The 72,089-nt window shown below is 38.5% G+C and overlaps 1 protein-coding gene across 1 annotated transcript; it reads left to right on the forward strand.

Annotated features, from left to right (window-relative positions):
* The first annotated feature begins 6,995 nt into the window (after positions 1-6,995).
* Positions 6,996-55,093, forward strand: LOC132549179 (enhancer of mRNA-decapping protein 4-like). The gene is made up of 28 exons (XM_060213097.1): positions 6,996-7,197; positions 9,206-9,251; positions 10,373-10,471; positions 10,814-10,949; positions 11,901-12,006; positions 12,819-13,005; positions 13,328-13,493; positions 15,122-15,226; positions 17,680-17,789; positions 18,425-18,508; positions 21,961-22,056; positions 22,829-22,937; positions 25,469-25,646; positions 25,930-26,026; positions 27,385-27,479; positions 34,669-34,801; positions 36,103-36,765; positions 37,416-37,607; positions 38,654-38,710; positions 39,847-39,922; positions 40,161-40,410; positions 41,223-41,378; positions 42,112-42,227; positions 42,821-42,986; positions 43,281-43,467; positions 44,304-44,520; positions 45,867-46,030; positions 51,473-55,093. The coding sequence occupies exons 1-28, from the start codon at positions 7,104-7,106 to the stop codon at positions 51,651-51,653; spliced, it is 4,266 nt and encodes a 1,421-aa protein (XP_060069080.1). The 5' UTR covers positions 6,996-7,103; the 3' UTR covers positions 51,654-55,093.
* The last annotated feature ends 16,996 nt before the right edge of the window (positions 55,094-72,089 follow it).

The raw sequence follows: 72,089 nt of genomic DNA on the forward strand, positions 1-72,089 counted from the left end.
GATGAATCTCAGGTCACATAGCAGTATATTGTAATGTCTTTGATGAACATCAGATGAATATCGAGGTGACATAGCGGTATATTGTAATGTCTTTGATGTACATCAGATGAATCTCGAAGTCACATAGCGGTATATTGTAATGTCTTTGATGTACATCAGATGAATCTCGAGGTGACATAGCAGTATATTGTAATGTCTTTGATGAACATCAGATGAATATCGAGGTGACATAGCAGTATATTGTAATGTCTTTGATGAACATCAGATGAATATCGAGGTGACATAGCGGTATATTGTAATGTCTTTGATGAACATCAGATGAATATCGAGGTGACATAGCGGTATATCGTAATGTCTTTGATGTACATCAGATGAATATCGAGGTGACATAGCGGTATATTGTAATGTCTTTGATGAACATCAGATGAATCTTGAGGTCACATAGCGGTATATTGTAATGTCTTTGATGAACATCAGATGAATATCGAGGTGACATAGCGGTATATTGTAATGTCTTTGATGAACATCAGATGAATATCGAGGTGACATAGCGGTATATTGTAATGTCTTTGATGAACATCAGATGAATATCGAGGTGACATAGTGGTATATTGTAATGTCTTTGATGAACATCAGATGAATATCGAGGTGACATAGCGGTATATTGTAATGTCTTTGATGAACATCAGATGAATATCGAGGTGACATAGCAGTATATTGTAATATCTTTGATGTACATCAGATGAATCTTGAGGTCACATAGCGGTATATTGTAATGTCTTTGATGTACATCAGATGAATATCGAGGTGACATAGCGGTATATTGTAATGTCTTTGATGAACATCAGATGAATCTTGAGGTGACATAGCGGTATATTGTAATGTCTTTGATGTACATCAGATGAATATCGAGGTGACATAGCGGTATATTGTAATGTCTTTGATGTACATCAGATGAATATCGAGGTGACATAGCGGTATATTGTAATGTCTTTGATGTACATCAGATGAATATCGAGGTGACATAGCGGTATATTGTAATGTCTTTGATGAACATCAGATGAATATCGAGGTGACATAGCGGTATATTGTAATGTCTTTGATGTACATCAGATGAATATCGAGGTGACATAGTGGTATATTGTAATGTCTTTGATGAACATCAGATGAATATCGAGGTGACATAGTGGTATATTGTAATGTCTTTGATGAACATCAGATGAATATCGAGGTGACATAGTGGTATATTGTAATGTCTTTGATGAACATCAGATGAATATCGAGGTGACATAGTGGTATATTGTAATGTCTTTGATGTACATCAGATGAATATCGAGGTGACATAGCGGTATATTGTAATGTCTTTGATGTACATCAGATGAATATCGAGGTGACATAGCGGTATATTGTAATGTCTTTGATGAACATCAGATGAATATCGAGGTGACATAGCGGTATATTGTAATGTCTTTGATGTACATCAGATGAATATCGAGGTGACATAGCGGTATATTGTAATGTCTTTGATGTACATCAGATGAATATCGAGGTGACATAGTGGTATATTGTAATGTCTTTGATGAACATCAGATGAATATCGAGGTGACATAGCGGTATATTGTAATGTCTTTGATGTACATCAGATGAATATCGAGGTGACATAGTGGTATATTGTAATGTCTTTGATGAACATCAGATGAATATCGAGGTGACATAGCGGTATATTGTAATGTCTTTGATGAACATCAGATGAATATCGAGGTGACATAGCAGTATATTGTAATATCTTTGATGTACATCAGATGAATCTTGAGGTCACATAGCGGTATATTGTAATGTCTTTGATGTACATCAGATGAATATCGAGGTGACATAGCGGTATATTGTAATGTCTTTGATGAACATCAGATGAATCTTGAGGTGACATAGCGGTATATTGTAATGTCTTTGATGTACATCAGATGAATATCGAGGTGACATAGCGGTATATTGTAATGTCTTTGATGTACATCAGATGAATATCGAGGTGACATAGCGGTATATTGTAATGTCTTTGATGTACATCAGATGAATATCGAGGTGACATAGTGGTATATTGTAATGTCTTTGATGAACATCAGATGAATATCGAGGTGACATAGCGGTATATTGTAATGTCTTTGATGTACATCAGATGAATATCGAGGTGACATAGTGGTATATTGTAATGTCTTTGATGAACATCAGATGAATATCGAGGTGACATAGTGGTATATTGTAATGTCTTTGATGAACATCAGATGAATATCGAGGTGACATAGTGGTATATTGTAATGTCTTTGATGAACATCAGATGAATATCGAGGTGACATAGTGGTATATTGTAATGTCTTTGATGTACATCAGATGAATATCGAGGTGACATAGCGGTATATTGTAATGTCTTTGATGTACATCAGATGAATATCGAGGTGACATAGTGGTATATTGTAATGTCTTTGATGAACATCAGATGAATATCGAGGTGACATAGCGGTATATTGTAATGTCTTTGATGTACATCAGATGAATATCGAGGTGACATAGCGGTATATTGTAATGTCTTTGATGTACATCAGATGAATATCGAGGTGACATAGTGGTATATTGTAATGTCTTTGATGAACATCAGATGAATATCGAGGTGACATAGCGGTATATTGTAATGTCTTTGATGTACATCAGATGAATATCGAGGTGACATAGTGGTATATTGTAATGTCTTTGATGAACATCAGATGAATATCGAGGTGACATAGCGGTATATTGTAATGTCTTTGATGAACATCAGATGAATATCGAGGTGACATAGTGGTATATTGTAATGTCTTTGATGAACATCAGATGAATATCGAGGTGACATAGTGGTATATTGTAATGTCTTTGATGTACATCAGATGAATATCGAGGTGACATAGCGGTATATTGTAATGTCTTTGATGTACATCAGATGAATATCGAGGTGACATAGTGGTATATTGTAATGTCTTTGATGTACATCAGATGAATCTCGAAGTCACATAGCGGTATATTGTAATGTCTTTGATGTACATCAGATGAATATCGAGGTGACATAGTGGTATATTGTAATGTCTTTGATGAACATCAGATGAATATCGAGGTGACATAGCGGTATATTGTAATGTCTTTGATGTACATCAGATGAATATCGAGGTGACATAGTGGTATATTGTAATGTCTTTGATGTACATCAGATGAATATCGAGGTGACATAGCGGTATATTGTAATGTCTTTGATGAACATCAGATGAATATCGAGGTGACATAGCGGTATATTGTAATGTCTTTGATGTACATCAGATGAATATCGCGGTGACATAGCGGTATATTGTAATGTCTTTGATGTACATCAGATGAATATCGAGGTGACATAGCGGTATATTGTAATGTCTTTGATGAACATCAGATGAATATCGAGGTGACATAGTGGTATATTGTAATGTCTTTGATGAACATCAGATGAATATCGAGGTGACATAGTGGTATATTGTAATGTCTTTGATGTACATCAGATGAATATCGAGGTGACATAGCGGTATATTGTAATGTCTTTGATGTACATCAGATGAATATCGAGGTGACATAGTGGTATATTGTAATGTCTTTGATGTACATCAGATGAATCTCGAAGTCACATAGCGGTATATTGTAATGTCTTTGATGTACATCAGATGAATCTCGAAGTCACATAGCGGTATATTGTAATGTCTTTGATGTACATCAGATGAATCTCGAAGTCACATAGCGGTATATTGTAATGTCTTTGATGAACATCAGATGAATATCGAGGTGACATAGCGGTATATTGTAATGTCTTTGATGTACATCAGATGAATATCGAGGTGACATAGTGGTATATTGTAATGTCTTTGATGTACATCAGATGAATATCGAGGTGACATAGTGGTATATTGTAATGTCTTTGATGTACATCAGATGAATATCGAGGTGACATAGTGGTATATTGTAATGTCTTTGATGAACATCAGATGAATATCGAGGTGACATAGTGGTATATTGTAATGTCTTTGATGTTGGAGGATGCTCCTTTGTAATCTTCAAGCGTACTAACCTGTGATTGGTCAGTGATATTCTCCTGGAACCAATCAAATTTTTTTGCTTGCGTCTTCAATTTTGTCATGACATGTTCTAGAGAGCGAAAGTCATTGTAACCCCTGGAATATCAAGAATGGGTGGGATATGAGTTTGCCCTGGACGACAGTTATAATTTGATAACTGTCCCAACTACTAATGCTTCTGCATTTATCATACTAAATGTATATTGATTATGACAGTGTATCTGGAGTATATCTTTTGTACTTTTAGGGTGTCCTGTCGTGTAGTAAATGTTACTTTTGTTTTTCTAACCTGAAAATGTTTTCCTCTGTGATTTTCTGAGCTGTCTTTCACATCTCTATCCTTCGTACCCGACTGATACCACCATGCTTCGGAGGATGACTCATCGTCTGTGATGACGACTTCTGTATTCCCAGAATACCTTTGGGTATTAGTGATGTAGAATAGCAAAAATCAATCATCGATTCTGTTAAAATCCAGGGTAGTAAATTGATTACCTAATCAGCTGACCATGTTCAATTTTTATAGAAAGAGTCAATGCATTTACCGACATATACAGGATAGCACACACATTTACAAAGTCACTAACATATCACAGGATTACACACACATTTATAAAGTCACTAACATATCACAGGATTACACACACATCTATAAAGTCATTGACATATCACAGGATTACAAACACATCTATAAAGTCACTAACATATCACAGGATTACACACACATCTATAAAGTCACTGACATATCACAGGATTACACACACATCTATAAAGTCACTAACATATCACAGGATTACAAACACATATATAAAGTCACTGACATATCACAGGATTACACACACGTCTATAAAGTCACTGACATATCACAAGATTACACACACATCTATAAAGTCACTGACATATCACAGGATTACACACACATCTATAAAGTCACTGACATGTCACAGGATTACAAACACGTCTATAAAGTCATTGACAAGTCACAGAATTACACACACATCTATAAAGTCACTGACGTCACAGGATTACAAACACATATATAAAGTTACAGACATATCACAGGATTACAAACGTGTATAAAAGTCACTGACATGGTAAAGTGAACCCCTATACCACCCCATCCTTAATTTTCCCAACCTAGACTCATTTTTTGTTATGTATGTGTTTAAATGAATGAATCAGGCTATTTTCTCTCTAATAATGTACCTACCAGTAGTGGTGAGTTTAACATATGCTGTTTTCTCTAATAATTTACCTACCTGTAGTGGTGAGTGTAACAGCAGCTTTTTTCTCTCTAATGAAATGTGTTTTCTGGCGTTTTATTGGATTTTTTTTATGAACTTTCTGAAATTCTGAAAATCCTTCGCCAAAACTTTGCCATTTATCAACAGATTTCTCTATTTCTTCAGTCTTGTTTCGAGATTTATCTTTCCTTTCTGGACTGTATATCAACTACAAAATAAATCAGACACATAGAATTATGACAAGCAACACAAGCTTATCAAAGAATCTCTATATATATTTAGAAAATCTGACGGCCAGTTTAGCAAACTGAAAAAAAAAAAAATGAAAAAGTACAGATATACATGTAGAGGTACAATGTATACAGATATCTAGCAGTGACTGGGGTACAATGGAGATCATTAAATGAGAACCACTTTATCATCCTCCCTACAGTCCTGACCCAGGTCTCAAGTGTTTATCATTTGTTAGTAAGATCCATATTTATAATAAGGTAATAGTTTACTAGGGGTTAGTACATTTGCTTTTTGGTTGATTTTGAGCCAACTTTTTAAAGACAAGAAACCCAGTTTTTGCAATGCTCTTCTGGTTGAACTCCTTATCCAAACTGACGGAATTATTCTACTGTTATGTGGCTCAGAATGTACTGTGATGCCCAAATGGTGTATATATAGACTAGAAACATCTAAACACTGTATAAGTTTGACCAGCCTGTCATTATTGAGTGTGATGTATGGCTACTACTTGGAACACTCAGATACTTCATAAGTCTGACTGACATGGCACATCTATTTATTTATTCCACAGGTTTTACGTCCAATATTACAGCCTTTCGGCGGACAAGAAAAACAGGATGCGATGGAAGAGAGTGGAATACAGAGATGATGTAGAGAGGGGCGTCCATGCTACCTAACCTCTTCTTAAACTATAATTCAGAAGACGACTCCTTAGCCCTAGCCTAATAAACACTAAACACTTCGCAGCAAGTCTAGAAGACCAGTTAAGCCTAAACACAGAGAGGAAGAGGAAGTGGATTACTATGTATTGTATTTATAGACAAGTGGCACCTAAATATAATGTATGGGAATTATCTTTCGTACAAATTTTAAGAAAAGTTATGATTCCAAGGCAATCTAGAATCCATTAGAACAGTCGATGATCAGTTAAATTGTAATGTGGGCGGATGGATTGGTCAAATGATTTTCACAATTTGGATATTGACGCCTCTACGTGTACGGAGTACACGTGCTAAAATAGTAGGAATCGCAATTTTCATGATACCATCGTTCGTACTTTCCGTTTTCCAGAATACTTTGACATCTCCAGAAGCAATATAAAGCTGTACATATGGATCAGGTCTCTTTCATAAGTTTCGTTTTCTAAATTCCCGGGTTTTCACACACAAACTTTTCTACCTTTCAACACAAAAGATTTCCAAAATATTGCTAAATATTTTTATCTAATTTATCTACAAATATATTCAATAAGATAGTGCGAGGAAGTTTGCTTATTGATATTTATTTAGACAATAAAATCATATAATCCACCGAATTCGCTGATTTAAAAAGTCTCGAAGTTGCGATATCGCATGGCAGCCGCCATATTTGGATGGACAACCATAAGTTCGCGTACGGGGCAACCTAAGAAACTGTGAATTTAGCATTACTCTGTCATCATTTGCTATTTTGTCTGATGCAAGATATAGTTTCACATAAAACCGTTATCAACCGTTAGTTTTAAACAATGGATCCTGCCGATAGTACGACTTCCTCACTTGGGACAACTGGAGATACAGGCCACCTCTTGCAGGAGCTTATCAACTTACAAAAATCCCACGGTTTGTTTTGGGTTTTTGTGCACTCGACACTTTTATTTTGATACTCTTTGCTTTTTTAACACTTATATGTTTTTATAAAGATACATCCGTGTCAGTTTCCGAGGCATTGGTTGTTATTTTAAGTGTAGCTAATTTTTTACCCTTTCATTTTCGCCGAAAACAAAAAAAATCGTTCCGCGGCAATATAACTGAAACTGAAACAGGTCATATACCAAGCCCAGTTCCTTCACAGGTAGATGTTTTTGACTTTATAGGCTTACGTTCGTAAATTAGCCATCCAAGATACATATTACGGATAACCCATTGATTCTCTTCTAATGGAATCTTTGTTTGAATTTAATGGAAAGGAATTGATAAAATCAACAACACAACCAAAAAGACAGAGTGGGTCCAGCATTGAATAACCCTTTGTTTCCCTGTGAATTTTTACAGTGTTAACAGATAACTTTATGAAATGGCAGGAAAGAGATGTACCAGATTATAAATTGGTTTATATCTCATCAGTATCTCTGTGAAAACAGCAAGTAATGGCAACAAGAGTGAGCATCCAGACCCACCTAACCCGTGCACAAACACAAAATATAGATCTTTTGCTGTTTTAATCTGAATTCTTCTCAATGACTTGCATAATCTTAGGAAAGACATGTTGTGAACATTTACAGCTATATTAAAATCACATGTTACTGTTATATTTTTGGAGGTAGGTTTAAACGCCACCAGTGTAATGACGGATATCAATAGAAGTTGGAACTTGTGATCGCCCCAATTAAAATATCAGTTATCTAAAATGTTGTTGTGATTTCATTTCATATAAAAATGTCAAAAACTCTTTAACACAAAATCAACAAAAGACATTTTAGACCAATACTGTGGCAGAAATACATGAGATGAATTAATTAATTTTTTATATTAGCATTGAATAACCCTGAAGAATCATGAATCAAAATGCATTTCTATGGGAGGGTAAATGTAGACCAATATTTTGGTTTGAGCTGTATTTTGTTAAATATTTCAAATCCAATTTTGATTGAGTACATTTGTTTTAAGATATGATTCTGTCAGAGTCGGCAAAAAAATGAATTATGCAAACATTTGGGGGACTGACATTTATTTTACAATGATCATGTGCAGATGTATGCAGGATTCAGATTACCATGGTAGTTTGAGGCTTTTCTTATTAGAAAAGTGTCAACATACATCCCATAATCATCTTGTATCATGAGTGGAGAAATCATTTTTTTTTTGTGGAATGAGAACCGAAAATTGAATAAGTGTGTGAGCACTGCAGGTCTCGTTCCAAAACTGGTGAAGTTATTATAATTAGTCTAGATGAGATCACACACACAGTATACAAGAGTCTTATAGGATCAATCCTAATTAGTGAAACAAACTCCAAAGTTATGCAATTTATGAATGACGTTTTGTCTACAATGCAGCAGCTTATCTACTGGGACACAATACATGTACACATTACTTATTTATTCAGGAAGAAAGCTGGCACTTTTTATAAAAAATTCCTTGACTGTGATATGAACTAGCATTTTTAATGTTTTATCAAAGATCTTGATAGTTCCTCTAAATATGTTCCATATTCTTGGTTGGGCATATGCTGTAACCCTTTCCTTTCATAATTTGGTAATTTCTGGATCGTTTTTGGTCAATTAATTTTTTCCAACAGTTATGGCCATATAAATTTAGTAATTTTGATAACTGTTTTCACAGAAATGGTAAGGCCAATATCAGAAAGCCTTGTCCAACTCCAGTGGGAATTGCAGATTTTTTTTTTCATGTGTCATTAGCACACATCTTAACAAAGCTACAATTACATTAAAAAGTTTCGAACTTCTCCTTGGTTGGGGGTGGGGATATTCGTGTTACTCCAAATATAGTTATTTAGAAATACATATATAAAATGCATGGAGCTTAGTTATGTGTAGACACTGATGAAGTTATTGTACTTCATGATATGCATGATAACATGGTTAACATATTGTTTGTTTGGTTATAGTGATGTCTTCTGGGAATGTGACCGGATCTCTACCAATACATGAAAGGTAATGTCTATTTTAAGAAGATATATCCTGGAGCTGGCATTGTCTTCATGTGTGATGGCTTTTATGTATAATTATTACATATCTAGTACCAGAGCTATCCATGGTCTAGACTTAAGGACTCTAGTAACTAATCTATTGGAGTATTTGCTATACACGATAATGTAATTATAAAATGTTATATTAATGTATATGGAATCTTACACAAGTTTTCTTTTGATTTGTGGATTTATGAAACCATTCCAAGAATTTTTTCATTTTAGTGAGCCTTTTGCAAGCTAAAATAAAATTTATTGAAGAGTTTTATAAATCAAATATCACTTGGAAACAAATTTAATATCCTTTTGATCACAGGATCAATTTTTTCTAGCAAATTGGTAAAAAAATGGAGTCATGTCTGTTCTCTCTATGTATATATGGTCTCCATTGTAACATCACCATGTCATCTGAATATTGCATATGTATAATGAGCAGAAATACAACATGGGTATACACACTGGATACCAATCATGTGATAAAGGTATCTATAAGGTAAACCGAAGGTAAATGACATGTTCAGGAACACACTGATTTTTGTGACTCAAATATTTGAGTCCTGGACTCATGATTTTTCTTTGAGACTCGCTCAAAATTCGATAATTTACTCATTGTCTTTGTAACTGGACTCATCATAATTTTGGTGTTATGGACTCAGCAGATAAACTTCTACAAAGAAAATACATTGTTTGATGGTGTTACATTCCTGTATAGTATTACATTGGGAAGCATACATTATTCTTGTACACATGCTGAATTTGATTGCAAGTAACATTATTTTCCAACTTTAAAGTCTTAAAGCCGACTCCATAGAAAAGAAAGAACATCATTATTACAATAAATCTGTTATATCTGACCTAATAATAAAACTAGTATACCAGTGGACACTCTATCTGGAAATTCTTCAATCAGGAAGTTACTGTCACTTATAGACCGATAAGTATTTTGCTCTACAGATTATGAACAGATAAGTATTAGAACAATAGATTTTGTATATATATATATAGATAAATATATTCTTTTCATTTATTATAAGAAATTTAAATCATAAATCTCAATCCCCCAACTTCATCTTTATCTCTTTACAGTATGGATCCAGGAAATTCTGGAGATGGAACAGCGGGTAATCCTACCCTGACAGAACTGATGAAGACAATATACGATGCCCCTGCTCCACGCCAGTTAATGTAAATATAGCTGTTTATAGGTCTAACAGAGTACAAGAAAGTTTTCTCTATAATCCGTTTATCAGCAGGAATTTCAGATAATCTTCATACAATTTTTTCTCAATAATGATAAGACGTTTTTTCAACTTGTCAGTATCAGCATGATTTCCATGCTTTTTTTAAAAATTTAATTTGATATTTTCATTTTTCTTATTATTACACTTTTGCTAAAATCCTTCGCTTCTTGATACTTGTTTATATTTAGAATGTTTCAGAGTGACAATAATTTAACAAAGTCCGCCCCAATATGATTTCTTACACTGCAGTGTTATATCTGCTGATCTAGAACATGTGTTTTTCCAGTACACTTCAAGGATCTGATACAGTGAATAGCTTCAGTGTATATGGTCGAGAGGTGGACATAATGGCCAGTAAGGGCAGCAGTGGCATTGTAACAGGATCAGGTGGGATGTCACAGGCCACGACAGGCAGCAATAAGGTAGGTCACAGGCCACCACAGGCATCAATAAGGTAGGTCACAGGCAGCAATAAGGTAGATCATAGGCCACGACAGGCAGCAATAAGGTAGGTCACAGGCCACCACAGGCAGAAATAAGTTAGGTCACAGGCCACCACAGGCAGCAATAAGGTAGGTCACAGGCCACGACAGGCAGAAATAAGGTAGGTCACAGGCCACGACAGGCAACAATAAGGTAGGTCACAGGCCACGACAGGCAGCAATAAGGTAGGTCACAAGCCATGACAGGCAGCAATAAGGTAGGTCACAAGCCACCACAGGCAGCAATAAGGTAGGTCACAGGCCACAACAGGCAGCAATAAGTTAGGTCACAGGCCACCACAGGCAGCAATAAGGTAGGTCACAGGCCACCACAGGCAGCAATAAGGTAGGTCACAAGCCACAACAGGCAGCAATAAGTTAGGTCACAAGCCACCACAGGCAGCAATAAGTTAGGTCACAGGCCACCACAGGCAGCAATAAGGTAGGTCACAGGCCACCACAGGCAGCAATAAGGTAGGTCACAGGTCATGACAGGCAGCAATAAGGTAGGTCACAGGCCACCACAGGCAGGAGAAAGGTAGGTCACAGGCCACCACAGGCAGCAGAAATGTAGGTCATAGGCCACAACAGGCAGCAACAAGGTAGGTCACAGGTCATGACAGGCAGCAATAAGGTAGGTCACAGGTCATGACAGGCAGTAATCAGGTAGGTCACAGGTCATGACAGGCAGTAATCAGGTAGGTTACAGGCAATGACAGGCAGCAGTAAGGTAGGTCACTGACCAAGATAGGCAGCAGTAAGATAGGTCAATGACCAAGACAGGCAAAAATAAGGTTCGTCACAGACCATGTTACAAAATCAAATGTCATTATTGATATATGTGAGGTTTGTCAGAGGCTGCAAGGTAATTAGTCTGGTGTTTATTTACAGGTGAAGATAACTCCTGTGGTGAAGTATGATTGGGAACAGCTCCACTACATTGGTAACCTGGTGGCAATACACAAAAACAGTTTGTATGCAGCATATACTCTCAGAGGTAAGAAATATCTTAGTTATCACAATTTATCATTTATCACTGTTAGTTATCACAATTTATCATCTATCACTGTTAGTTATCACAATTTATCATCTATCACTGTTAGTTATCACAATTTATCATTTATCACTGTTAGTTATCACAATTTATCATTTATCACTGTTAGTTATCACAATTTATCATTTATCACTGTTAGTTATCACAATTTATCATTTATCATTGTTAGTTATCACAATTTATCATCTATCACTGTTAGTTATCACAATTTATCATTTATCACTGTTAGTTATCACAATTTATCATTTATCATTGTTAGTTATCACAATTTATCATATATCACTGTTAGTTATCACAATTTATCATTTATCACTGTTAGTTATCACAATTTATCATTTATCACTGTTAGTTATCACAATTTATCATTTATCACTGTTAGTTATCACAATTTATCATTTATCACTGTTAGTTATCACAATTTATCATTTATCACTGTTAGTTATCACAATTTATCATTTATCACTGTTAGTTATCACAATTTATCATTTATCACTGTTAGTTATCACAATTTATCATTTATCACTGTTAGACCAGAAAACACCTGTCAGACACTAGACCAGAAAACACCTGTCAGACACTAGACCAGAAAACACCTGTCAGACACTGGACCAGAAAACACCTATCAGACACCTGGTCAAATCTGGTGACATAATAGCACATCAAGCTCAGGCTACAGTGATAACATGTAATACAGAATTAGCTTTGTTGTGTCCGTACTATACAAGTTCTCAGAAAGTCATTATTTGTATTCTTAGGTAAATCAGGTGGCATTGTACGAATCATTAATCGCCGGACAGCTGAACGGGTCCTGTTAAAGGATTTCACTGGCAAGGTTATAGACATAGCCTTTGCTCACACAGATGACGTCATTTTTGGTGCTGTGGATGAGGTCGGCAATCTCTTTGTATACAGTATTAAAGAAACAGATTCCGACAAACTGATGTATCCTTTTACATTGAAAAATCTGAACAAAGAAAACCTGTTACATATGAATAACAATTTCATCATCTTTTAGTATACAAGACTTCGCAACCATTTCTTCCAAGGCATGAAATTTTAAATACTTTATAAGGCCCTTTTCTTTTTCCAAAACCAAAGACTTTCCATTCAAACTTTCACTACTGTAGGTAAGATTTCTCATCCAAATTTTCACTACATAAGACTACATGCAATATATCAAAGTGCAAGACTTCACATCCAATTTTTTATCTTAGGTTAGAAAAAAGTTGAAAAAGAAAGCTTGTCAAAGCCTTAACTTCATTAGAACTAACCTTGTCCTTCATGTCCGTCGTGATAAAGAGGCACCTCGCACCGAGTACCACCGCCTGATCTGGTGCCCATTCATCCCAGATGATTCAGACGATAGCAGTGTAACTGAGTCCTCCACACAGGATGCCTCAAGAGTGCTTGTTCTTACTCACAATGAGAAGGTATTACCGACAAAAAAGATGTCAGTTGTATTGTTTTGTACCTTAGAAATGATTCTCAAATCAAATACAGAAAGTGACATCAGCACACCACTAGATATTCTCTTATAACCCCTGTATTAGATTGGGACATCACTTATAACCCCTGTATTAGATTGGGACATCCCCACATCAATGGGCCTTCTCTTGTAACCCCTGTATTAGATTGTGACATCACCACATCAATGGACCTTCTCTTGTAACCCCTGTATTAGATTGTGACATCCCCACATCAATGGACCTTCTCTTGTAACCCCTGTATTAGATTGTGACATCCCCACATCAATGAACCTTCTCTTATAACCCCTGTATTAGATTGTGACATCCCTACATCAGTGGGCCTTCTCTTGTAACCCCTGTATTAGATTGTGACATCCCCCACATCAGTGGGCCTTCTCTTGTAACTCCTGTATTAGATTGTGACATCCCCACATCAGTGGGCCTTCTCTTGTAACCCCTGTATTAGATTGTGACATCCCCACATCAGTGGGCCTTCTCTTATAACCCCTGTATTAGATTGTGACATCCCCACATCAATGGACCTTCTCTTGTAACCCCTGTATTAGATTGTGACATCCCCACATCAGTGGGCCTTCTCTTGTAACCCCTGTATTAGATTGTGACATCCCCACATCAGTGGGCCTTCTCTTATAACCCCTGTATTAGATTGTGACATCCCTACATCAGTGGGCCTTCTCTTATAACCCCTGTATTAGATTGTGACATCCCCACATCAATGGACCTTCTCTTGTAACTCCTGTATTAGATTGTGACATCCCCACATCAGTGGGCCTTCTCTTGTAACTCCTGTATTAGATTGTGACATCACCACATCAACGGATATTCTCTTGTAACTCCTGTATTAGATTGTGACATCCCCACATCAGTGGGCCTTCTCTTGTAACCCCTGTATTAGATTGTGACATCCCCACATCAATGGACCTTCTCTTGTAACCCCTGTATTAGATTTTGACATCCCCACATCAATGGACCTTCTCTTGTAACCCCTGTATTAGATTGTGACATCCCCACATCAATGGGCCTTCTCTTGTAACTCCTGTATTAGATTGTGACATCCCCACATCAGTGGGCCTTCTCTTGTAACCCCTGTATTAGATTGTGACATCCCCACATCAGTGGGCCTTCTCTTGTAACTCCTGTATTAGATTGTGACATCCCCACATCAGTGGGCCTTCTCTTGTAACTCATGTATTAGATTGTGACATCCCCACATCAGTGGGCCTTCTCTTGTAACCCCTGTATTAGATTGTGACATCCCCACATCAATGGACCTTCTCTTGTAACCCCTGTATTAGATTATGAAGGTAAGAAAATTTAATGGAGGACTGATCTGTGTTCCTGGTCTCATCAGGGGCTGGGTAAAAACATGTGTATTTTATGGAGAACTAATCTCCTGAATATTAGTACACATTGCACAAATCTTTGAAAATGAACATCATTTGATGAAAAATTATAAAATAAGTTTTACGAAATACATTTCTCGTCTTTGTTAAAAAAAAAATTTAGGAATGAGAAGGTGGAAACTGAATGATTGTCCTAGTACATATTATAGACATGTTATTGATCAACAGGCAGAGATCTGGAATGTGGACCTGGTGACTAAGGAATATTCTAGTGGTCCACTGGTGGTACACGAAGTGCAGTTTGGACTGATTCTCATCGACAGTCATAAACAGGTAAATAATTGTATACCTTGATGATACTTGAAAAGCATCTCCTTTTCTCAATAAGGGGCTGTGGTAGTTCATCACTATCTACCTGTGGAGGTCTGTAGTTCATCACTACCTACCTGTGGAGGTCTGTAGTTCATCACTAAATACCTGTGGAGGTCTGTAGATCATCACTACCCACCTGTGGAGGTCTGTAGATCATCACTACCTACCTGTGGAGGTCTGTAGTTTATCACTACCTACCTGTGGAGGTCTGTAGTTCATCACTACCTACCTGTGGAGGTCTATAGTTCATCACTACCCACCTGTGGAGGTCTGTAGATCATCACTACCTACCTGTGGAGGTCTGTAGTTTATCACTACCTACCTGTGGAGGTCTAGATCATCACTACCTACCTGTGGAGGTCTGTAGTTCATCACTACCTACCTGTGGAGGTCTGTAGTTCATCACTACCTACCTGTGGAGGTCTGTAGTTCATCACTACCTACCTGTGGAGGTCTGTAGTTCATCACTACCTACCTGTGGAGGTCTGTTGTTCATCACTACCTACCTGTGGTGGTCTGTAGTTCATTACTACCTACCTGTGGAGGTCTGTAGTTCATCACTACCCACCTGTGGAGGTCTATAAATCATCACTATCTACCTGTGGAGGTCTGTAGTTCATCACTACCTACCTGTGGAGGTCTGTAGTTCATTACTACCTACCTGTGGAGGTCTGTAGATCATCACTACCTACCTGTGGAGGTCTGTAGATCATCACTACCCACCTGTGGAGGTCTGTAGTTCATCACTACCCACCTGTGGAGGTCTGTAGATCATCACTACCTACCTGTGGAGGTCTGTAGTTCATCACTACATATCTGTGGAGGTCTGTAGTTCATCACTACCAACCTGTGGAGGTCTGTAGTTCATCACTACCTACCTGTGGAGGTCTGTAGATCATCACTACCTACCTGTGGAGGTCTGTAGTTCATCACTACCTACCTGTGGAGGTCTGTAGATCATCACTACCTACCTGTGGAGGTCTGTAGATCATCACTACCCACCTGTGGAGGTCTGTAGATCATCACTACCTACCTGTGGAGGTCTGTAGATCATCACTACCTACCTGTGGAGGTCTATAAATCATCACTATCTACCTGTGGAGGTCTGTAGTTCATCACTACCTACCTGTGGTGGTCTGTAGTTTATCACTACCTACCTGTGGAGGTCTGTAGTTTATCACTACCTACCTGTGGAGGTCTGTAGATCATCACTACCTACCTGTGGAGGTCTGTAGATCATCACTACCTACCTGTGGAGGTCTGTAGATCATCACTACCTATCTGTGGAGGTCTGTAGATCATCACTACCTACCTGTGGAGGTCTGTAGTTTATCACTACCTACCTGTGGAGGTCTGTAGATCATCACTACCTACCTGTGGAGGTCTGTAGATCATCAATACCCACCTGTGGAGGTCTGTAGTTCATCACTACCCACCTGTGAAGGTCTGTAGTTCATCACTATCTACCTGTGGAGGTCTGTAGTTTATCACTACCTACCTGTGGAGGTCTGTAGATCATCACTACCCACCTGTGGAGGTCTGTAGTTCATCACTACCTACCTGTGGAGGTCTGTAGATCATCACTACCTACCTGTGGAGGTCTGTAGTTCATCACTACCTACCTGTGGAGGTCTGTAAATCATCATTACCCACTTGTGGAGGTCTGTAGTTCATCACTACCAACCTGTGGAGGTCTGTAGATCATCACTACCTACCTGTGGAGGTCTGTAGTTCATCACTACCTACCTGTGGAGGTCTGTAGTTCATCACTACCTACCTGTGGAGGTCTGTAGTTCATCACTACCTACCTGTGGAGGTCTGTAGTTCATCACTACCTACCTGTGGAGGTCTGTAGTTCATCACTACCTACCTGTGGAGGTCTGTAGTTCATCACTACCTACCTGTGGAGGTCTGTAGTTCATCACTACCTACCTGTGGAGGTCTGTAGATCATCACTACCCACCTGTGGAGGTCTGTAGTTCATCACTACCTACCTGTGGAGGTCTGTAGTTCATCACTACCCACCTGTGGAGGTCTGTAGTTCATCACTACCTACTTGTGGAGGTCAGTAGATCATCACTACCCACCTGTGGAGGTCTGTAGTTCATCACTACCTACCTGTGGAGGTCTGTAGTTCATCACTACCCACCTGTGGAGGTCTGTAGTTCATCACTACCCACCTGTGGAGGTCTGTAGTTCATCACTACCTACTTGTGGAGGTTTGTTTTTCTCAGGACTCTTAACCCTAAATGCACTGAATGACATGTGGTGGGCCTCCTTATGTTGTTCAGTGAGTTTGCTACCACATACCTTAAGTATTAATCATTTCAAATGAGACTGGCTGTTCATGGGTCAATAAATCCATTAAATAAATTCTACATTTTGAAATGTTTTTTTGATTTTCTGAATACCAGGCCATCATGGATGCTGCATTTTCACCTGATGGCACGGCTCTAGCGACGGCCAGTTTGGATGGGGAAGTCAAATTCTTCCAGGTCAATATGGGTGAAAACATGTCTCCAAGGTGAGTATCAAGTTTCTTCTATTCGAAAACAAACAGAGGTGGTAGCTGGTAAAATATTAGGAGTAGGAGCATGTCTGGTGTTAGAGGTGGTAGCTGGTCTGGTGTTAGAGGTGGTAGCTGGTCTGGTGTAAGAGGTGGGAGGGTGTTAGAGCTGGTAGCTGGTCTGGTGTTAGAGGTAGGAGGGTGTTAGAGGTGGTAGCTGGTCTGGTGTTAGAGGTGGGAGGGTGTTAGAGGTGGTAGCTGGTCTGGTGTTAGAGGTGGTAGCTGGTCTGGTGTTAGAGGTGGGAGGGTGTTAGAGGTGGTAGCTGGTCTGGTGTTAGAGGTGGGAGGGTGTTAGAGGTGATAGCTGGTCTGGTGTTAAAGGTGGTAGCTGGTCTGGTGTTAGAGGTGGTAGCTGGTCTGGTGTTAGAGGTTGTTAATGGTCTGGTGTTAGAATTGGTATTTTCTGATTACCTGTTTCTGTGTATGCTGATAAGGAAAAATGATATTTGTCCCATGCTGATTTACCTAAAGAAATAAAATGACTTGAACTTTAATTGTAATTTTCCTGGTTTGGGAATTTGAAAAATATTTTATCCTGGTTTTGGTTCAACCAGTGCACTTTGGTGTTTACCTTTGTAACCTTGTTGATACAGATGTCTACACCAGTGGAAACCTCACGACGGCAAACCACTGTCGAGCCTATTCTTCCTGGATGACCACAAGTACTTCAGTGAGGAGTAAGTATGTCAGATGGCTGACCCTAACAGTTACCTCTGCTTTAAATTGATGTTAACAAAATGGCTTACTTATGTCCTTAAACTTTTATCTGGTATTCCTTCAGAAAACAACGATGAAATATTACGACAATGGCTACATCGTAGCAATACTTACAGTTTTAATATTGTAATGGGAAGTATTGAATTTTTATCCACATCAGAATTTATTAAATACATTAATTGGTAGTGAGGATTGTACGTAATTAATGTATTTCGGTCATTAGGCATTGTTTATATTGTCTATATAATTTTCATTAAAAAGTAAGTAGATATTTCTGTTGTACATACGTGTGATGCAACAAGTTATTCAGCAGGGACACGATTAACTTTTCAGAACTGATCCAATGAAGAAGTCGTGGTAATTTGCACAGAGCACCATGTCTTTCCCTTCATTTTCTGGTTGTTTTTATATGTAATATTAAATGTTATGTGCGATGATGTAGAAATTTTTCTTTCAATTTGAAAATAATTCAATTAATGTGATTAAGAATTCAATTCAAGAAAATAAAATTTTACATTTTGGGTGATCTCTATCAACTAATATTTCTAAATTTTCATCCTGTATGGGAAACACTTTTTGAATATTTGAGTACCTACATGTACCTAACCATGTACTGTTCAGATATTTCTGCAATACCTTAAATTGTACTCAAAATACATTAACTTTATGTATTTTTATGTTAGGTAGATGGGGGTGGATATGGTGGTAGACTATTTAAGTTAAATATTTGTTATAGTTTTTATCATTAAGTTTTTTATTTTGATTCAACCTTCCAATATCATTGTAGTATTTTTTAATTAGATATAAATGAGTGAGTTTTGTTGCCCAGACAGTGACTGTCGTTCAGTCAATTAATTTATGTGTCGTCAGATATGTATTACATGTTTCAATAACATCACAGTTTTTTGTTGAATGTCAAAAAATGTTTCATGTAACAAAGTCAAACAATGAAATCTTCAGTTAACAGAAAAAACATAGCATTGACTAAGATATTGATTTTGGTAAAGAAAATAAAAATTGTAGATAAGAAAATATAATCTTTACAAATTTCTTGTATTTTAAATTACATATTTGTGTATTGTTTTGATGTCATCCACTTTTGTTTTCTTATTTGCTGTGTGGGTTTTATAGAATCATTCTGTCCTATATTCACATCATCTGTACAACAGGAGAGGTGTTTACACTATAATCACACCATCTGTACTACAGGAGAGGTGTTTACACTATTATCACACCATCTGTACAACAGGAGAGGTGTTTACACTATTATCACACCATCTGTACAACAGGAGAGGTGTTTACACTATAATCACACCATCTGTACTACAGGAGAGGTGTTCACTCTATAATCACACCATCTGTACAACAGGAGAGGTGTTTACACTATAATCACACCATCTGTACTACAGGAGAGGTGTTTACACTATAATCACACCATCTGTACTACAGGAGAGGTGTACACATGGTAATCACACCATCTGTACAACAGGAGAGGTGTTTACACTATAATCACACCATCTGTACTACAGGAGAGGTGTTTACACTATAATCACACCATCTGTACAACAGGAGAGGTGTACACACTATAATCACACCATCTGTACAACAGGAGAGGTGTACACATGGTAATCACACCATCTGTACTACAGGAGAGGTGTTTACACTATAATCACACCATCTGTACAACAGGAGAGGTGTACACACTATAATCACACCATCTGTACAACAGGAGAGGTGTACACATGGTAATCACACCATCTGTACTACAGGAGAGGTGTTTACACTATAATCACACCATCTGTACAACAGGAGAGGTGTACACACTATAATCACACCATCTGTACTACAGGAGAGGTGTGTACACTATCATCACACCATCTGTACTACAGGAGAGGTGTTTACACTATAATCACACCATCTGTACTACAGGAGAGGTGTTTACACTATAATCACACCATCTGTACAACAGGAGAGGTGTACACACTATAATCACACCATCTGTACAACAGGAGAGGTGTACACATGGTAATCACACCATCTGTACTACAGGAGAGGTGTTTACACTATAATCACACCATCTGTTCAACAGGAGAGGTGTACACACTATAATCACACCATCTGTACAACAGGAGAGGTGTACACATGGTAATCACACCATCTGTACTACAGGAGAGGTGTTTACACTATAATCACACCATCTGTACAACAGGAGAGGTGTACACATGGTAATCACACCATCTGTACTACAGGAGAGGTGTTTACACTATAATCACACCATCTGTACAACAGGAGAGGTGTACACACTATAATCACACCATCTGTACAACAGGAGAGGTGTACACACTATAATCACACCATCTGTACTACAGGAGAGGTGTACACACTATAATCACACCATCTGTATAACAGGAGAGGTGTTTACACTAATCACACCATCTGTACAACAGGAGAGGTGTTAACACTGTAATCACACCATCTGTACAACAGGAGAGGTGTACACACTATTATCACACCATCTGTACAACAGGAGAGGTGTTTACACTAATCACACCATCTGTACAACAGGAGAGGTGTTTACACTATTATCACACCATCTGTACAACAGGAGAGGTGTTTACACTATTATCACACCATCTGTACAACAGGAGAGGTGTTTACACTATAATCACACCATCTGTACAACAGGAGAGGTGTTTACACTATAATCACACCATCTGTACAACAGGAGAGGTGTTTACACTATTATCACACCATCTGTACAACAGGAGAGGTGTTTACACTATAATCACACCATCTGTACAACAGGAGAGGTGTACACACTATAATCACACCATCTGTACAACAGGAGAGGTGTTTACACTATAATCACACTGTCTGTACTACAGGAGTGGTGTTTTCACACTCTCATGTCTCCTACTGGACTGCTACATGATATCCAGATATTTACACTGTCCTATCAAGGTATCCAGATATTTACACTCCTATCAAGGTATCCAGATATTTACACTCCTATCAAAGTATCCAGATATTTACATTATCATATCTAGATATCCATGTATATTCAGTTATCAGAATTAAGAGAATGTTAATATTTTTAGTTATGTAATATTTGTATAGGATTTTAATTCCATGGTAGTTTCATTCCATAGTAAGCAAAAATAAATGCTTTGAGGTGAGTTTCAAAAATCTCTAATGAAATGAAAACGACTTTAAGATACCATTTAATGCACTACATGATGTGTCACAAAAAGTCTTTTTAAAAATGGATGAAGTATGACTGATTTAAAAGATATTGTAACGTTTGCTTTGTAGCATTAAAGATAGCTCACAGGCCTCCTGTCCTCCTGTCCAGTAGAACTGGGAGGCTATAAAAAGCTCTGATCTCTAAATCTTTTCTATGCTTTGATCACAGTGCCCAGTTTTGGAAATTTGCTGTGACTGGAGCTATGAATAATCAGGAGTTAAAGATCTGGACGTGTGAATCTTGGACCTGTCTACAGACAATCAGGTAGGTTTTACTGGAGATTGTGTCTACAGACAATCAGGTAGGTTTTACTGGAGATTGTGTCTACAGACAATCAGGTAGGTTTTACTGGAGATTGTGTCTACAGACAATCAGGTAGGTTTTACTGGAGATTGTGTCTACAGACCATTAGGTAGGTTTTACTGGAGATTGTGTCTACAGACAATCAGTTAGGTTTTACTGGAGATTGTGTCTACAGACAATCAGGTAGGTTTTACTGGATATTGTGTCTACAGACCATCAGATAGGTTTTACTGGAGATTGTGTCTATAGACCATCAGGTAAGGTTTACTGGAGATTGTGTCTACAGACAATCAGGTAGGTTTTACTGGAGATTGTGTCTACAGACCATCAGATAGGTTTTACTGGAGATTGTGTCTACAGACCATCAGATAAGTTTTACTGGAGATTGTGTCTACAGACCATTAGGTAGGTTTTACTGGAGATTGTGCCTACAGACCATCAGGTAGGTTTTACTGGAGATTGTGTCTACCGACAATCAGGTAGGTTTTACTGGAGATTGTGTCTACAGACCATCAGGTAGGTTTACTGGAGATTGTGTCTACAGACCATCAGGTAGGTTTTACTGGAGACTATAATAAAGAGGATGTAGGTCATAAATGGCAATTTTGTTTTAGTTTCAAGACATGATTAGTATTGAGAAGAATTGGTTACGGGAAGTTGCACTGTATTTTATACATTTACATGTTTTTCTTATAAAATTGTCATAATTTTTTTTACTCTTTTAAATTTCTAGATTTTCCTGCCCACCTGGATTACCATCAAATTTCCAACTTGACCCCTGCATGAAAGCAGCGTTAGATTTGAGTGCTAAATATCTGGTCCTGTCTGATATCCGAAGAAAGGTACATACCTAAAGTTACTGTAGGAAGGAATTATAGGTTTACAGTGTATATACTTATTGGTCCCCCACTGGTACTGTCAGAGGGAATTATAGGTTTACAGTGTATATACTTATTGGTCCCCCACTGGTACTGTCAGAGGGAATTATAGGTTTACAGTGTATATACTTATTGGTAGTCTCCTACTGGTACTGTCAGAGGGAATTATAGGTTTACAGTGTATATACTTATTGGTAGTCCCCTCCTGGTACTGTCAGAGGGAATTATAGGTTTACAGTGTATATACCTATTGGTAGTCCCCCACTGGTACTGTCAGAGGGAATTATAGGTTTACAGTGTATATACTTATTGGTAGTCCCCCACTGGTACTGTCAGAGGGAATTATAGGTTTACAGTGTATATACTTATTGGTCCCCCACTGGTACTGTCAGAGGGAATTATAGGTTTACAGTGTATATACTTATTGGTAGTCCCCCACTGGTACTGTCAGAGGGAATTATAGGTTTACAGTGTATATACTTATTGGTAGTCCCCCACTGGTACTGTCAGAGGGAATTATAGGTTTACAGTGTATATACTTATTGGTCCCCCACTGGTACTGTCAGAGGGAATTATAGGTTTACAGTGTATATACTTATTGGTAGTCCCCCACTGGTACTGTCAGAGGGAATTATAGGTTTACAGTGTATATACTTATTGGTCCCCCACTGGTACTGTCAGAGGGAATTATAGGTTTACAGTGTATATACTTATTGGTAGTCCCCTACTGGTACTGTCAGGGGGAATTATAGGTTTACAGTGTATATACTTATTGGTATTCCCGCACTGGTACTGTCAGAGGGAATTATAGGTTTACAGTGTATATACTTATTGGTCCCCCAATGGTACTGTCAGAGGGAATTATAGGTTTACAGTGTATATACTTATTGGTCCCCCACTGGTACTGTCAGAGGGAATTATAGGTTTACAGTGTATATACTTATTGGTCCCCCTCTGGTACTGTCAGAGGGAATTATAGGTTTACAGTGTATATACTTATTGGTATTCCCGCACTGGTACTGTCAGAGGGAATTATAGGTTTACAGTGTATATACTTATTGGTCCCCCACTGGTACTGTCAGAGGGAATTATAGGTTTACAGTGTATATACTTATTGGTAGTCCCCCACTGGTACTGTCAGAGGGAATTATAGGTTTACAGTGTATATACTTATTGGTATTCCCGCACTGGTACTGTCAGAGGGAATTATAGGTTTACAGTGTATATACTTATTGGTCCCCCACTGGTACTGTCAGAGGGAATTATAGGTTTACAGTGTATATACTTATTGGTCCCCCTCTGGTACTGTCAGAGGGAATTATAGGTTTACAGTGTATATACTTATTGGTAGTCCCCCACTGGTACTGTCCGAGGGAATTATGGGCTTACAATGTAAATACCTAGCTAAATACATGTTTCTTCTCTGAACCAAAATATTGTATTTTTCCCCAAAATTTGATATATAAAATCTCAGTATATTTTTCCAAACTGCGTGAAAAAGATCGCTGAAAATTTTGAATTTCTGTATGCTTGAACACAATAAATATGGAAGTTTCAAAATTAAAGAATTATGTTGCCATGCATTTTAATCTCAGAAAATTGATAATTTTCAATCTGTTAGCTATCATATGGATACAGGAAGTTTGCAGGAAATACAGTGAACAGGAGTTCTTGTTAAATGCCATCTTATTTGACCTAGTTCTCACATCTCATGAGAGTTTCAAAACCAGCTTGAGTTATCTCCCTTGAAATTTTGTGAATGTGTACAAATTGATGTTTTTATTTTGATCTCTTTAAATACCAAAATAAGATCATTGTTTTACCCACAAAATATTAATTTTTGTGTCAAGTTGATCCCCAAAATTAAGTTTTTTGGGGTTCCTGTTTAACCATCCACCTGTATAATTCAAGTTGTAACTACGCCATTCTCACATAAACGTATTTTAGTGTTGTACAAACCACCCACAAAAACTAATTGATCTGCTGACCGATGCCTGCTCATATTTACCTCTAGAACTGCCTTTATAGAGGTTGATACAACGGTATCTGTTAATATTAGGTAATATCTCGAACGTTTTGTATTGTAGGTACTGTATGTGTTACAAATACATCAGGAGAGTGATGTGTTGTAGGTACTGTATGTGTTACAAATACATCAGGAGAGTGACATGTTGTAGTTACTGTATGTGTTACAAATACATCAGGAGAGTGATGTGTTGTAGGTACTGTATGTGTTACAAATACATCAGGAGAGTGACATGTTGTAGGTACTGTATGTGTTACAAATACATCAGGAGAGTGACATGTTGTAGGTACTGTATGTGTTACAAATACATCAGGAGAGTGATGTGTTGTAGGTACTGTATGTGTTACAAATACATCAGGAGAGTGATGTGTTGTAGGTACTGTATGTGTTACAAATACATCAGGAGAGTGATGATGTGTTGTAGGTACTGTATGTGTTACAAATACATCAGGAGAGTGATGTGTTGTAGGTACTGTATGTGTTACAAATACATCAGGAGAGTGACTCTAACACTGCCCACATCAGCTCGGTGTCCGAGTTTCTACTTGCCCAGCCATGTCTAAGCTTTGCTATAATGGATGCGAGCAAGAAAAAGTTTAAAAAATCTGTCACAGAGGATGATTCTCACCTGGATGACATCACCACAGGTATGAAGTATTCTGACTGATCTGTTGTACAAATCACCTTTATCTTTGGTTCGTCGGACATCTGTCCATAGATAATGATTATATCACTATTTCTGGAGAAGTACAATTTGCAAAGTAGGTTTGCCATGATCTCTAGATATGCTTGTTTATTTTCTTTAAACTATTGTAGCTCTGTAAAGGGGTAGTACTTTGTTATATGAAAAGGATTCTGATATTGTCAAAGAGAACAGAACTTGATGAATTAAGAAGTAATATTTGAAGCATTTCTGTTTTTGTGTTGTAGGTGAACTTGAGCGAGAGGAAAATGAGGATGGTGATAGCAAAATGGAATGTGGTACTACGTCAGGTGTTCAAATTAAGTTATACACTGTCCACCCCAAGTAAGTGTTTACCTCTTACCATCCCCGACCAATGTCTAATTACAAGATGGCAGCCCCTTGTGTTCCAATTTTCTTTGGGCCAGTCTTAGGCTTTCTATATTGACCCAATCTGATTAAAATGCAGATCCTTATTACTACTCCTCTACACAAAGGATCTCACAACATTCCACAAGAGGTCATGTTCTGGTGACCTTTCCATGATCTGTGCTTCAGAGGCATGACAAATTGTCTACATTGTAAATCTGAATTACAGGGAACAATTTGTCTCAATATATAATACACACTTGATGTGATGAAAAGACTTAAATTCTTTACATAGAAAAACAATTATGCAAGCTATTTTGCCCACTTTCATTCACTTTCAAGATTCTGGTAATTTGATTGGCTGATGCAAAAGGTCACCAGAACATGACCCCTTATGGGATGTTGCCAGATCCTATATATGCAGAGAGTAACAGAAGAAAAAATAGGATCTGCATTTGATTCAGATGGATATTGAAGGTGATGTTCACTAAAAGCTCAATATAACACCAAGACTAAATGTACAAATGTTCTGCATTGCTTATATTAATGTTCTTTTTATAAATTGTATAATTTTTATAAATTGATGCAGGGCCATATTGTATACTAGATCAAAGATACTAGCCTGGATTTTATGTAAAAATACCAGACAAGGAAGGATGGTTAGTGTTTTTGTCCCCGTGGATTCTATGTAAAACACACCAGCCAAGGAATGCTGGTTAGTGTTTTTGTCCCCGTGGATTCTATGTAAAACACATCAGACAAGGATTGATGGTAAGTGTTTTTGTCCCAGTGGATTCTATGTAAAACACACCAGACAAGGAATGCTGGTTAGTGTTTTTGTCCCCGTGGATTCTATGTAAAACACACCAGACAAGGAATGCTGGTTAGTGTTTTTGTCCCCGTGGATTCTATGTAAAACACACCAGACAAGGAATGATGGTTAGTGTTTTTGTCCCAGTGGATTCTATGTAAAACACACCAGACAAGGAATGATGGGTAGTGTTTTTGTCCCAGTGGATTCTATGTAAAACACACCAGACAAGGAATGATGGGTAGTGTTTTTGTCCCCGTGGATTCTATGTAAAACACACCAGACAAGGAATGATGGGTAGTGTTTTTGTCCCAGTGGATTCCACAGTTAGTGTCTACTGATTTCCTGAATCTGTTTATTTGTAGAACCCTACAAGAGTGACGAATTGCACTTTCTACTTAATTCTAGAACTCTTCAGCAGTTATGCTTTTCTACTTTTTCCAGGACCCTACAAGAGTGACGAATTGCACTTTCTACTTAATTCTAGAACTCTTCAGCAGTTATGCTTTTCTACTTTTTCCAGGACCCTACAAGAGTTACAAATTCGTTTCCGCCCGGAGTCGTCAGCTCCTCCACTGCCCACACCATCAGTCAGCACCATATCTCATGATGATACAGGTAACAACCAAAGTGTGTTTACTAGTTATATATAGCTGGTTCTCATAGATAGCTCACTAGGGCTAGAGGTAGACTAGCAGTTGTCTTATAAAATGATTTTTTCAGTGTCTTTGGAATAGAAATCTTTTGCATGGATTTTAATTCAAATGGACATCACAGTAAACAGATATATTAGAAATTGAAAGGACATGTTGTTTACACTCCTAATTATGTATAGATATTATCACAATACTCCATCATTTATGTCCAGTTTGACCGCTGAAATTAGACAGGAAACACCAATATATAACCCCAAAAACATACATAGCACATAACAAATTGTAAAACAAGGCAGATTCATTTGATAAAGATAGACACACACTTGTGCTAAACAATGTTTTACACTGTCTATAACAGCTTAAATTCTACTTTAAAACATTTATCATTTCACTGTCACAATTCGCCGCTCTGGGGTCCTCATCCCGGGTACATTATGTAATTACATGTTAATTTTACTAGCACATGGACAGTCAATTTGAAATCATTCCATCTTACGTTCAGAATTAATTTCCTTTTCTTTAGACTATCGTTGCATCATTTGCCATCTTTCTGGCATGAAACTGCTGGTGAAAGTGTTTGACAGTTAGACATTTTAGCTTACAGAGTGTGTTGTCCACATGCACCATCATATATCTTGCAAAAAATTTGCATATCCTTTGAGTTATCAATACTGATTCCTTTCTATGTTAATTACTATAATTATGAATCAATATCTGTATATATATATATTTTAGCAAAAACCATCCATCATTTAATCCATTATTAAGGTTCTGTGCTATTTAAATATTGTGGGTAAGAGTTACTTCCCTTTGGCCTTCAGAATCGCCTGTTATCATTGCTCATGTTTTTAAATAACTTTTAAATCTGTCACCTTTAAGTATGTATTATAACCAAAATTTGATATTAAAACAGTTTGGTAGGAAATTTGTATAGCAAATTTTATGTTGTTCGTATATAATTAATTACTTAAACTTTTGATAACATTATCCCAAAATTAACCTCAATTCATTTACTTTACAAAATATAACAGATGACAGGAATATAAGATTTATTTACCTGTCAATTCATCTTAACCTAATCATTAAAATATAGCATCAGTACATCACATTTAGGACAAGTCTGGTGTCATCTCCATGTTACAATATACCATCAGTACATCACATTTAGGACAAGTCTGGTGTCATCTCCATGTTACAATATACCATCAGTACATCACATTTAGGACAAGTCTGGTGTCATCACCATGTTACAATATACCATCAGTACATCTCGTGTCATCACCATGTTACAATATACCATCAGTACATCACACTTAGGACAGGTCTGGTGTCATCACCATGTTACAATATACCATAAGTACATCTCGTGTCATCACCATGTTACAATATACCATCAGTACATCACACTTAGGACAAGTCTGGTGTCATCATCATGTTACAATATACCATCAGTACATCTCGTGTCATCACCATGTTACAACATACCATCAGTACATCACACTTAGGACAAGTGTGGTGTCATCATCATGTTACAATAAACCATCAATCAGATCACATGTTTAAAAAGTGTTCTGGAATGATTTTTCATTGAGATGAGCTGGAAAGTTAACAAAATTGTGTACACGTTTTTTGTGTGAAATTTTCATTGACAGGCAAACGTAGAATGAAGGGTAATTTTACACGTAGAAATGCAGGGCTTTTCCTGTCTTTCAGGCAAATTATAGCACCATCCTTTATCAGCATTTTTACCGTTTTTCTTCCGATATCGAAAAAAATTCATAACCTGAACTCTCTAAAAATGAAAGAAAAATTTGTAAAAAAATAATAGAATGATGGTTTAAGCCAATGGATTAGTATGAAATTATTATTTTCTCTGTGAAAAAAATGCTGATTTGCCAAGGAAGTGCCCTGTTATGTGTTGCTAATAAGTAGTAAATTGTGTGGATGTGTCAACTAGAAGTACATCATTGTCATCAACATTTTGCCTCGGGTGCTGGATAAAGCTAAGCTTCTGTAGCATTGACTGTTTGTGGACCTTTATGGTTACTGCGGTAACAACAGACTTTTCAAAGTGAAATGAGCCATCATACATTTATAGGAGTAAATGACAGTTCATTCTATCATGTTGTCATCAAATGTAATGTCATTTAATGTTTTATAAATGTTTATCATATATTCAGGGTGTGATATTTACCATTTAAATCATGAATTTCTCCTTATTTTTATCTTTTCAAACACATTCTTTGTTTTCCACTTTTATTTTCAATTCTGAAAGTCAGAAAAATTATTTTAGTGAGGTATTAAATTTTTCTCATTCCTTTATTTTCTGTTTTTTTTTCTCTTCGCTTTTCATCTGTACTACAGCACTCTGGCTTTAGAAGATTTTGATGTACATGATTTTGTTGTGTCTTCTGCACATAACCTTTACTCCCTTTGGACATGACCTTTACTCCCTCTGTACATGACCTTTACTCCCTCTGTACATGACCTTTACTCCCTCTGTATATGACCTTTACTCCCTCTGCACATGACCTTTACTCCCTATGCACATGACCTTTACTCCTCTGCACACTGCCCCTGCTACATAAGCACTTACAGAAATCATGGATTTCTTGAACAGATTTGATGTACAGTCTGGATTAAGTTCATTTAATCCTTTGAAAATTACAGTGGCCTCTGATAGTATGTCATTCATGAAATGTTGATTTAGTTATTGATTAATAGATTTAAACACTCAACAAGTATGTCGTTAAACCTCGTCACTATTTACATTAGGAAACATGATCTTTTTAATCAAACATGATAACTAGCACAAGATTAACACTGTCATTTATTTAACCATTTATGTATAAACAACAGACTTTTTTCATGCATTTTGTGAACTAGACTCAGTCTGGTATATCAGTGTATGTCAATGAAGGAGAAGAAAAAGAGTCAGTTACAACACTACTATGTAGATGGAGATATCTCACCCCAACAGCTGAGATTTTTAATGCGGAGAGCCTCAGTTTGGGCAGTAGGACCTTGCACTCCATGAAGATTAATAGCCTATGTGTTTTACTGTGTAACGTCCCCCCCATATATATATATATATACAGACTAGATCACAGCTGTCACTGGAATCCTATACAGGATCACTTCACATATTATATTGACCACCTACACAGGGCTAAGTGCCTTAGTTTTCATGGTATCAGGTATTTTTCTTCTCAGTTTATTTTTCTTCTGACTTAATTGCCTTGGTTCACTTTTAAGTCAAGTAAGTTTTAGTCCCGTGTATTGTGTACTATGTATGATGTAATGTGGTCGTCATCCGTGTAATATTGTATCTGACTGCAGTATTAGAAGATTGTATAGGGCTGATCATATACAAGTAATGGGGATATATAAACTAATAGTTTTAGTTTGTTTAAAATACTGCATACTACACCAGCTAATAACGACATAGAGGCTTAATAATATCTGTTGTGGGAGTTTATCAATTCTTTATCAATAAAGTAGGGGCTTAATGATATCTGTTATTGGAGTTTATCAATTCTTTATCAATAAAGTAGGGGATTAATAATATCTATTCTGGGAGTTTATCAATTCTTTATCAGTAAAGTAGAGGCTTAATAATATCAGTTATGAGAGTTTATCAATTCTTTATCAATAAAGTAGGGACTTAATAACATCTGTTCTGGGAGTTTATCAATTCTTTATCAATAAAGTAGAGGCTTAATAATATCTGTTATGAGAGTTTATCAATTCTTTATCAATAAAGTAGAGGCTTAATAATATCTGTTATGAGAGTTTATCAATTCTTTATCAATAAAGTAGGGACTTAATAATATCTGTTATTGGAGTTTATCAATTCTTTATCAGTTAAGTAGAGGATTAATAATATCTATTCTGGGAGTTTATCAATTCTTTATTAATAAAGTAGAGGCTTAATAATATCTGTTATTGGAGTTTATCAATTCTTTATCAATTAAGTACAGGATTAATAATATCTATTCTGGGAGTTTATCAATTCTTTATTAATAAAGTAGAGGCTTAATAATATCTGTTCTGGGAGTTTATCAATTCTTTATCAATAAAGTAGGTGCTTAAAAATAACTGTTCTGGGAGTTTATCAATTCTTTATCAATAAAGTAGGGGCTTAATAATATCTGTTCTGGGAGTTTATCAATTCTTTATCAATAAAGTAGGGGATTAATAATATCTGTTCTGGGAGTTTATCAATTCTTTATCAATAAAGTAGGGGATTAATAATATCTATTCTGGGAGTTTATCAATTCTTTATCAATAAAGTAGGGGATTAATAATATCTATTCTGGGAGTTTATCAATTCTTTATCAATAAAGTAGGGGCTTAATAATATCTGTTCTGGGAGTTTATCAATTCTTTATCAATAAAATACTTTTGTTAGTGGTCCTGATTTGTGCTTGAACAGAAAATGTGCATGCATGTCTAGCTTTATGTGGCCTTAATGGTGATTTGCTTCTCCTGGAGATTCTATCAGTTTGTTACAGTTTAATGTGAAATCATGAATTTTCATTTTTTTTATTTTAGAATTATAGAAATACAGTGTTAAGTACTACATTAGTATTCATTTCATTGACCACAGTTTTACTGTTAAAAGGTCAATAAATTGAATCATGAAATTGGATATCATTTCTATGTTATATATAATTAAAGCATTGTCAAAATTGGCTGAAGTTCAGATTGAATTATTCTACCAGGAAATGAACAAACATTGTTGCATGCCATTCAGAAAAGAAGCGTTGCTTAGCTGTGTTGTTTTTTGTTGTGACTGACCCAGATCTCTCAGCCCTATATTTGTACTTTAAAAAAGTGTTTTTCTCCAGGTTGGATGTCTTGATTGCATGATAAGGACCTGAAAAATGATACATTTAGTCCTAACACTTAATTCTTATTCCTTCAAACAGGCATGTGATACATTTAGTCCTAACATTTAATTCTTATTCCTTCAAACAGGCATGTGATACATTTAGTCCTAACATTTAATTCTTATTCCTTCAAACAGGCATGTGATACATTTAGTCCTAACATTTAATTCTTATTCCTTCAAACAGGCATGTGTGATATTTAGGAACCTATGATTTTATTCATTTTGACAGGCATGTGTGATATTTAGGAGTCTATGATTTTATTCATTTTGACAGGCATGTGTGATATTTAGGAGTCTATGATTTTATTCATTTTGACAGGCATGTGTGATATTTAGGAGTCTATGATTTTATTCATTTTGACAGGCATGTGTGATATTTAGGAACCTATGATTTTATTCATTTTGACAGGCATGTGTGATATTTAGGAGTCTATGATTTTATTCCAGTTTACATGCATGTGTAATATTTAGGAATCTTATAATCATATTCCAAAAATTATTTCATGAAAAGATTGCCGGATGCAGAATTTCAGAGCTGCCATCAAATATGAAATAGACAACCTATTGTATTCTACCATTAATGGATGTTGGTTCAAACTGCAATCACCTCTCTTACTTAGTAGTAGAATTCAATGTTTTACTTTTGTTCATATATCATTCTTGCTGTCATCCTGGATACTCCAGGTGTTATGATCACTACATCCTCGATACTCCAGGTGTTATGATCACTACATCCTCGATACTCCAGGTGTTATGAACACTACATCCTGGATACTCCAGGTGTTATGAACACTACATCCTCGATACTCCAGGTGTTATGATCACTACATCTTCGATACTCCAGGTGTTATGAACACTACATCCTCGATACTCCAGGTGTTATGATCACTACATCTTCGATACTCCAGGTGTTATGATCACTGCATCCTCTGTACTCCTGGGGTTACGATCTCTATATCCTGGATACTCCAGGGGTTACAATCACTGCATCCTCTGTACTCCTGGGGTTACGATCTCTATATCCTCAATACTCAGGCCTGTAGTGTCGTACAAGTCATAGGTTGTGTTCTAGGCCTGTAGTGTCGTACAAGTCATAGGTTGTGTTCTAGGCCTGTAGTGTCGTACAAGTCATAGGTTGTGTTCTAGGCCTGTAGTGTCGTACAAGTCATAGGTTGTGTTCTAGGCCTGTAGTGTCGTACAAGTCATAGGTTGTGTTCTAGGCCTGTAGTGTCGTACAAGTCATAGGTTGTGTTCTAGGCCTGTAGTGTCGTACAAGTCATAGGTTGTGTTCTAGGCCTGTAGTGTCGTACAAGTCATAGATTGTGATCTAGGCCTGTAGTGTCGTACAAGTCATAGGTTGTGTTCTAGGCCTGTAGTGTTGTACAAGTCATAGGTTGTGTTCTAGGCCTGTAGTGTCGTACAAGTCATAGGTTGTGTTCTAGGCCTGTAGTGTTGTACAAGTCATAGATTGTGTTCTAGGCCTGTAGTGTCGTACAAGTCATAGGTTGTGTTCTAGGCCTGTAGTGTTGTACAAGTCATAGGTTGTGTTCTAGGCCTGTAGTGTCGTACAAGTCATAGGTTGTGTTCTAGGCCTGTAGTGTCGTACAAGTCATAGGTTGTGTTCTAGGCCTGAAGTGTCGTACAAGTCATAGATTGTGTTCTAGGCCTGTAGTGTCGTACAAGTCATAGATTGTGATCTAGGCCTGTAGTGTCGTACAAGTCATAGGTTGTGTTCTAGGCCTGTAGTGTTGTACAAGTCATAGGTTGTGTTCTAGGCCTGTAGTGTCGTACAAGTCATAGGTTGTGTTCTAGGCCTGTAGTGTCGTACAAGTCATAGGTTGTGTTCTAGGCCTGTAGTGTCGTACAAGTCATAGGTTGTGTTCTAGGCTTGTAGTGTCGTACAAGTCATAGGTTGTGTTCTAGGCCTGTAGTGTCGTACAAGTCATAGGTTGTGTTCTAGACCTGTAGTGTCGTACAAGTCATAGGTTGTGTTCTAGGCCTGTAGTGTCGTACAAGTCATAGGTTGTGTTCTAGGCCTGTAGTGTCGTACAAGTCATAGGTTGTGTTCTAGGCCTGTAGTGTCGTACAAGTCATAGGTTGTGTTCTAGGCCTGTAGTGTCGTACAAGTCATAGGTTGTGTTCTAGGCCTGTAGTGTCGTACAAGTCATAGGTTGTGTTCCAGGCCCATAGTTCTGTATAAAATATTGATTAGGTTGTTTTGCAGGTCTGCCTATATATGTCCTATGTTATGTTGTAGGACTACAGGATGGCCTGTCAGACATGAGTGTAAGTCTAGAGATGAGTGTGACTGACATAGACAGTAATAAGGACAGCCCAGGACAGCCAGCACCAGTCCTTCTTACCCCTGATGTGTTCAAAGCTAGTCCCAGGTATAAACCAATTGTTGATGGTTAAAGGAGTTTCATAAGGAAAACAGATCTGTAATCTCTGTAGCTGATATGTTTATAGATCTGAAATCTCTGTAGGTGATATGTTTATAGATCTGAAATCTCTGTAGGTGATATGTTTATAGATCTGAAGTCTCTGTAACTGATATGTTTATAGATCTTAAGTCTCTGTAACTGATATGTTTATAGATCTGCAATCTCTGTAACTGATATGTTTATAGATCTGAAGTCTCTGTAGCTGATATGTTTATAAATCTGAAATCTCTGTAACTATGTTTATAAATCTGAAATCTCTGTAGGTGATGTGTTTATAGATCTGAAATCTCTGTAGCTGGTATGTTTATAAATCTGAAATCTCTGTAGGTGATGTGTTTATAGATCTGAAATCTCTGTAGCTGGTATGTTTATAAATCTGAAATCTCTGTAGCTGGTATGTTTATAGATCTGAAATCTCTGTAGCTGGTATGTTTATAGATCTGAAGTCTCTGTAGCTGGTATATTTATAAATCTGAAATCTCTGTAGCTGGTATGTTTATAGATCTGAAATCTCTGTAGCTGGTATATTTATAGATCTGAAATCTCTGTAGCTGATATGTTTATAGATCTGAAATCTCTGTAGGTGATATGTTTATAGATCTGAAATCTCTGTAGGTGATATGTTTATAGATCTGAAATCTCTGTAGGTGATATGTTTATAGATCTGAAGTCTCTGTAACTGATATGTTTATAGATCTGAAGTCTCTGTAACTGATATGTTTATAGATCTGAAATCTCTGTAACTATGTTTATAGATCTGAAATCTCTGTAGGTGATGTGTTTATAGATCTGAAATCTCTGTAGCTGGTATGTTTATAAATCTGAAATCTCTGTAGCTGATATGTTTATAGATCTGAAATCTCTGTAGCTGGTATATTTATAAATCTGAAATCTCTGTAGCTGGTATATTATAAATCTGAAATCTCTGTAACTATGTTTATAGATCTGAAATCTCTGTTGGTGATATGTTTATAGATCTGAAATCTCTGTAGCTGGTATATTTATAGATCTGAAATCTCTGTAGCTGGTATATTATAAATCTGAAATCTCTGTAACTATGTTTATAGATCAGAAATCTCTGTAACTATGTTTATAGATCTGAAATCTCTGTAACTGATATGTTTATAGATCCGAAATCTCTGTAGCTGATATGTTTATAAATCTGAAATCTCTGTAGCTGATATGTTTATAAATCTGAAATCTCAGTGGATATCTGATATGTATGAAGATCCTGGTTGTATTTATAGGAAGGTGACAGACAATAGTATCCTAGAGCCAGTACGGGTCAGTGCAGGTTCCAGTACCAGTAGTTTTACCCATGTGACAGGGCTTAATGATGATTTCATGTCACCACGTAGTTCTGGTGATCAATCTGACATCACACAAACCCCAACACCCAAGGACTCCACACCGAGTCGTGCCAACCCGGAACTAACACCTGGCTCTCTTCCACTGCCACCTATCACCAGTGCTGAAGAACAGGACTTACAAACCCCAAAGTCCAAAGAGTCCCTCAACTCATCAGGAGAAGTAACGCCAAAGGCTGAAGGTCGACTGGCCAACGTGTGTATTGACGACTTGTTTGATACTCAAGAAAGCTCGGGCAGGCCTATTGTAGGCAGAACATTTGACAGCACCAGTAGTACTACAGGGTTTGATGTGAATGATATTGTAGGCCCCAAACACTCCAGTTCTAAAGAGTATGATGAGGATGATGAGGAAGTGGCGGAGGTGTTGGGGGAGACGATAGAGGAAGAAGAAACCAGTAAGGAGATGATTGAAGGTACGCAACCCTTCGTGGAGCAAGGTACGCAGTCATCCCAGGGAGATAGTGAAGGTCAACAGGTGCTGCGGGCCTGGCCACGTCCTCCTGATGTAAACACAGAGAGCCAGCCACACCCTCAGGACAGGTACTAATGCTAGCCCTATATTGGGCCTAAGGGAGAACACTCTAATGGTAGTCACAGTCAGATAAATGACAAGATGGTATTTACCTTTATCCTGTCACACTTTGTTCAAATTTAGAATCGTGAAGGTCTTTAGGACATTCATTTTTAGGTTGATATTTAATGGAGGGTTATTTTCAGTACATTGGATTTTGGTGAAGTGAATAATTAAGGGTTCCTGAGGGGTTGAAGTCTAACACAGCATATGTTTAGCACCTATAACAAAGAATGGGAGAGTGAGAGTAGATGTCTTAAAACTACTTGTGTACAATTAGAGGGAACATCCTATAACGTCAATTCCAGGAATTTTTTAGCACCAACACATCTTCTCATGACATATTCACGGGTATAGGATGTTCTGCTGTTTAATTCCATTTATCAATTCTCCATCGATTCTCCTTTATTCAACCGTCACTTAAGTAGTACAGCTTATTTTTCTGTGCAATTGTTAACACATATATGGTTATATAAAGAAAATCATTTACATATTGTCCCCAAATGCTACTATAGCTTCTTTTGAGTCTAAATTTTTGTAGATCTTTTGACTAGTGTGCATTTAAGTTACAATTTCAGGTATGTTATGTATATAAGGTATATTTATAATTTTAATTCAGCTATGACGAGGAGGGTGATGATGATGTACAGGTGGAGGGAGAGGAAATCTGTGAAGACGAGGATGAAGATGACGATGGTGTTGTTAACCAGGAACAGAATGTAGGAGACCTACAGAATCAAACCCAGGATGAGAGTAGTGAGGAAATCGAGGAGCAGATAGAGGAACACTCAGAGGAATCTGACCACAACAGGTGATTAAAACGTACTGTTGATTCAGTCCCCATAAAACGTACTGTTGATTCAGTCCCCAGAAAACATACTGGTGATTCAGTCACAATAAAACGTACTGTTGATTCAGTCACCATAAAGCATACTGGTGCTTCGGTTATGATAAAATGTACTTGTGATTCAGTTGCCAACCAATATTGCTGAAAATTGATAAAAGATAGGTTTGAAAATGGTAGTTATGTTTCTGTTCTCACAAATACGGGATGTCATTTGGTTTCCATGAAAACCAAGAGAGACCCATGGTTAGAGGGATTATTGTCCGGACTTCTTAACTTGGGAGCCAATTTCAATGAAACTGTACAGAAATCATATAGGTTTCTTGTTGTCTTGGTAACCAGGTCTCTATACATAAGTCTTTGATTAATTGCCGATAACTATTAAGAGTTATGGTAAGGAGATGGGCAAGACAAGGGAATGGTACATTTCTAAGGAAATCGAAAATTGAAGGTCTTCTTCCTAATAACCAAAAGTCTGAGGGTGTTTATGTTGGTCTGTAGCATGCTTTTTAAGTTTCTTCAAATGAATGACCTCAACCAACTTTCAAGGTCACAAGATTAAACATTTTCAAATTCTATGAACTCCTTTCCAATAAGCAAAAGGCCCATGGTGTTGATATTTGGCCTGTAGCATGCTGGATGACATGCAATCAAATTTATGCAAATAAATGAATTTGTCCTACTTTCAAGGTTAAAAGGGATCAGATGTATTAATTACTTGAAAATTCTTACTTACAAATATATAGCTACTCATTCATGGTATTTGTGTAGTTGTTTAGAAAATGGGCTTTGATTTTAAAAGAAATTGACTTCATGAGCCAAAAATGTCTTCTTTGTAAACTGCCTATCAGTTGAGTAATTCTGGCCCCTTGGTCTTCTTATTATAGGTATATATCAGGGGTTTGCTGCCAGTGTTAGGCTTAACATTAAAATATTGAAAGGACTGTACACTAGGATTTCAAAGACCTTTGCTACTGATTTTACCATAACTAAAATATCACTTTGTCTTGTAGTCCAAAGGAAGCTCCAGTGTTGAAGGCTGCAGATAGACACAATATCTCTTCTCCAAGGTAATGATATCTCTTCCTCTAGTAACAATATCTCTTCTTTATGGTGATAATATCTCCTCTCCAAGGTATTGATATCTCTTCCTCTAGTAACAATATCTCTTCTTTATGGTGATAATATCTCCTCTCCAAGGTATTGATATCTCTTCCTCTAGTAACAATATCTCTTCTTTATGGTGGTAATATCTCCTCTCCAAGGTATTGATATCTCTTCCTCTAGTAACAATATCTCTTCTTTATGGTGATAATATCTCCTCTCCAAGGTAATGATATCTCTTCCTCTAGTAACAATATCTCTTCTTTATGGTGATAATATCTCCTCTCCAAGGTATTGATATCTCTTCCTCTAGTAACAATATCTCTTCTTTATGGTGATAATATCTCCTCTCCAAGGTATTGATATCTCTTCCTCTAGTAACAATATCTCTTCTTTATGGTGATAATATCTCCTCTCCAAGGTATTGATATCTCTTCCTCTAGTAACAATATCTCTTCTTTATGGTGATAATATCTCCTCTCCAAGGTATTGATATCTCTTCCTCTAGTAACAATATCTCTTCTTTATGGTGATAATATCTCCTCTCCAAGGTATTGATATCTCTTCCTCTAGTAACAATATCTCTTCTTTATGGTGATAATATCTCCTCTCCAAGGTATTGATATCTCTTCCTCTAGTAACAATATCTCTTCTTTATGGTGATAATATCTCCTCTCCAAGGTATTGATATCTCTTCCTCTAGTAACAATATCTCTTCTTTATGGTGATAATATCTCCTCTCCAAGGTAATGATATCTCTTCCTCTAGTAACAATATCTCTTCTTTATGGTGATAATATCTCCTCTCCAAGGTATTGATATCTCTTCCTCTAGTAACAATATCTCTTCTTTATGGTGATAATATCTCCTCTCCAAGGTAATGATATCTCTTCCTCTAGTAACAATATCTCTTCTTTATGGTGATAATATCTCCTCTCCAAGGAAGCAACGTTTCTTTTCCATGGTAACAGAGTTCACTGTTTATTCACACATAAAAAACATCAATGACAATAACTTGTGAAACAGTTCGTGGTCATGTCTGAAATTCTACTTTGAAATTTTGGTAATATCATTTTTTGATTTTCTCTTCGTCATTTTTGCAGGGATGCTGGCGTTCCTGTCAGAGAAATACATCGTGAAACCATCCGAGAAGTCATAGACAAAACAGCTCTGTCTCAGGTTAGTTTTCTACTGACTGCAGAATCTCGGTGTCCAATCCACTGGTCTAGATATTTTACTGAAACACTCAGTATCTTAAACTGTGTTGTTGAGTTGCAGAATCACCTACAGTTTGTATTGATGACCTTTGACCTTTATATCTTAATATATACCTTTGTCATACAATTACAGGATCATCTACATTATGTATTGGTGACCTTTGACCTACATATTGAGTATGTTTACCTTTGTCGTACAGTTACAGGATCACCTACAGAGTGTTTTGGTGGCCCTTGAAGCTCAGAACAGTCAAATACAGCGGTTACAGGACCAGTTGGTAGAGCAGCAGGAACAACAGGCAGAGTTACAGCGACAGCAGATTGAGATGGAGCAGCTGCGACAGATGGACAAACAACCACAGCCAAACATTGAGGAACATCTGGGCAAGCTAGAGTCCATCGTCACATCACGGGTGGAGCGCATGTTCAGCCAGCATGCGTTGAAAGAAAGTATCTTTTGTTGTATGCAGCTTTGAGCCTTTTATATTTCCACCATTTTATGGCAGGGAGCATGTAACATAAGCTTTGGTAGTCATTTACTCTTTAACAGATAAAGATATAGAACTGTTATTTGGTATGTATTTGGATTATGATAGCATGCAGGTCAGATTCTGTAATAGTTTTTTATTTGGTCCATCAACTTTTATGGCCATTTAACTTTAATGGAATGTACATATTGAACCTGGCTGACCCCTTAGATGCTTATGGGTGGGGTCAAAAGAGTCAGATTGACTTAGAGTTCAAAGAGCTTTTTTCTTAGCATCAAGTACTCTTCATGGATGGAGGGATCTCCAGCTGTTTTATCTAATTGTAAATTTGATACCATCTCACATTGCCACTTGAAGAATTATAGTTTACCTACTAGAAAACTACATTGTTAGGCCACCTGAGACTCTCATTTTGATGTATCAAGATTACCCATTGTCTGGCATTGTGCAGTGTGCAGTGTGCATTATGCATGTTATTCTTTAGGAATTATTAAATTTACCCCAATTTTGGTATGAAGCATCTTAGGGTGAAGAGAAGTTAATTTTGTGTAAACCGTACATCTGATCTCAATAGGACAGAGGGGCTTGGTCTGTTAGGGGAAATAGATACATATCTTTTAAATGCTAGTTTAGATTAGGGAATTTCAGCAGACTAAACCAGATGTGTGATACAGGCTCTGTATGCCTCTTGTTTACAATATGATTAAAACAATTAGCAGAAGTATTTTTGGGTCTGGAGAAGTGCTAGGTGAGCTATCCTTAACAATGTCCTAGACCAGCGGATACAGGATCTTTTACAGCAGACTGAGCGCCGCGACCAGCATCGACAGGACAAGTTACAACAGGCAGTAACGCAGACTGTTAACCAGGCAATCCTACACAACCTGGAGAAGCAGGTCAAGGCAGAGATGAGAAACACAGTTGTTCCAAGTAAGGATGTGTCTGCTGCTATTTGCTATAAGTTTACAGGGTATCTGTAACTTTTCTGTCCATTTGCATCCAATCCTATGTAAAATAAAAGTCATCATGTTAGCTAGTTACTTAATATCTAAAGGGATTTTTATCAACTTTTAAACAAAGGTAAACTCTGAAAATATCATGGATGAGCTCCTGATTCAGGGTTCCAAGGTCAAGGTCACTGTTACCCAGATCTCTAAGGTCAAGGTCACTATTACCCAGATCATCAAATAATTCAATGTTATTATTCTGGTCACTTCATTTCTTATGGGATTTTGATCAAACTTGACACAAAAACATCTGTGAAAAATCTCAGATGGATTGGTGTTTCATGTCCAGGTCAGGGTTTCTATTGATATAAAGTAAGGGCTGTCATGAATATCTGGGTATCCTGTTGTAGGTTTAGTTTGAGTACAACCACAGTGAGGAAAAGGAACCAACCAAACTCTGCTTAGAGAATGGCTTTATTTTAGTGTCTCTCTTCAGTGACAAGCATTTCAGATAGATGTAACAAATTACTATAAATAGCAACAGAATTTCACCCTGACAACCAGAGTAGAACCTTTGTCACCATTACTGATTAGATGTCCAAGTTGTTGTGTTTGTCTCCTGTTCATTACTGTTCATTTTTCCAAAACCACAGAAAATTAGTTTATTTCAAATTTAAAAGACAACAAGAATAAACTGAGAATATCTGTGCTTGTAGATGTGGGCAAGGTGCTCGAGCCCCTGAAGGAACAGCTTCACCAGGATCTTGCTCAGAAACTGACGGCTACAGACGCTCTACTGAAGGACAACATCAGTAAGATGGTGCGATCTAGGGTAAGTGACCTGTTGGAACTATGACCTTTATGAAACCCTGGTCCTGTGGAAATGTAGAAAGTATTCCTTTCACTAATTTAAAATATCTGTTGATCTGTTCTATGTCTGTTATTCTGTCCTATATCTGTCCTAAGTCTGAAAGTCTATCCTTAATCTCTTAAATCTGTCCTAAATCTCTCTTAAGTCTGTCCTAAATTTACTCTTAGTCTGTCCTTAATCTGTAGGCTAGCAAGTCCTTTAAAATCATTGTTTTCCTTTAGGAATGATTGGACTTTGTTCAGATTTGGTCTCAAGTATCTTTTGGTGAACAAGAGTCAGATTAGTATGAATGAAGGGTCTTTGCTTTCAGAAGTTTAAATGGAACAAATCCTTTACAACTCTTCCTCTGCAGGATTTTGTCTAATGCATCCTTTGGTGAAGTTTGTTTAATTACCCCTGGGGTATGTACCAAGTCTGCCATTCTGTCTTTAATCTGTCCTCAGTCTGTCCTAAATTTTAAATCTGTCATTATTCTGTCCATCTATCCTAAATCTGTGTCTGTGCATTGTTAGTCCTAAGTTTGTCAGCCTTAATAACTGATGATTATCCCACAGCAAACAGTGGATGCTATTGGGATGGCAGCAGGCAACGCTCTTCAGACTCCTATACAAGTGGCTTATAGAGAGGCATTTCAAAATATTGTGATCCCCAACTTTGAGCGCACCACTCAGAACATGTTCCAACAGATCAATGAAACATTTACTAAAGGATCAAAGGAATGTAAGTTGTTTTGTCATCAGCTTTCTCTCTCGTTCTTTCACGGAGAAAAATCTGCCTTAGTTTTAAATCTTTTCCTATTGAGTGTTTAAGGTTCAGATGGTATTTGGAAATCTCGTTTAAAATTCATGGTATGACTTTCTTTACCATTCAACAGCTCAGTAATCTGTTTTCCAGGAATTTTCTTGTTAAATGAGATATGTGGCAAATATATACAAAAATAAGTTTTTGTGTTCATGTCGTGTAAACTGGTGTAGTATTGGTGTGACTGCTATAAGGGTGTTGTTTATTAATCAGACATCAAGCATCTAGACACACATTTAGACCAGATCAAACAGAAACACCTGGAGGCTCGGGATCCTGTGGTTGGACAGATGAAACAACTAGCAGACTCGTTTAGAACATCGGCAGAGACAATGCAGAGCTCTGTGATGTCAGCCATACAAAGTCAAATCCACACAGATATGGAGCAGTCCATGACAAAGTAAGTCACAGTTTGGAGCAGTCCATGATGAGGTAAGTCACAGTTTGGAGCAGTCCATGACAAGGTAAGTCACAATTTGGAGCAGTCCATGACAAGGTAAGTCACAGTTTGGAGCAGTCCATGACAAGGTAAGTCACAATTTGGAGCAGTCCATGACAAGGTAAGTCACAGTTTGGAGCAGTCCATGACAAGGTAAGTCACAGTTTGGAGCAGTCCATGACAAGGTAAGTCACAATTTGGAGCAGTCCTTGACAAGGTAAGTCACAGTTTGGAGCAGTCCATGACAAGGTAAGTCACAGTTTGGAGCAGTCCATGACAAGGTAAGTCACAGTTTGGAATATTCCATGGCAAGGTAAGTCATCTTTGTCACATCCATGTTGCATTCTTGTTATTTGCTTTTTGCAACCTCATTACAACCTCGTTACAGCTAGTGATGTCCTGATGATGGTTGGAGCCTGATTAAGTTACCTGACTATTACTGAAGATTATCACTATTTACAAAACATCCATACTCTAGCAGTCAGTTGATAATACAGTTTTTATACAGAGGGTATAGTTACTAATTACAACATGTTTTATTTACATCTGTTTGTAAGAATTTGTTAATGAAATAAATTTACTGATACTAAATAAAGTACGCTATAGTTTGTATGTTTGCAGTTATGTATAAGTTTACAGATATTCCACTGTGAAGGACACAAATAACACAGAGATTTAGGGGTTTTACTGGTCCATAGTAACCCAGAATTCATTAGAATATTGTAAAAGTATGTTGAATATATCAAGTAAATTCCATATACATAGGTTAAGTAATATATTACAATCTTGTTGTATAGTCTACAAGATCAAGTGATCCAGTTTGTACGGCAGGCCGTGAAGGAGGAGGTCAGTATAGCTGTCCGAGAACAAGGTGCCAGTATCAGTGATAGTGTGTTAACAGCCATGAGGTCAGGGGCTGTGACCCCTATACAGGTGACCCCTGACCCACATCAAGCCCAGACACAGATCCTTCAACTACTTCGTCAAGGCCAACTTAATGCTGCTTTCCAGGAGGTAAGACTCATCATCACATTGGTTGATATCTTTTCAAGACTCACCATCTCATTGGTTAAAATCCTGGTATTAGGGAATGCTTCTTGACTTTACCTCTCTCATCACTGAAGTAACGGTATTTAGGAATGCTTCTTGACTTTACCTCTCTCATCACTGAAGTAATAGTATTTAGGAATGTTTCTTGTCTTTACCTCTCTCATCACTGAAGTAACAGTATTTAGGAATGTTTCTTGTCTTTACCTCTCTCATCACTGAAGTAACAGTATTTAGGAATGTTTCTTGTCTTTACCTCTCTCATCACTGAAGTAACAGTATTTAGGAATGTTTCTTGTCTTTACCTCTCTCATCACTGAAGTAACAGTATTTAGGAATGTTTCTTGTCTTTACCTCTCTCATCACTGAAGTAACAGTATTTAGGAATGTTTCTTGTCTTTACCTCTCTCATCACTGAAGTAACAGTATTTAGGAATGTTTCTTGACTTAACCTCCCTCTTCCTTGAAGTAATGTATGGATCTTTCTCAAATTGCACAAGTAGGTACCCCTTGGTCCCTAGTTGTGCTGTTTGATTTTTGGACTGATCCGGAAAACAAAATGGCAGACAGGCAGCCATCTTGGAATTTTTTAAAGAAGATTGTTATCGCTATATCTTGAAATATAAGAGATGGATCTCTTGCAAATTTCATATGTAGACTCCCCCTTTGTTTCTGGTTATGTCCATGTTATTTTGGAACTGATCAGAAAAACTAAATGGAAGACAGACTGACATCTTGAATTTTAACTTTGAAAGTTTGTTAATGCTATTCCTTTAGAACTGAAGCATAGATGTTTCTCAGATTTCATATGTATGCTATACTTGATATCTAGTTGTGCCTGTTTGTTTTGGTACTGATCAGAAAAAACAAAATGACCCACAAGTGGCCATTTTTTATTTTGCCTAGTAAAGGTCATTATCACTATTTCTTAAGAAGGACTGAATGGATATCTCTCAAATTTCATACATATGTTCCCTTTGGTCTGTCTTTGTGCTTGTTTGATTTTGGGACTGATCAGAAGAAACAAAATGACTTCCAGGTGGCTATTTTGGATTTGGCAGGTAAAGATTATTATTAAAAAAGAAGGGAAAAGATCCAACATTCAAGGAGCATTTATAGATCAAACAATGGTGGGTGCCAAGATCCCTCTGGGATCTCTTGTATTTAGCTATGGTGTAAGTGCCTAAATCGTCATCATTGTGTAGAATGGCTATGAAAACGTCCTAGTGACTAGTCAGTGCTTGTATCTCTGTTTTACTGATCGATTTACTTTTACGTTTTAGTTTTTATTAAGTTTGTTGATTTTTTTTCAGGCCTTGTCAGCATCAAATCTGGACCTTGTGATGTTTGTTTGTGAGACAGTCAATCCCCAACAAGTATTTAATCAGACGCCTTGCCCTCTACAACAGCCTGTGCTGCTCTCCCTCATACAACAGCTGTCAGCAGACCTAGCCAACAGTACAGAACTCAAACACAAGTAAGTACACACCAACCCCAGGACCTAAACACAAGTTCAGTCAGTCAACAGTACAGAACTCAAACACAAGTAAGTACACACCAACCCCAGGACATAAACACAAGTTCAGTCAGTCAACAGTACCCAAACTCAAACACAACTTTAGCCTAGAATAATGCTGTACACATCACACAACACAAGTGAAGATGTTATTCAGGTACTTTGAAAATCAGATAAAATCCTATGGAAGCAGTGACAAAAATGTTTAAATGTATCACCTGCCACATCTTCCATTGAAATCAGACATAGTTTTGAGAAAATACCCAGAATAAGAATGACTCCTGACAGAAGTTGTCTTCCTTCCTACAAATAACCTCATATTCTAAGGGATTGCCAAGAAAGGTTAGAGGTACTGTGTATGTGGTGGGTTAGAGGTTCTGTGTACGTGGTGGGTTAGAGGTTCTGTATATGTGGTGGGTTAGAGGTTCTGTGTATGAGGAGGGTTAGAGGTTTTATGTATGGGGTGGGTTAGAGGTTTTATGGATGGGGTGGGTTAGAGGTTTTATGGATGGGGTGGGTTAGGGGTTCTGTGTATGTGGTGGGTTAGAGGTTTTATGGATGGGGTGGGTTAGGGGTTCTGTGTATGTGGTGGGTTAGAGGTTGTGTATGTGGTGGGTTAGAGGTTCTGTATATGTGGTGGGTTAGAGGTTCTGTGTATGTGGTGGGTTAGAGGTTCTGTGTATGGGGTGGGTTAGAGGTTCTGTGTATGGGGTGGGTTAGAGGTTCTGTGTATGTGGTGGGTTAGAGGTTCTGTGTATGGGGTGGGTTAGAGGTTCTGTGTATGGGGTGGGTTAGAGATTCTGTGTATGGGATGGGTTAGAGGTTCTGTGTATGTGGTGGGTTAGAGGTTCTCTATATGGGGTGGGTTAGAGGTTCTGTGCATGTGGTGGGTTAGAGGTTCTGTGTATGGGGTAGGTTAGAGGTCTTATGTATGTGGTGGGTTAGAGGTTCTGTATATGCGGTGGGTTAGAGGTTCTGTGTATGCGGTGGGTTAGAGGTTCTGTATATGGGGTGGGTTAGAGGTTCTGTGTATGTGGTGGGTTAGAAGTTCTGTGTATGTGGTGGGTTAGAGGTTCTGTATATGTGGTGGGTTAGAAGTTCTGTGTATGAGGAGGGTTAGAGGTTTTATGTATGGGGTGGGTTAGAGGTTTTATGTATGTGGTGGGTTAGAGGTTCTGTGTATGGGGTGGGTTAGAGGTTCTGTGTATTTGGTGGGTTAGAGGTTCTGTGTATGGGATGGGTTAGAGGTTCTGTGTATGGGATGGGTTAGAGGTTCTGTGTATGGGGTGGGTTAGAGGTTCTGTGTATGGGGTGGGTTAGAGGTTCTGTGTATGGGGTGGGTTAGAGGTTCTGTGTATGTGGTGGGTTAGAGGTTATGTGTATGGGGTGGGTTAGAGGTTCTGTGTATGGGGTGGGTTAGAGGTTCTGTGTATGGGGTGGGTTAGAGGTTCTGTGTATGGGGTAGGTTAGAGGTTCTGTGTATGGGATGGGTTAGAGGTTCTGTGTATGGGATGGGTTAGAGGTTCTGTGTATGGGGTGGGTTAGAGGTTCTGTGTATGTGGTGGGTTAGAGGTTCTGTGTATGGGGTGGGTTAGAGGTTCTGTGTATGTGGTGGGTTAGAGGTTATGTGTATGGGGTGGGTTAGAGGTTCTGTGTATGGGGTGGGTTAGAGGTTCTGTGTATGGGGTAGGTTAGAGGTTCTGTGTATGGGGTGGGTTAGAGGTTCTGTGTATGTGGTGGGTTAGAGGTTCTGTGTATGGGGTGGGTTAGAGGTTCTGTGTATGGGATGGGTTAGAGGTTCTGTGTATGTGGTGGGTTAGAGGTTCTGTGTATGGGGTGGGTTAGAGGTTCTGTGTATGGGGTGGGTTAGAGGTTCTGTGTATGGGGTGGGTTAGAGGTTCTGTGTATGGGGTGGGTTAGAGGTTCTGTGTATGGGGTGGGTTAGAGGTTCTGTGTATTTGATGGGTTAGAGGTTCTGTATATGTGGTGGGTTAGAGGTTCTGTGTATGAGGAGGGTTATAGGTTTTATGTATGTGGTGGGTTAGAGGTTCTCTATATAGGGTGGGTTAGAGGTTCTGTGTATGGGGTGGGTTAGAGGTTCTGTGTATGTGGTGGGTTAGAGGTTCTGTTTATGTGGTGGGTTAGAGGTTCTGTGTATGGGGTGGGTTAGAGGTTCTGTGTATGGGGTAGGTTAGAGGTTCTGTGTATGGGGTGGGTTAGAGGTTCTGTGTATGGGGTGGGTTAGAGGTTCTGTGTATGTGGTGGGTTAGAGGTTATGTGTATGGGGTGGGTTAGAGGTTCTGTGTATGGGGTGGGTTAGAGGTTCTGTGTATGGGGTGGGTTAGAGGTTCTGTGTATGGGGTAGGTTAGAGGTTCTGTGTATGGGATGGGTTAGAGGTTCTGTGTATGGGATGGGTTAGAGGTTCTGTGTATGGGGTGGGTTAGAGGTTCTGTGTATGTGGTGGGTTAGAGGTTCTGTGTATGGGGTGGGTTAGAGGTTCTGTGTATGTGGTGGGTTAGAGGTTATGTGTATGGGGTGGGTTAGAGGTTCTGTGTATGGGGTGGGTTAGAGGTTCTGTGTATGGGGTAGGTTAGAGGTTCTGTGTATGGGGTGGGTTAGAGGTTCTGTGTATGTGGTGGGTTAGAGGTTCTGTGTATGGGGTGGGTTAGAGGTTCTGTGTATGGGATGGGTTAGAGGTTCTGTGTATGTGGTGGGTTAGAGGTTCTGTGTATGGGGTGGGTTAGAGGTTCTGTGTATGGGGTGGGTTAGAGGTTCTGTGTATGGGGTGGGTTAGAGGTTCTGTGTATGGGGTGGGTTAGAGGTTCTGTGTATGGGGTGGGTTAGAGGTTCTGTGTATTTGATGGGTTAGAGGTTCTGTATATGTGGTGGGTTAGAGGTTCTGTGTATGAGGAGGGTTATAGGTTTTATGTATGTGGTGGGTTAGAGGTTCTCTATATAGGGTGGGTTAGAGGTTCTGTGTATGGGGTGGGTTAGAGGTTCTGTGTATGTGGTGGGTTAGAGGTTCTGTTTATGTGGTGGGTTAGAGGTTCTGTGTATGGGGTGGGTTAGAGGTTCTGTGTATGGGGTAGGTTAGAGGTTCTGTGTATGGGGTGGGTTAGAGGTTCTGTGTATGGGGTGGGTTAGAGGTTGTGTATGTGGTGGGTTAGAGGTTCTGTATATGTGGTGGGTTAGAGGTTCTGTGTATGTGGTGGGTTAGAGGTTCTGTGTATGGGGTGGGTTAGAGGTTCTGTGTATGGGGTGGGTTAGAGGTTCTGTGTATGGGGTGGGTTAGAGGTTCTGTGTATGGGGTGGGTTAGAGATTCTGTGTATGGGATGGGTTAGAGGTTCTGTGTATGTGGTGGGTTAGAGGTTCTCTATATGGGGTGGGTTAGAGGTTCTGTGCATGTGGTGGGTTAGAGGTTCTGTGTATGGGGTAGGTTAGAGGTCTTATGTATGTGGTGGGTTAGAGGTTCTGTATATGCGGTGGGTTAGAGGTTCTGTGTATGCGGTGGGTTAGAGGTTCTGTATATGGGGTGGGTTAGAGGTTCTGTGTATGTGGTGGGTTAGAAGTTCTGTGTATGTGGTGGGTTAGAGGTTCTGTATATGTGGTGGGTTAGAAGTTCTGTGTATGAGGAGGGTTAGAGGTTTTATGTATGGGGTGGGTTAGAGGTTTTATGTATGTGGTGGGTTAGAGGTTCTGTGTATGGGGTGGGTTAGAGGTTCTGTGTATTTGGTGGGTTAGAGGTTCTGTGTATGGGATGGGTTAGAGGTTCTGTGTATGGGATGGGTTAGAGGTTCTGTGTATGGGGTGGGTTAGAGGTTCTGTGTATGGGGTGGGTTAGAGGTTCTGTGTATGGGGTGGGTTAGAGGTTCTGTGTATGTGGTGGGTTAGAGGTTCTGTGTATGGGGTGGGTTAGAGGTTCTGTGTATGGGGTGGGTTAGAGGTTCTGTGTATGGGGTAGGTTAGAGGTTCTGTGTATGGGATGGGTTAGAGGTTCTGTGTATGGGATGGGTTAGAGGTTCTGTGTATGGGTGGGTTAGTGGTTCTGTGTTTGTGGTGGGTTAGAGGTTCTGTGTATGGGGTGGGTTAGAGGTTCTGTGTATGTGGTGGGTTAGAGGTTATGTGTATGGGGTGGGTTAGAGGTTCTGTGTATGGGGTGGGTTAGAGGTTCTGTGTATGGGGTAGGTTAGAGGTTCTGTGTATGGGGTGGGTTAGAGGTTCTGTGTATGTGGTGGGTTAGAGGTTCTGTGTATGGGGTGGGTTAGAGGTTCTGTGTATGGGATGGGTTAGAGGTTCTGTGTATGTGGTGGGTTAGAGGTTCTGTGTATGGGGTGGGTTAGAGGTTCTGTGTATGGGGTGGGTTAGAGGTTCTGTGTATGGGGTGGGTTAGAGGTTCTGTGTATGGGGTGGGTTAGAGGTTCTGTGTATGGGGTGGGTTAGAGGTTCTGTGTATTTGATGGGTTAGAGGTTCTGTATATGTGGTGGGTTAGAGGTTCTGTGTATGAGGAGGGTTATAGGTTTTATGTATGTGGTGGGTTAGAGGTTCTCTATATAGGGTGGGTTAGAGGTTCTGTGTATGGGGTGGGTTAGAGGTTCTGTGTATGTGGTGGGTTAGAGGTTCTGTTTATGTGGTGGGTTAGAGGTTCTGTGTATGGGGTGGGTTAGAGGTTCTGTGTATGGGGTAGGTTAGAGGTTCTGTGTATGGGGTGGGTTAGAGGTTCTGTGTATGGGGTGGGTTAGAGGTTCTGTGTATGTGGTGGGTTAGAGGTTCTGTGTATGGGGTGGGTTAGAGGTTCTGTGTATGGGGTGGGTTAGAGGTTCTGTGTATGGGATGGGTTAGAGGTTCTGTATATGTGGTGGGTTAGAGGTTCTGTGTATGAGGAGGGTTATAGGTTTTATGTATGTGGTGGGTTAGAGGTTCTCTATATAGGGTGGGTTAGAGGTTCTGTGTATGGGGTGGGTTAGAGGTTCTGTGTATGTGGTGGGTTAGAGGTTCTGTTTATGTGGTGGGTTAGAGGTTCTGTGTATGGGGTGGGTTAGAGGTTCTGTGTATGGGGTAGGTTAGAGGTTCTGTGTATGGGGTGGGTTAGAGGTTCTGTGTATGGGGTGGGTTAGAGGTTCTGTGTATGGGGTGGGTTAGAGGTTCTGTGTATGGGGTGGGTTAGAGGTTCTGTGTATGGGGTGGGTTAGAGGTTCTGTGTATGGGGTGGGTTAAAGGTTCTGTGTATGGGGTAGGTTAGAGATTCTGTGTATGGGGTAGGTTAGAGGTTCTGTGTATGGGGTGGGTTAGAGGTTCTGTGTATGGGGTGGGTTAGAGGTTCTGTGTATGGGGTGGATTAGAGGTCATATAATGGTTGTTAGTATGGTAGACAATTTAACATGGGAAATGGGTTTGTTTCAGGTATCTAGAGGAAGCAGTGATGAATCTGGACATGTCTAACAGTGTCACACGAGAACATCTGAAGGGCGTGTTATATGGACTGATACAGAAACTAAAGACCTACATTGCCAGTCATCCTAATGCTAAAACTACACGCTCTCTCAGGATGCTGCAGATGGCTTCAGAATCTCTCCTTAAGTAGATCATAGGTAGCAATAGTAATGGTTTGTACCACGACAGGATCATCACCACCACTACAGCGTTAACCAAGGTCCTACCACAGTAAAATGTGGATTATGTCATTACATTGTGAGCTGCATCCTTCTCCGAGTAAGATGTGGACTATGTCATCACATTGTGTGCTGCATCCTTCTCCGAGTAAGATGTGGATTATGTCATCACATTGTGTGCTGCATCCTTCTGGGAGTAAGATGTGGGCTATGTCATTACATTGTGTGCTGCATCCTTCTCGGAGTAAGATGTGGACTATGTCATTACATTGTGTGCTGCATCCTTCTTGGAGTAAGACGTGGTGTGCAGCATCCTTCTCGGAGTAAGATGTGGACTATGTCATCACATTGTGTGCTGCATCCTTCTTGGAGTAAGATGTGGACTATGTCATCACATTGTGTGCTGCATCCTTCTCGGAGTAAGATGTGGACTATGTCATTACATTATGTGTTGCATCCTTCTTGGAGTAAGATGTGGACTATGTCATCACATTGTGTGCTGCACCCTTCTTGGAGTTAGATGTGGACTATGTCATCACATTGTGTGCTGCATCCTTCTTGGAGTAAGATGTGGACTATGTCATCACATTGTGTGCTGCATCCTTCTCGGAGTAAGATGTGGACTATGTCATTACATTATGTGTTGCATCCTTCTTGGAGTAAGATGTGGACTATGTCATCACATTGTGTGCTGCACCCTTCTTGGAGTTAGATGTGGACTATGTCATCACATTGTGTGCTGCACCCTGCACTGTATATGTTGGTACATGGCCATTGCTCTTGCAGTGTATTGTTCTGTCATCACATCAGCCTTACCGTGGATAAGGAGATTTTTGTTGTACCATGATAGGCTCTCTCTTATACAAGGGTTAATTATGGTCAACTGTTGAGAATTGTACAGAAAGCCAAGCTAGGTGTCATTATAGTCAATAACATGCAGACCACTTACACCAATAGTCCTTGTATGGATCATATGGAGACAGACTGACAACAAGTTTATTGATGAGGTTGGACAGACTGAGGACAAGTTTATTGATGAGGTTGGACAGACTGACGACAAGTTTATTGATGAGGTTGGACAGACTGACGACAAGTTTATTGATGAGGTTGGACAGACTGACGACAAGTTTATTGATGAGGTTGGACAGACTGACGACAAGTTTATTGATGAGGTTGGACAGACTGACGACAAGTTTATTGATGAGGTTGGACAGACTGACGACAAGTTTATTGATGAGGTTGGACAGACTGACGACAAGTTTATTGATGAGGTTGGACAGACTGACGACAAGTTTATTGATGAGGTTGGACAGACTGACGACAAGTTTATTGATGAGGTTGGACAGGTGGATAGTTTCTGATTTCTGTTTATTGACCAGATTATGATCCTTGTCATAAATACCAGATTTCACACAGAATCATGGTCCATTGTTACATCTCAGTATATTTTGTTGTCAGAATCTCTATGTAGTACTATATTTCACTGCTGTGTGTTTCAGCTAAGTTCCTGGTGTTGTAACACCAGCTGACAGCAATACCTAGTGTACTGTTCCTGTAGAATGTGGAAAAAATCATGTTTCATGAATCAGTAACCTTACCATTTACATGCAGATGTATTAAAAAAAAAGAACATCAAATTTTCTCCTTACCTGGCTTTAAACAACAGAAGTGACTCCAGTGATGGCACTTCCATTGTTTTGCATAGTTATATGTATAGTCAATGATAATTTGTACTGTAGTTACGCCAAAATGGGGAGGCATCTACAGCATTGGCAAGGGCAACCTGCCCATCTCATAAAAAAATCATTATACCAGTTTCAAACAGGAAGTGTTCAGTATCGTTTGTAGCTTGATTCAGGCTGTACTGTTAATCTTCAACATGTAATCATCATCTTTTATCAATCATTCTCTGACCATAATTAATTGACATTTCAACTTCATCTCAAAATCCTCAGAACCAATTTTAAAGAAATTTTGCAGAATCCTTCCATGGTTAAAACTGAATTAATATTTTGAATTACATGCTAATTCAACAATCTTCTTCTGTCCAATTAGAAATGTCTTCATGGATGGGAAGGACTTCAAGTGTTGTTTCAAACTTTTTTGTTATTGCATGAGATTACTCACAAAGCACATGATACAGAGCTTCAAACTTGGCTGGATGTTTTATCTTTTCTTCCTCAAACCCATGCATGCTAGATCAAAACAATGATTATTTTTTTACCAGTATTCTCAAATACCATAAACCCTGTTTACACACTTGCATTACATGTAGTACTGGTCATGTTAGTTTGTGTAATATAAGTTAACGAAATGATTTCCATGTCATGTCACAAAAATTATGAGGATTTCCTGCTGTGTAATACTAGCTCTTCTAAGATAAATAAAACGTAAATATTCCTTGTTTACATCTCTATAAAACATATCCCTGCCAGAGTTAATTGCTTGTAAGAAGCCTTATTTAATCACAAAATAGGATTTTACAAAGTTACAGGTTTGTGTGAAGTCAGAAATCAGATTACACTTGTCTCATTAAGCTTGGTGTACTTTTGGTAATAGCATGGGATCACTATAATTAAGTTATTACATGTTGTAAAGACTCGCTGATCTTGATATGTCACAAATAACTAATGTCTTTGGTATTAGATGGGCTATAAAAGACATTTACAGATATTAGTGATGTATGCTTTTGAGGAGGGAGTACGAAGAGGTCAGGAGGGAGGGGAGAATGGCTGAGGAGGAGGAGGGGGTGATTATATAATGGCAGTCCTTCAATCATCGGTATAGCAATGTACAGAGCCACAGCAAAATTAAAGGAAAGCAACATTGGTAGTTCTATCAAGTGCTTTTTTGTACTTTGCATAAAATTGATGGAATTATGATACCAAAATTATATACTTAATAACTATGAATTATAGGTATATGGTTGATGTGTGATAGGATGTGAACCACACACCTGTCAGGAATTAAATCTGATGGTGGTTGATGTGTGATAGGATGTGAACCACACACCTGTCAGGAATTAAATCTGATGGTGGTTGATGTGTGATAGGACATGAACCACACACCTGTCAGGAATTAAATCTGATGGTGGTTGATGTGTGATAGGATGTGAACCACACACCTGTCAGGAATTAAATCTGATGGTGGTTGATGTGTGATAGGATGTGAACCACACACCTGTCAGGAATTAAATGTGATGGTGGTTGATGTGTGATAGGATGTGAACCACACACCTGTCAGGAATTAAATCTGATGGTGGTTGATGTGTGATAGGATGTGAACCACACACCTGTCAGGAATTAAATCTGATGGTGGTTGATGTGTGATAGGATGTGAACCACACACCTGTCAGGAATTAAATCTGATGGTGGTGACACCTGTCAGCCGTTCCTTGAATTAATCAGCAGGATCAGGGTGTTTACAGTAGATGACAACAGTTACAATGTCACAGACTCCCAGTGTTTACAGTAGAACTGACAACAGTTACAATGTCACAGACACCCAGTGTTTACAGTAGACCTGACAACAGTTACAATGTCACAGACTCCCAGTGTTTACAGTAGAACTAACAACAGTTACAATGGCACAGACTCCCAGTGTTTAAATTAGAACTGACAACAGTTACAATGTTACAGTCTCAGTGTTTACAGTATAACTGGCCACAGTTACAATGTCACAGACTCCCAGTGTTTACAGTAGACCTGACAACAGTTACAATGTCACAGACTCCCAGTGTTTACAGTAGACCTGACAACAGTTACAATGTCACAGACTCCCAGTGTTTACAGTAGAACTGACAACAGTTACAATGTCACAGACTCCCAGTGTTTACAGTAGAACTCTCCAGTTACAATGTCACAGACTCCCAGTGTTTACAGTAGAACTGACAACAGTTACAATGTCACAGACTCCCAGTGTTTACAGTAGACCTGACAACAGTTACAATGTCACAGACTCCCAGTGTTTACAGTAGACCTGACAACAGTTACAATGTCACAGACACCCAGTGTTTACAGTAGACCTGACAACAGTTACAATGTCACAGACTCCCAGTGTTTACAGTAGAACTGACAACAGTTACAATGTCACAGACTCCCAGTGTTTACAGTAGAACTGACAACAGTTACAATGTCACAGACTCCCAGTGTTTACAGTAGAACTGACAGTTACAGTTACAATGTCACAGACTCCCAGTTACAATGTCACAGACTCCCAGTGTGACAACAGTTACAATGTCACAGACTCCCAGTGTTTACAGTAGAACTGGCCACAATTACAATGTCACAGACTCCCAGTGTTTACAGTAGAACTGGCCACAGTTACAATGTCACAGACACCCAGTGTTTACAGTAGACCTGACAACAGTTACAATGTCACAGACTCCCAGTGTTTACAGTAGAACTGACAACAGTTACAATGTCACAGACTCCCAGTGTTTACAGTAGAACTGACAACAGTTACAATGTCACAGACTCCCAGTGTTTACAGAAGAACTGGCCACAGTTACAATGTCACAGACACTCAGTGTTTACAGTAGAACTGACAACAGTTACAATGTCACAGACACCCAGTGTTTACAGTAGACCTGACACCAGTTACAATGTCACAGAATCCCAGTGTTTACAGTAGAACTGACAACAGTTACAATGTCACAGACTCCCAGTGTTTACAGTAGAACTGACAACAGTTACAATGTCACAGACTCCCAGTGTTTACAGTAGAACTGACAACAGTTACAATGTCACAGACTCCCAGTGTTTACAGTAGAACTGACAACAGTTACAATGTCACAGACTCCCAGTGTTTACAGTAGAACTGACAACAGTTACAATGTCACAGACTCCCAGTGTTTACAGTAGAACTGACAACAGTTACAATGTCACAGACTCCCAGTGTTTACAGTAGAACTAACAACAGTTACAATGTCACAGACTCCCAGTGTTTACTGTAGAACTGGCCACAGTTACAATGTCAAAGACTCCCAGTGTTTACAGTAGAACTGACAACAGTTACAATGTCACAGACTCCCAGTGTTTACAGTAGAACTGACAACAGTTACAATGTCACAGACTCCCAGTGTTTACAGTAGAACTGACAACAGTTACAATGTCACAGACTCCCAACAGTAGAACTGACAACAGTTACAATGTCACAGACTCCCAGTGTTTACAGTAGAACTGACAACAGTTACAATGTCACAGACTCCCAGTGTTTACAGTAGAACTGACAACAGTTACAATGTCACAGACTCCCAGTGTTTACAGTAGAACTGACAACAGTTACAATGTCACAGACTCCCAGTGTTTACAGTAGAACTGACAACAGTTACAATGTCACAGACTCCCAGTGTTTACAGTAGAACTACCCACAGTTACAATGTCACAGACTCCCAGTGGTTACAGTAGAACTGGGCACACATACAATGTCACAGACTCCCAGTGTTTACAGTATAACTGGCCACAGTTACAATGTCACAGACTGCCAGTGTTTAAATTAGAACTGACAACAGTTACAATGTCACAGACTCCCAGTGTTTACAGTAGAACTGACAACAGTTACAATGTCACAGACTCCCAGTGTTTACAGTAGAACTGACAACAGTTACAATGTCACAGACACCCAGTGTTTACAGTAGACCTGACAACAGTTACAATGTCACAGACTCCGAGTGTTTACAGTAGAACTGGCCATAGTTACAATGTCACAGACTCCCAGTGTTTACAGTAGAACTACCCACAGTTACAATGTCACAGACTCCCAGTGTTTACAGTAGAACTACCCACAGTTACAATGTCACAGACTCCCAGTGTTTACAGTAGAACTGGCCACAGTTACAATGTCACAGACTCCCAGTGTTTACAGTAGAACTGACAACAGTTACAATGTCACAGACTCCCAGTGTTTACAGTAGAACTACCCACAGTTACAATGTCACAGACTCCCAGTGTTTACAGTAGAACTGGCCACAGTTACAATGTCACAGACTCCCAGTCTTTACAGTAGAACTGACAACAGTTACAATGTCACAGATACAATGTCACAGACTCCCAGTGTTTACAGTCACAGAGTGTTTACAGTAGACACACAGTTACAATGTCACAGACTCCCAGTGTTTACAGTAGACAGTTACAATGTCACAGACTCCCACAGTTACAATGTCACAGACTCCCAGTGTTTACAGTAGAACTACCCACAGTTACAATGTCACAGACTCCCAGTGTTTACAGTAGAACTGACAACAGTTACAATGTCACAGACTCCCAGTGTTTACAGTAGAACTGACAACAGTTACAATGTCACAGACTCCCAGTGTTTACAGTAGAACTGACAACAGTTACAATGTCACAGACTCAGTGTTTACAGTGTTTACAATAGAGTGTTTACTGACAACAGTTACAATGTCACAGACTCCCAGTGTTTACAGTAGAACTGACAACAGTTACAATGTCACAGACTCCCAGTGTTTACAGTAGAACTACCCACAGTTACAATGTCACAGACTCCCAGTGTTTACAGTAGACTGACCACAGTTACAATGTCACAGACTCCCAGTGTTTACAGTAGAACTGACAACAGTTACAATGTCACAGACTCCCAGTGTTTACAGTAGAACTGACAACAGTTACAATGCCACAGACTCCCAGTGTTTACAGTAGACCTGACAACAGTTACAATGCCACAGACCCCCAGTGTTTACAATAGAACTGGCCACAGTTACAATGTCACAGACTCCCAGTGTTTACAGTAGAACTGGCCACAATTACAATGTCACAGACTCCCAGTGTTTACAGTAGAACTGACAACAGTTACAATGTCACAGACTCCCAGTGTTTACAGTAGAACTGACAACAGTTACAATGTCACAGACTCCCAGTGTTTACAGTAGAACTACCCACAGTTACAATGCCACAGACTCCCAGTGTTAACAGTAGACCTGACAACAGTTACAATGTCACAGACTCCCAGTGTTTACAGTAGAACTGGCCACAGTTACAATGTCACAGACTCCCAGTGTTTACAGTAGAACTGGCCACAGTTACAATGTCACAGACTCCCAGTGTTTACAGTAGAACTCTCCAGTTACAATGTCACAGACTCCCAGTGATTACAATAGAACTGGCCAGTTACAATGTCACAGACACCAATTGTTTACAGTAGACCTGACAACAGTTACAATGTCACAGACTCCCAGTGTTTACAGTAGAACTGACAACAGTTACAATGTCACAGACTCCCAGTGTTTACAGTAGAACTGACAACAGTTACAATGTCACAGACTCCCAGTGTTTACAGTAGAACTGACAACAGTTACAATGTCACAGACTCCCAGTGTTACAATGTCACAGACTCCCAGTGTTTACAGTAGAACTGGCCACAGTTACAATGTCACAGACACACAGTGTTTACAGTAGAACTGACAACAGTTACAATGTCACAGACTCCCAGTGTTTTTACAGTTACAATGTCACAGACTCCCAGTGTTTACAGTTACAATGTCACAGACTCCCAGTGTTTACAGTAGAACTGACAACAGTTACAATGTCACAGACTCCCAGTGTTTACAGTAGAACTGACAACAGTTACAATGTCACAGTGAGTAGAACCAACAGTGTTTACAGTAGAACTGACAACAGTTACAATGTCACAGACTCCCAGTGTTTACAGTAGAACTGACAACAGTTACAATGTCACAGACTCCCAGTGTTTACAGTAGAACTCTCCAGTTACAATGTGTCACAGACTCCCAGTGACAACAGTTACAATGTCACAGACTCCCAGTGTTTACAGTAGAACTGGCCAGTTACAATGTCACAGACACCCAGTGTTTACAGTAGACCTGACAACAGTTACAATGTCACAGACTCCCAGTGTTTACAGTAGAACTGACAACAGTTACAATGTCACAGACTCCCAGTGTTTACAGTAGAACTGACAACAGTTACAATGTCACAGACTCCCAGTGTTTACAGTAGAACTGACAACAGTTACAATGTCACAGACTCCCAGTGTTTACAGTAGAACTACCCACAGTTACAATGTCACAGACTCCCAGTGTTTACAGTAGAACTACCCACAGTTACAATGTCACAGACTCCCAGTGTTTACTGTAGAACTGGCCACAGTTACAATGTCACAGACTCCCAGTGTTTACAGTAGAACTACCCACAGTTACAATGTCACAGACTCCCAGTGTTTACAGTAGAACTACCCACAGTTACAATGCCACAGACTCCCAGTGTTTACAGTAGACCTGACAACAGTTACAATGTCACAGACTCCCAGTGTTTACAGTAGAACTGACAACAGTTACAATGTCACAGACTCCCAGTGTTTACAGTAGAACTGGCCACAGTTACAATGTCACAGACTCCCAGTGTTTACAGTAGAACTGGCCACAGTTACAATGTCACAGACTCCCAGTGTTTACAGTAGAACTGGCCAGTTACAATGTCAGAGACACCCAGTGTTTACAGTAGAGCTGACAACAGTTACAATGTCACAGACTCCCAGTGTTTACAGTAGAATTGGCCATAGTTACAATGTCACAGACTCCCAGTGTTTACAGTAGAACTGGCCAGTTACAATGTCACAGACACCCAGTGTTTACAGTAGAACTGGCCACAGTTACAATGTCACAGACTCCCAGTGTTTACAGTAGAACTACCCACAGTTACAATGCCACAGACTCCCAGTGTTTACAGTAGACCTGACAACAGTTACAATGCCACAGACCCCCAGTGTTTACAATAGAACTGGCCACAGTTACAATGTCACAGACTCCCAGTGTTTACAGTAGACACAGTTACAATGTCACAGAACAGTGTACACAACTGTCACAGTTACAATGTCACAGACCCAGTGTTTACAGTAGAACTACCACAGTTACAATGTCACAGACTACCCAGTGTTTACAGTAGACTCCCTGTTTACACAACAGTTACAATGTCACAGACTCCCAGTGATTACAATAGAACTGGCCAGTTACAATGTCACAGACACCAATTGTTTACAGTAGACCTGACAACAGTTACAATGTCACAGACTCCCAGTGTTTACAGTAGAACTGACAACAGTTACAATGTCACAGACACCCAGTGTTTACAGTAGACCTGACAACAGTTACAATGTCACAGACACAGTTACAATGTCACAGACACACACCCAGTGTTTACAGTAGAAGACCACAGTTACAATGTCACACAGTTACTGTACAGTGTTTACAGTAGAACTGACAACAGTTACAATGTCACAGACTCCCAGTGTTTACAGTAGAACTGACAACAGGTATGTACTGGATACATATGTACATGTACATGTACTAGATACATATGTAGGTGACGTGTACTGCATACAAATGTAGGTGACATATACTGGATACATATGTAGGTGACATGTGACATGTACTGGATACATATGTAGGTGATACATATGTAGGTGACATGTACTGGATACATATGTAGGTGATGTGTACTGGATACATATGTAGGTGATGTATGTACTGGATACATATGTAGGTGACATGTACTGGATACATATGTAGGTGATGTGTACTGGATACATATGTAGGTGATGTGTACTGGATACAAATGTAGGTGACATGTACTAGATACATATGTAGGTGACATGTACTGGATACATATGTAGGTGACATGTACTGGATACATATATAGGTGATATATGTATTGGATACATATGTAGGTAATGTATATACTGGATACATATGTAGGTGACATGTACTGGATACATATATAGGTGATATATGTATTGGATACATATGTAGGTAATGTATATACTGGATACATATGTAGGTGACATGTACTGGATACATAAGTAGGTGATGTATATACTGGATACAAATGTAGGTGACATGTACTAGATACATATGTAGGTGACGTGTACTGGATACAAATGTAGGTGACATGTACTGGATACATATGTAGGTGACATGTACTGGATACATATGTAGGTGACGTATGTACTGGATACATATGTAGGTGATGTGTACTGGATACATATGTAGGTGATGTATGTACTGGATACATATGTAGGTGACATGTACTAGATACATATGTAGGTGATGTATGTACTGGATACATATGTAGGTGACATGTACTGGATACATATGTAGGTGATGTGTACTGGATACATATGTAGGTGATGTATGTACTGGATACATATGTAGGTGACATGTACTGGATACATATGTAGGTGATGTATGTCCTGGATACATATGTAGGTGACGTATGTACTGGATACATATGTAGGTGATGTGTACTGGATACATATGTAGGTGACATGTACTGGATACTGGATACATATGTAGGTGATGTATGTACTGGATACATATGTAGGTGACATGTACTCGATACATATGTAGGTGATGTATGTACTGGATACATATGTAGGTGATGTATGATACATATGTAGGTGATACATACATGTAGGTGACGTATGTACTTGATACATATGTAGGTGATGTGTACTGGATACATATGTAGGTGACATGTACTGGATACATATGTAGGTGACATATACTGGATACATATGTAGGTGATGTATGTCCTGGATACATATGTAGGTGACGTATGTACTGGATACATATGTAGGTGACATGTACTGATACTGGATACATATGTAGGTGACATGTACTGGATACATCTGATACATATGTAGGTGACATGTACTGGATACATATGTAGGTGATGTATGTACTGGATACATATGTAGGTGATTTATGTACTGGATACATATGTAGGTGATGTATGTCCTGGATACATATGTAGGTGATGTATGTACTGGATACATATGTAGGTGATGTACTGATACATATGTAGGTGATGATACATATGTAGGTGATGTACTGGATACTGTACTGGATACATATGTAGGTGATGTATGTACTGGATACATATGTAGGTGATGTGTACTGGATACATATGTAGGTGATGTATGTACTGGATACATATGTAGGTGATGTGTACTGGATACATATGTAGGTGATGTATGTACTGGATACATATGTAGGTGATGTATGTACTGGATACATATGTAGGTGATGTGTACTGTAAACATATGTAGGTGATGTATGTCCTGGATACATATGTAGGTGACGTATGTACTGGATACATATGTAGGTGACATGTACTAGATACATATGTAGGTGATGTATGTACTGGATACATATGTAGGTGACATGTACTGGATACATATGTAGGTGATTTATGTACTGGATACATATGTAGGTGATGTATGTACTGGATACATATGTAGGTGATGTGTACTGGATACATATGTAGGTGATGTATGTACTGGATACATATGTAGGTGATGTGTACTGGATACATATGTAGGTGATGTATGTACTGGATACATATGTAGGTAATGTATATACTGGATACATATGTAGGTGACATGTACTGGATACTGGATACATATGTAGGTGATGTATGTACTTGATACATATGTAGGTGACATGTACTAGATACATATGTAGGTGATGTATGTACTGGATACATATGTAGGTGATGTGTACTGGATACATATGTAGGTGATGTGTACTGGATACATATGTAGGTGATGTGTACTGGATACATATGTAGGTGATGTGTACTGGATACATATGTAGGTGATGTGTACTGGATCTGGATACATATGTAGGTGATGTGTACTGGATACATATGTAGGTCACATGTACTGGATATATATGTAGGTGACATGTACTGGATACATATGTAGGTGATGTATGTACGGGATACAAAGTCTGTTACCATTCCGAGGCACAGGGCATGAGATTTTAGCAACAAATGAAAAGGATTCTGTGTCCGATTGCAGCGTCCATGACGGACGATGAAGGTTACAAATTTCCTGGACAATTATTAACATTTTAAGTGTGGTATTTGTACATTATTTGTATATGTCCTTTATCATACAGTTTACCAATGCTTAATGAATAGAACGCTGATGTTATGTTCTCTCTACTACGGCTTACCGGGCCTGCTGCAGAGACCTGCTGTCCTCGGTTTCCTTCTGACGGCTAATGATTGTATCAGCTCTACTCAAATGTAATGGATAACTATACTACAAGTGAATGCACAAAGCCCCTGCATGTATGTTTAGTGATAAGCTGTATATATATTCCTTATCTGGTTACAATAAATGTATTTTCCTTCCTCTCAACATCCCGTGAACTATCGGTGTGTACATATGAGATTCTCGGACTGTCTCAGTAGTGGCCCTTTTTAGCTGGAGAGCTATGTTTGATGATAGTTACGGATTAGTTCCATCTTTCTTTGAATAAGCTTAAGCATCTTGGTGTTTATCATCCAGATACTACTGCCAGTAAGGCAAGCTTCGAGACTTTCTGTGTCGCGTTGCAGTGATCTTGTAGGCTAATAACAAGGCAAATGTGTTTGTTATCGGCATACCAATGATAAAGACAAGACGACGACAAATCTGTCTTGAATACAGACTCTGTCCTAGCCCCACCCTCGATACTCCATTGGTAACGATCACTTTCGCTCTCTGTACCCCTGGAACCATCCTCGATACTCCATGGGTAACGATCACTTTCGCTCTCTGTACCCCTAGAACCATCCTCGATACTCCATGGGTTACGATCACTTTCGCTCTCTGTACCCATGGAACCATCCCCGATACTCCATGGGTAACGATCACTTTCGCTCTCTGCACCCCTGGAATCATCCCCGATACTCCTTGGGTTACGATCACTTTCGCTCTCTGTACCCCTGGAACCATCCTCGATACTCCTTGGGTTACGATCACTTTCGCTCTCTGTACCCCTGGAACCATCCTCGATACTCCATGGGTTACGATCGATTTCGCTCTCTGCACCCCTGGAACCATCCTCGATACTCCATGGGTTATGATCACTTTCACTCTCTACACCCCTTGAACATGTCCTGGCAACATGGATGGCACGAGCAAAGTAATTCGATTGATTTCAGGAAAAAAAACTGACCAATCACAGACTGATACGCTCTTTTGAAGATTACAAAAGAGCGACACCCAACTCCAAAGCCATTGCAATACGCCGTAATGCGACCTCGAGATTCGTTTGATATACAACAAAGGATAAAACTAGTCTTTTCGTCTTGTCCACAAGGTGTCGCTCATGATGCCTTCAATTTTGCCATGACATGTTCCAGGTGTTACGATCACTTTCGTTCTCTGCACCCCTGGAGTATTGAGGATGCCTTAGCCCCGGCCTTTGAGGAACCCTGAAGTCTAAGATTTCGTCATGATGTAGACAGTATATTCATGTACTGTACACGTTTAATGAATTATTTGGCTCTACTTTATTTAATTCTAAATTCGTATTGAACTTCACTTGTGTGTCTTTTTTCAGTCCAAAGTCGATGTGTTAAAGTTTTAAATATCAATAATGATAAACATTCCCTATTGTCTGCAACAATTGTTTATAGTTTAAGCACAGCTTTGTGATAACCATCAGCAAACTGTGTTATAAGTCCACTGGAGAAACTAGGACCGCAGACAGCGAGCGTGTCACACAACGTGAGAATGGTTATGTTACGGAACTATCCGTGGGCTATTTCGAAAATGACAGGTCTTAAAAATGTTTATTACTACAATCGACGCCAACGTCTCTAGATGGAATTCGTACAGATAGCTATTACTGGGCACCAGGAAGACAATTCAGTGCAAATGTACTGAAAATGTAGGAAAAAAGAAAAAGAAAATTATTTTTCACGGTTTGGAGAGGAACATAGAGCAAGAACACTGAAGTCAAATTGGAAGTCTTTTTTATCAGGAGTAAGATATAAATAACAACATTGACGTCATACACGTCATTCTGATTGGTAAACACAAAAACGGCACGACAAGTTCCGGAAGAAAATGTGGCTAAAGACAGAGGGGGTTATCTAGTGGTACTAGCTTTTGAACCAATGAGAATTTTCCCAATAGTCGTTTAGGAAGGACTAAGATGTTGTACTCAACCGCGAAGGTTCAGCGTCCCGCAGGCCTTCAATATACATTAGTGAGTGAAATATTAGTTGTATATCATAGCCCAGGACACTTTGGTTAAATATATCAGATCCTACAGTGACGTCTTTCAGACGCCCAACAGTGGACACAAACACAAACGAGGGCGCTCCTTCCACACTGTCAGGGAAGATACGTTCAACATTGAGGTGTTGAGCGTGGCGTCATCCTACCCGTCCGGATTTTAGTGTGACCTTCCAAACATACTTTACATTATACTTTGTTGATATTTTAACGTAAATTTTAGCGTCTTTCACTGTTGATGGTTAACACGCGTAGATATCTGCTCAACTGTCTTCAAGCTGTAGACTTTTTTGTTTTAGGAAAAGTATTTCTGTCGTTAAATAAATAAGCAGAACAGTTAAGGAACGCAAACAGCTGTTTCGCTGTTTTATTGACTTCAGAAAAGCTTTTAGTAAGTTGTCAAAATATATGACACAAGCTGGTAAGAGAAGGAGTAGGGCGTAAGATGATGTTCATTACCGTTAGATTTGTTGTGGCATGACTGTGTATGTCCGTCGAGGAAATTACAAAAATCGTTCCCTGAGCCATTTAACTGTAAATACACATAAAGTTATTGTTTTCCGAAATGTCAGCGATTTGAAATGTCAACAACGCTGGACTTACACTGGCATTTAATTAGGTTATGTAAATAAGTGTAGTTACCTCAGTGTCGTATCAACAACGAGTAGGAGATCAAGATTAAAACATTTTGTTCGTAAGGAACATTATGTTTAATTTTTTCTGTATTTAATACAAATGTCGGAAGTATCTTGAACTTCTGAGATATAGATATGCAATAAAGCTGTTGATATTCAAAAAGGTGCATTTACGTTTTTGTAGAAATCTACTTTGTGTTTGTAAAACTACACCAAGTTGTGTTCTATTTTGAACTAGGAAAATGCTCGTTGGCAATAAATCACTTTCCACGTCGTCCATATTGATTTTGGAAAGTGCTAAATGTAATACATATTTTTGAAATGAAAAGAAAATTTGTTTGATGGAAAACATTATTTTTTTCCTTTTTTAAAAACTGAATTAATCAAAGTGATAAAGAGAAAAAAAAGCAAACAATCGAAATCAAATTTTACAATAACATGTTTGGAGCACGATCAATTAGAAGCTTTACAATGCTAGCTCTTTCAAACGCGCGTATGCTCTGACCCGTTTGTGTCAACAAACACGGCGGCTTGAAAATGAAGACGAGGCTTCGATTGGAATTTAAATGATTTTAATAATGTAACGTGTATTTCGTCAAGTGAACCTTGTACAATGTCCGCGTGTGATCTGATAATGTCGTTTAGTCCGGGTGCACTCATATCTGTTGTCGCTACGGTCATAAGTGTATAAATAGGATTTTTTAAAAATATAAATACCTACTTATTTATTATATCTAGTGACAAGTTGCCGAATATAAAACATGCTTGGTATTTCAAGCTTTTGGAACTGACAATTTGCGCTTCTATTTATCTGCAGAGTATAGCAATGTCGACAGTTTAAGTCGATATGCGGAGCAGCATCAAGGCAGCAAATATCATAAAACCGAACTTGTTTACATCCTAACAATGTTGTGTACCATTTATAGCGTTTCAGCAAACGATCAGCTAACGTTTTCACCGAAAATGACATTTGATTCGGTGAATTGTCACCTTCGTCTAGGTTTTACCTCACAGATGATTAAACAAACACTATATTTCTGTATATTGTGCCGTCAGTCTTCAGAGCGTAAACGTAACACGAGCAATAGGAACCAGAATTCTTTGTTAATAAACAGATGCGATGTTTTAATTTCAGGGTAGGTTATGGAAAAGATCAATTTTCACAATTTTTACTTTTAGTTTAAACATATTTTATTTATTTCATACGTGTCATAATAGTACATCATTATTACAAATATAAATAGGATTCAGAAAAAAAGTATAACATCACTTATATAAATCTGTCTCCTAATATAGAGTGACAAGCAGGTGACAACATAATACTTGTAGCTAAGCATTGATAACATATTTGATGTAATGAATGTGTGTGTGTGTGTGAGAGAGAGAGAGAGAGAGAGAGAGAGAGAGAGAGAGAGAGAGAGAGAGAGAGAGGGGGGGGGGGGGGAGTACCCGAGATGTAAGGCATGTGAGGACTTCTATGTGATTTTAGACCAACGTTTCGAGGAAAGTTCGGTTTGTGAGGAATATTTTCGTTCCCCACATTTCAGACACGTATTTTCGGATTCTGTGCGCCAAAATCATTCAGATTACGTCGACATCTTGAAATAGTAACTTTTGCATATTCATGACTTTATCTCACCACCGTAAATCGAGCCTTTGAGAATCATGGATAATTTTTTGCATTCGGCACATATCTAGATTTTTTCCACTATACAAGTTGTTACAGCAATCTGTAGTAGTTCTGTCCCTTCTCCCCTCCCTCCCCCCTCTCTCTCCCCCCCTCTCTCTCCACATAAGATATCATTTGATATAAATTGCATTATAACATTTTGTTCGAAACTGGATACGTACCGACTTTCTTCCACTGTCCGAGAAGTCTATTTATATTAGCTGAAAACAAGTACCTGTCATGATCACCTATTTCTCGAGGTTATATCAAACATGTCTACATAGACCAATCTGAATTATTTAATCTTGACATTCATACTAAGGCGCCCTAGATCAGACATTATATCGACAGGATGCAATTAACGAATTAAAGATAGAACCTTTTGTAATCACACATCTTCAAATAGATAAACTTTTTGCATAGACAATAACGGAAATTCATTCATAAATACCATGAAATAAAGACACGTTTAACATGTATTCACAAGAAAACGGAACAGTGTGCGAAACCTCAGTATACCGTACCTCATATGGCACGACTGCATTTATAGAAGCGATTAGCAATGGGCCCAAGCGGAGTACTCTTTTAGGGAGCTTTGTACATGTGACAACCTTTTTTTGTTTCATAAAATTTTATTCAGTATATACAGGTAAAAACGTCATAGGACATGCCCTAATGACGCCAGCTACGGATGGACAACCGGTAGCCCCGGTAAGGTATAATTATTCCTGACAACTACGATGGACAATATTTGTACTTTTTTAATTACTCTTAAATAATAACACGATTATAAAACAGTAACAATAGCTATAGGAAGACACAAAATATATAGTAAAACGATAGTCATACAATGTAAACCTGGTAACAATAATCAATTATTAAAGGGATAGATTAATACAAAGAATGAGGTAAAGCATGAAAGTTACACAGCTAGAGGAAGATTTATTACTAACTCCTCGTCTTGAATAGCATAAAAAATATTCGTAGTATACCAATACTCGGGGAAAGTGGTTTTGGGGAGTCGGGTGAAATCGGACTTTATACGAAGAATGATATTACTGAGAAAGTGGCAGACGAGAGAATCAGATGTGGGAGCCTTTTATCATTTTTTTAATGCAACGAATATGCCAAATGGAGGATAACGATTCTGCCACTAGGAGGAGAACAAGGGACTTTATTTTTAGAGTGAGAGTAACCGGGGAGTGGAAAAGCCGAAGAGCCGAATCAGTGGGGACCTTATTCTCTGAGATCTGGTGTACCCAGGAATTAACTAATGATACTAGAGGCTGGATAAATGACGATTTATAAAAAAGGTGAGAAAAGGTCTCAAATTCATCACAAAATGTACAGCGCCCTGAAGCCTCAACACCAAAGTTATTGTCAAACCGTGTGAAATATTCAAGAAATTCTAGATAGAGCCAGTACAAAGTAAAAAAACCGCCATTTGACCACTGTATCTTTGAAACAAAATTCTGACAATGCTTCAAGTAAAAGGCTTGAAGTTTAGTTTTAATATCAACAATACCAAGTCCACCACTAGTGGGAGGGCCCATAAGCTGCGGTGCGCGCAAGTCGCTCCGACTTTGAGTTCCATAAAAATCTCAACAGTGTTCTCTGGAAAAGGTCCAAATAATGCAGTGGTATTAAGAGGATAGTACCAACATAATATATTTTGCTACAGGCAAGGACCTTTCTGATAATAAATTTTTGAGTCAGAGATAAATTTCGCATTTTCCACATAGGTCCTTGAAAATTTCCGAAAGACTGGCTGCCAAATATCGTCAGGGGAAATGTTATTCCCAAACAAAATCCCACAAATCTTATGTTTTTCAACTAATTCCAAAAAGATGATCAGAATGAGATTTCCATTTCCCAAGGCAAATACACCTAGTTTTCTGCCTATTCAAATTAGCCCCTGACGCTATGCCGTATAAATCACACCAGTAAAACAGTTTTTGAATAGACGAATCTGTACAGCAAATACCAGTACTATCAACAGCATAAAGGGAAATTTTAGCTGACTGAGAGGAACCCGGAAGCTTAACATCAATTATTTCGGGATCATCACGGACTTTTTATTTTAGCAAAGGGTTCCAAAACCAAAAATTATAGAAGAGGAGATAAACTACAGCCTTGCTTTACACCACGAGTGATAGGGAAAGGGTCAGATATAAACCCATTAACAATAACAGAAGACACAACATCCTTATATAAGATAATGACCCACTTAATTAATTCAGGGCCAAAGTTATAAGCTTTAAGCACTTTAAATAAAAAGTTATAATTTACTCTGTCAAAAACTTTTTTTATCAAGCGAAACAAAGGCACATTTCAAGTTTTTCTGATCAACAACATTACGCAATAAGTGACAATTTTCAAATATAGATCGCAACTAATGACGTTGCACTTGCAAACAAATGACATAACACCCCAAAGATTATTTTGGTGTTACAACTTTTAAACAGTCACTGTCCCCACCCCATAATCAAATATTGTGCTGTAAGCAGGTTAAGTATTGTAATGTTAGAGTTGATCTCCTGGGTCTTGCCCACCCCCATGGACAAAAGACACTCCATCAGCCAATTTTTGTATATTTAATGCACATGGTGTACATCTGAATGCAGCAAAAATCAGGAAGATTTCATTAAATGAATGCAGTTTGGGGGGGATAATTAGACATAAAAATTTGACAGATTTTAAGAATAGGCTGTAACTTCTTAAGCGCAGGACATTCAGATTGCCTTCAAATTCAGTTCATACCTCCGTTAAATCATGCTCTTGATTAAGTACTAATATGGGTATTTTGTTAAAACGACTTTAACCATTATCTTTATATACATGTATTTTGGACTCCGTCATTTTCGAATTACAATTATCAATGTTCATGCAGTTAAAAGTCAAGACACAAAATCAATTTTTATTTGAAAACAGAAACAGTAGCAATTGTAAATAAGCCCTTATGAAATCCAGTTTTGTTTACAAATCAGCCCAAGACCCTAAAATAACAGACTGACGGCTGATATGGTATGTGATAAGGATTTTATCATATTATTCACTTCTGAAAAAGAAGTAAAGTCTAACCCACCAGTCCGAATATATATTTTATGAGCATGCTCAAACGCATAACATCATGAAAACTAACGTGACAAGCCAGATACCTCCTCTACAAGCATACCCAAACTTGATAATATCGTTAAACCGACCCAAGAAGTCAACTTATGATCTAGTTGACAATCGGCCTACTAGAATGCGAGAATGATAATTATAATTAAGGCGACAAGCAAGATACCTGCTTGCTTACTGAATGTCGTGGAAACAAACCCAGCAAGCAAAATACACGCTATACAAAGGAAATGGCATCGTGAAAACTAAAAAATAAACCCAAAAATAACTTTAGTAGTAGAAATAAACTGTGATGTGATATGGGTCTGATATGGGTCTGATATGGGTCTGATATGGGTGTGATATGGGTGTGATATGGGTCTGCTATGGGTCTGATATGGATGTGATATGGGTCTGATATGGGTCTGATATGGGTGTGATATGGGTGTGATATGGGTCTGATATGGGTCTGCTATGGGTCTGCTATGGGTCTGATATGGGTCTGATATGGGTGTGATATGGGTCTGATATGGGTCTGATATGGGTCTGATATGGGTGTGATATGGGTCTGATATGGGTCTGATATGGGTCTGATATGGTCTGATATGGGTGTGATATGGGTCTGATATGGGTCTGATATGGGTCACTTGAATTCAGCCATATCAGATTTGGATGGAAATGCAGCATCTATTATTAAGTATATGATAAATTGCCATACAAGTGAAATAATTGTGGTAGTCATTGAAAACCATCAGATTTTTTCTTTTTCACACTTTTTTACATAAAAAGATTATCATTATATGTCAGCTGTATACCATGTGTATAAATATAAACAGACGTAAGCAAGTTATTTCGGATTCCATGGTAAATTAGCTAAACTCAAAATCAATATCCAATATAAATCACAGGAATCATGGTATCAACAGGCATACACATTGTCATATGTTGTTGAT

This window comes from Ylistrum balloti, unplaced genomic scaffold (assembly GCF_031769215.1).
Source record: "Ylistrum balloti isolate Yb309-2 unplaced genomic scaffold, AGI_CSIRO_Ybal_v1 Utg370044, whole genome shotgun sequence".
In the NCBI taxonomy this organism is placed as follows: Eukaryota; Metazoa; Mollusca; class Bivalvia; order Pectinida; family Pectinidae; genus Ylistrum; species Ylistrum balloti.

Coding starts and splice junctions, on each gene's coding strand:
- LOC132549179 (XM_060213097.1), top strand. CDS start 7,104: ATGGATCCTGCCGATAGTACGACTTCCTCACTTGGGACAACTGGAGAT. Junction 22,057..22,828: donor ACCTGTCTACAGACAATCAG/GTAGGTTTTACT, acceptor TTAAATTTCTAG/ATTTTCCTGCCCACCTGGAT. Junction 41,379..42,111: donor GAGAAACACAGTTGTTCCAA/GTAAGGATGTGT, acceptor CTGTGCTTGTAG/ATGTGGGCAAGGTGCTCGAG.